We start from the raw sequence: 72,089 nt of genomic DNA on the forward strand, positions 1-72,089 counted from the left end.
ATTCACCCTGTGTCTTCATTTTTCCAGGGTGGTGGTGGTGCTGGTGGTTGTTGTTATTGTTCTTCTTCTTCATTTTCTTCTCCTCTGTCTCCCTCTCTCTCTTTTTTAAAGTAAGGAATAAATGAGGAAATAGCATTCAGAAGGTAAATTGGAGATTTCCATCACTGGGCTGGTGCTGTGGGTAGGAAATTATACAACTCATCAGCCCGAGATACCAAACTCACCTTTCTCTGGAGCCTTGTACTCCAAAGGGTTACTCTTCAAAGTCACAGTGGAGTCCCATCAACTTGAAATGGTGTGAGGGGAAGCTGTCACCAAAATGGGGTGCATATAAGTGTTGGTGTGGGTAGGGGGAAGAAGGGAAGTATGGTATGATGGGGTGGGGAGGAGGGCGCACTTGCATGAGGCTGTATTTTGGGTTAACTTAAGGGTTTGAGTGATTGTGATCATTCAACTTTGGTACCAGCTGAGCACTTGCTAAGATCTAAGTATAAAAGTGTCTTTTTGGAAAGAGCCAAAACAAAAACAAAAACAAACAAACAAACAAAAAAAAACCCCACAGGTTTCTGGTATTAAAACCGTTATAACCATTTGCTTTAGTACATTCTGAGGAAGTTTAATCAGAATAGTCAGAATTTATGTTATGCGCAACTATGAACAATATATTGCAAATTGTACAAAGGAATAGATTTTAATGCTATGAACGCTAAGCTTCACTTGATTTGGTGTCCTGTTTAATGTCTCTGAATGCCTGAAAAGTGATGCTTCTGGTGTGACCTTTTGTAATGCAAACCCATATGATATGGTGCCATTACTGATTTGTGTTATACACTTGGGAGCTCTTACCAGTCCTGGATCCTCATGCTTCTGATGTATTCTTTTCTTTTGTTGGTAGTAAGGAATGAGGCAGAGTCCAAAATTCAGGCTGAGCAGTTTTCTCCATCCGTGTTTGGTCCCAAAGGCATCTATTGTGTGGTGCATTATGACACACAGAAGGAAAACTCCTGGGCTACAAGTGAACATGGTCAGCAAGATCTTGCAATGAGGGAAAATCCCATAGCAAACATTTACCTTGGTAGTGAATATAAGAAAGAGAGCTGCCTGCAATGAGAACAGAGAGTAAGAAGCCAGCAGGTTCTGCCAGTTTGACTTTTTTCCTTTTGTGAGTACAGTGATGGCTGTATTTGGGGCCAGCAAAAGCTGAGTTGCAAGGATATCTGAACGTCTCAGCTGCATTGTGGGAGGGAGGGCACAATTCTGTTGTCTGCTTTGAAGACACATCATGTGCAAGGTGGTAACTTCACTTACGGATACAGTCAAGCATGGTAAGAGAACTGCATGAAATGAAATTTTGGTTTTGAAGAATCGAAGATATGTGCCCCCAAAGTCAAATATCCTCCAGAGAAAGAATAATAGGATGACCCTGAATATCATTTCTGGTCTCCAACTCCTGGAGTTGAATTAGATGCAGAGATCCTGTGATTTGGCAGCTGAAGCACAGGCCTTCCTTAATATTGGTACACTAAGTACTTCAAAGGTCCATGGGAGTTATTATAAGCTTTTTGTTGTTGTTGTTCGTATGATATCTGAGGGCTATGGAATGTTCCCCCTGCCCCATCCCAGCTGGAAGAAGAGATATTTTTTGTCTCCATGATAAACCTTAGTGTGTAAATACTAAAGATTAGAAGACAGAAGGCTTCTAGGAAAACTAAGTAGGGCTTGCAATTGTTATCTTATAAACCTTATTAGTTTAAAGACTCCATTTTGCAGGGATCTGACCTGTGACTGTTTTCACATGAGGATTGGCCAGACAGTTCAGCCTGTTGACTGCTAGTAGCTGGAACCTAGACTAGAAGCAAAAAGCTGGATTTTGAAGTGAGCAGAGGAAATCAAATGTGTCAGCATATGTCTGATTAGAAAAGTACTTTGTTCATAAGCTCTGCCTGCCAGGACAAAGGATACTTCGCATGTGCTGGCAGAGCAGCTAAGTTAACCTTTGCTACGTAGGCATTATCTATCCTTCTCTCTTAGATATGCAAGCTTTTATTCATTTATAGAAATTGTTGTTGTAAAATGATAAACTCTCTCTTAGTTTGTGTCAAATTACACTGTCTTATCCATGAGCATAGGAGAAGAAATACTCTGTCAAAGATGCTGCTGCTCTCTGCAGCTTCTCTCTTTTCTGAGCCGGACTCCTGACACATGGGATATCTGTCCTCAGCTGGTTCCCATTACAGGCTCCTTTTTGTCTTCCTAAACAAAATTAGGTATTTCTCTGGCTACTTAAAATGATAAAATATGCTTATGAATGTGAGTCATATCAGCCATGCCATATATTTTGACATTAAAGTGGGTGGTCAGAATTTAGCCATGCTTTGGATCTAATCTGAATGTGACATTTAAATGAAACTGAGGTCAGTGAGGCCATATTAGCTGTAACAACAGGAAGAAAAAATCATCAAGATCTCTGTGATGTGATGTTGACAAATTTTAATGGCCCTTCTGGGAGCTCAAGCATCTTTTAGAGGGACTTATCTCAAAATAAGTGCATCCTTATGAAATAGCAATTATAGTGGCTGGATTTGCAGCTACATGATGACAATTAATTTTCATCTCATGCTGTAGAAGAAAATGAACCTTTCCAAAGTTCATTCTGTCAGTCACAGTCAGACAGCTTAGACTAACATCCTATTTTATTGTCAACTGTATTTTCAGTTTTTCATAGTGGGCTGCTTTTACTATGGAGCAAAAAGGAAGGAAGGAAGGAAGAAAGGAAGAAAAAGGAAGGAAGGAAGGAAGGAAGGAAGGAAGAGAAAGAAAAGAAAGAAAAAAGAAATAAATAAATAAAGAAAGAAAGAAAGAAAGAAAGAGAGAAAGAAAGAGAGAAAGAAATAAGGAAGGAAGGAAGGAAGGAAGGAAGGAAGGAAAGAGAAAGAAAGAAAGAAAACTATAATACCAAGGAAAGAAAAAATTTTAAAATTAACTTTTTGCATGTGTGTCATATTACCATGTTAAAATAACTGGATCAGAACAAAAGAAAAGGACATATTTTCTATGTGCACTGCCTGTATCTGAAGGCAGGTTTTAGACAGCTGCTATAAATACGCTTCTGAAAACAGCCTGCAGAAGAAGATGGTTTTGTTATGTCCAGCTCCTCCCCAGTTCCTCAGCTGGGTGAAGAGGTTCCTGGGCTGGAGCTGACATTGCTAGGTACCTTCTGCCACCCCTGAGTTGACCGCAATGCTCTGATTCACTTCTGAGTTCTCCATTTTGGCTGCAGGGCTCACCTGGTCTCCTCATGCCTTTGGATGGAGCATGGAGCCTCCTCTGCCTGCATAATAAATGTCTGGTGAGTCTTTCAGCAGAAGGTGAATGTGCACAGTGGTGAGCTTGGTGTTTAGCAGGAAGATCAGGGTCACTCCAGTTACTCACTGGAGAACTTACTGAAAGAAATTATTTGCTTGAGGGATGTTGAAGGAAAACACTTTGCTGACAGAAATAGATGGGCAGATTACTATATATATTAAAGGCCTTCAAAAATCTTAGTTTTCATGGATATCTGTGCATACTACCAAAATGCTACAAGGAATTGGCAGGTAAGCATCTGATGTGTCTGCTACACAAATGAATAGAACTTGTTCAGTTTTGTATCATAGGTTATGGCCTTCTGTTTTTCCCCTTGCTAATGGGAAGATCCTGGAGAAATCAACTCCTACACCTAGTGTAGTCATGAGTGGCCAGTGTTAATTTTTCAGTCTGTTGTCGGTACTTAAATTGACTTTTCTTGGGCAAGAACTTAGTGTAGCCATGACTTGCCTGCTGGCTAGGTTGCAGGTGGGCTTCTACCATCTCAAGTTGGGAACAAAGACTGTTACCTTAAAAATAAGGAACTTATTAACAGCAATAAAAAATTACATTTAAATTCAGCCCGTAGTTCTGATTAATTGTGTAGAGGTTAAACTTTCCCAATAACAGAAAACATATCATTTAGCCTTGAAGGCAGTCTGGTGCTCTCAGTATGTGCTTGTTACTTTAACTGTACAAAGATATTTTTTAGACTAACAGAAATTCAGGCAGAAAAGAAGCAGACCTTGAAAAATCCCTTTCATTAAGACTCTGGCTTCTTGATATAACGGAATTCTGGGCACAATCCACTGAATTTGGCATGTTACCCACAGACGCACAGCAGTTTCCTGCAGCAGAGACTTAACTGCAACAAAAAATTAAGCTGGAATTGTTAGTTGGAATTGCTTTTGGCTAAGAACAAAATAGAAGGCAGATGTAAGGTAGTAATAAAGTCATGGTCTTAACACAATATGGTGATAAGGGTTTGGCTGACAAAATATAAATTAATTATTTGGCTTTTCTGTTAGAATTTAGTACTACAGTGTCATTAAATGTATTGTTCAACAAATACATTTTGGAAAATGCTTGGAATTCAAAATATGGACTATATAAAATAAGTTATAAAAAATATTTCAAAAGGGATTTCATTTGGAAATTTCCTTGGGGTGAAGTACATCATTATCACCACATCAGCATGCCTGTAGCTTAAAAAGGTTATGCAAGGCTGTAAGCCTGAATGTAAAGTGGAGCTTGTTTTGTTTTGTCCCCTTTGGTACTGGGATGGGATACAAGAGCTTTAGATTCTAGATTCAAGATTCTAGAAATACAAAAAATATTAACTTGTGTCTCATTTCCTATTTATTAGACCTAAGATCCTGTTATAATTTAGAGGAACTATTGGCTAAATAACAAAACTTAAAAAACACTTTCTTGTCCTTTAAAATCACATGCAGGAAAAAAAAAGAAGATACTTGAAATCAAAAAAGCACAGCTTTGTCCTTATTGCAGGTTCTCTGAAGCTATTCAATATTATTGTCTGGCAGGGACAATGGGTTATCTGGCTCTTGCTCAATCTCATTAGGAGAGAAGAGAAATTCATAACATTGAAAAAGTATAACAAGTGCCTTCATTTGATTACTCAGGCTTTATAAGCTAGGAGCTGCGTGCCTTTCAGCTCTTGCCTGCTAATCCTGTTGTAACAGTGAACCAGTGGCCAGTTGTGACACTCAAACTCTTAATGCTGTCAGTAGTGCCCAGTTCCTGGTCTGAAATATCTTCAAACTCTGTGTAAAAAGATAGATATAAGATCTCTTTCAGAACAAGTAAAGACTGAAGACTGCATTAAATGATATCGGAATTGTATCAGATAAAAGCAGGAAGCCAATTCTACTGTTTTTAGAGGAAGAAATGCTAGGAACCCATTGAAACCTTCAACTGATCACCTGTGGAGAATGTTTTATTATTTATTTATTTGTTTGTTTATTTATTTATTTTTTACTGAGGAGCTTTGGCTTTTTGGAAATGCAAACTATGGAAAATCAGGATATTGCTTTGTGTGAGGGAGTTGCATGGCAGATATGCCAACTTACAGTAATAATCTTACTGCTTAGAAGATTTACATAGACCTTATCTGTAGGTTAATAACCAATTAATAACATGATTATTTTTGTTAGAATTTTTTAAATTCTTTACTAGACTCAGTTTTTGTTAGTAATGAAATGAAAATTAAGGGTTCTCATGGTAAGCTTTAGAAATATAGTACTAAACGCTGATAAAAATATTAATGTAACTGGTAAAAAGTGAGGCCTAACCTTTAGATTAAGAAACACATAGAAAATAAAAATGCAATAAAAAACATGTAAAAGCCATGTTTAAAGGAAGTTTTCTCAAATAATTCTCCAAGTTCTAAAAGTTTTGTATACTACAGATTCTGTCAGATCCTTATCTTTACCTCTCAATCAATACCTGTCCTGTTTTTGTAATAGTTTTGTTGCTCAGTTGGGTAACCTGTGCTGCCAAAGGGGCACAGACCAGAGTGGGTGAGTTTACAGCTGGGGAATTTGGGATCAAAATTGTCTTCTAGGACAAGAGGAAATGGCCTCAAGTTGCACCAGGGGAGGTTCAGGTTGGAAATGAGGAGACATTTCTTCTCAGAAAGAGCAGTCAGGCATTGGGACGGGTTGCCCAGGGAGGTGGTGATGTCACTGTCTCTGAGGGTATTTAAGGAATGGTTGGGCCTGGTGCTTAGAGACATGGTTTAGTGAGTGACATTGGTGGTAGGGTGATGGTTGGACCAGATGATTTTGGAGGTCTTTTCCAACCTTAATAATTCTATGATTCTAAGAAAAATTGAGTGCCAGCAGCCCAGGAAACAAAGAGGGGAGTCTGTCATTTAAAGATAGAAATTCAGGGGAAATCCGCAACAATCTGAATAGACTGCATTAAAAACAGTGAATTCAACATCCCCCTTGTGTGCAGCTGTGGCCACATGTCACATAACATAGATTCTGGATCTTCAAGGACAAAGAAGTGTGCAGCTGCAGGGTCTGCAGCAAGGCAAGCAGCAGAGGAAGAAATAACTGCTGAGGGAAAGGGCATTTGCTCCAGGTACCCACTGAGAGCATGCACAAGCACAGCTCTGAAGTGTGTATCCATCTCCACTAGAGTAGAAGCTGCACACCACAAAGAGTGAGAGATTCACAGCTGTCTTCATTTCCAGGCAAAAGCAACAGCTGTGATGAATGGAAAATCCCATGTGAGGATGGTAGGCACAGCCTGTGCTCAGAGGCCTGGAAACTCCTTGAGATGTGCCAGAGAGTACCTGCGAGGTGAAATATTACTGCAGGCTGCTGGGGCCTGAACATCCAGAGTGCAGGCCAAGACATGGTTCTGCTCAGTCATGTGAGTCCTGCTAATGATCCTGGACAGATCCAAAGTGACTGTGAGATGCTGGAAGGAGAGGGGATTGACTGGGGTCTCCCATCTGTCCCTTCAGTGAAGGGACAAAGCACATCCAGGCAAAGATGCATCCAGTAGATGAATGTATAGCTGAGCAGCTGGTGCTATCAGGAGGACTTTTTCTGCTTCATCCAAGAATATGTCGCAAGTCATCATTAACTGATGTCAGAGTCCAAAATACATCAAGGGGGAAGAGAAACTCTGAAGATTGCTTTGCAAAACTGTTGAGGAAAAATTTATTTCAGGACCAAGACTAGTATAAGACAATGGACTACAAATGAGTACAAACAGTGCTGACTTGCTGACTTGGACAAAAGCCTAGAAACTAGAAGAGATAATTAGTTACTATAGGGCTGTAGGAACAACAAACAGGATCAAGGATAGGCTGCCAAATGTTGTGAGTTTCTGTATATAACACAAGAAACATGAGGATTATATTTGTGAACCTGAAATTATTAATGTACGTAATCAAAATGGGATTTAATTTATAGAATAGACTTGGTAAGAAAACTCACATAATTGGTATGTAAATATAAAATGGTATAGTGTGTGGACAAAAGGAAGCAGTTGTTTCTTGCATATCAAAGACATGCTAGATCTGAGTTCTTGAACATTGTAGGAGGGGAGTCATGCTGAAAATCTCTGGGCAGTGGTGAAGAGGAAAATACAGATGACACAAGACTGGACCAGCAAATGAACAATGTGGATGACACCTTGTGAGAAACAAGCATAATCATCCAAAGCACAAATTTTTTGAGATTTGAGGAATCTCTGCCAGCTGTGAAAGGAACATGGGAACATGGATGTGATATCTGTTCTGCTAAACAGGGGCAGACAAGGACTGAAGACAAGCATGCACACTGGTTTGCTTCTTTGCTATTGAGAACAAACCTTGTTTAGAGCAGATGGGCCCTGCATGCACTCCACAGCACTTGGCCCTGAGTCTGCTCTGCCCCCTCAAGGCCCAAGGCGTAACCGTGATTTTGTATGTCATCTTCCTTGGCAGCTGAATGTGTCTGAAATCATGCAAGGGGCTAGGTATATCTCGCCAGGCTGGTGCTTTCATAGTGTGCAACTGAGAGCACATGCTGCTTACCCTGTGGGTAACATAAGAATGTAGAGGCCATTGAAAACAGATTAATTGTCAGATGCATTCATTTGTCAGATGTGGTTTAGTTTACTTTTTTTTCTCCTTTGGAAGAAGAGTAAAATCCAGTGGGCTTTGTAAGCACAGTTTTCCTGGAATTCTATGATTTTCTGGCAAGAAATGATGAGGGTGAGGAGATATAAAACAAAGGAAAATTTACAAAATAAATCAAAATAAAACCATCAATCTTGGAAAGAAAAAAAATCTAAAAAGACATTTCAATATTGCCCAGTGGCACATTTAAAAAGGAAAAAAGGTGTTTTTCACAAAATATATATATTTTGGTAAACAGTTTTCTGAACTATGTTGATCAGAAAGCCTCAAGCAGTTGGAAGATATGAATGTGGCTAAAATGTGAAGGTCTCCTAGTTTCCCACTTCAAAGTTTCCCTTTTGTGCTTTTACTATAGCTGATATTCTACATGTTTATTCTGGGTTTTGCATACTTGTATTTTTTGTAGTGATTTTTTTCAGTCACTTCAACTCCTGATTTGAAATAGGACATATGAAAAACCTATATTATTTCCCCCTCTTTTTTTTTTTTTGAGGGAAAAGAATGATTACCAGGGTCTGGAAGCTCAGTCTGTTTTGTGAGGTTTCTGTATCTGTTTGCTGCATTCATTTATTCTATTTTTATTAATATTTTATTACATTATGTACAATACAAGTGTCTATAATACCAGCAAGGGAACTTTACTATTTTTCTATAAATCTGGACAAATAAATTAACGAACTATATAAAGGAACCAAGAAAACCAGAGATGATTTAGGATTTAGCTAGCGAGGAACGCCAATGTATGATCAAATTCCTAGAGGCCTGGCAATATTTCCTTGTGTAATTATACTGCACAGTACTGTTGCGATCCTATGGACTGTCCTCCTAATTTCAAAGTAAACTACCAATCACCTTCATTTCAAATAAATGGAAATTGGCCTGGCGCCTATTGATCACCCTAATTCTCCTTTCAGAGGAAGAAACTCCCATCTCTTTTAGCACAGGAAATACTGATTTCTGTAAGAGCATGACTCTTAATGACCCTCCTACTTGAAGGCTCCGTTGTTACTCCAGGGACATCCCTTGGCCTCTGTCATCTGTTGTGTTCTAGAAGAGGACTGGGACCACAGCACCAGTCGGCATGCCTTTGGGTTTTGCTCACCCCAAGACCCTGAAGTTGTCATCACTGCAGGGCCTGGAGTCTTCCTTCCCCAAAGTACCTAAAGTACCCAAAGTCAACAGTAAGTTCCTTACTTTAACTTTTTGCATTTGTAAAGTAATATATTGAATGGGAAATCAAAAGAATTACCAAACATCCAGCCAATTCTTTACACTGATAAATGTACTGAAAAGCAAATATCCAGCACAGGTTACAAAATTATTGCAGAATGTGACTTGCTAGGTTTTAGACAAGTGACCAAGACAGTCCTAAATTTATCCTTGCATATCTGAGGGTCCTTCAGTTATCGTACTGGATTTTCCTCTCTTTCTCAATCAGTATGTGGAACACTTTTTTCATGCCCTGATTGATCCCTCTTCTTTACTTCATTTATAAGCATTAGTGGCTTGTCTGTCCCAAATAATGAACCCAGGAAGCAAGGCCAGGCAAAATAATGCAATAATAGAGATTTGACCTAACTTTATAGTTCTCACAAACTGAAATTAAATTATATTGAAAAGAGAGGATACAGGAAAGAAAATGGCAATACACTAATTTGTTGAATTCTCAATTTTCTGATGTATAAAAATACCATGAAGGAATTACTTTTTATCACTTTTTGGTTAAATGAAGCACATATTCTCATTACATTATTAAGCAAAGTTATAATGATGAAAGGTCAAAGTAATCAAGTACTATTTTTACTCATAGTGTAAGTTACCCATCCTTATAAAAAGAGCTGGCTCTGCCAGCCCTCCTCCCACGCTCTCAGTGATAAGGAAATTAAGCAATTGTTTTTGAACAGAAGAGCAAGTGACATATTACAGCTAATTGAGATTTTGATTTAACACTTGCCCACAGGGAGAATTGAGGAGAATGCATAAAAAAAATAAAATAAAATCTTTCTTTGTAAAACTTTAAGATCTTATTCACAGTGAGTAGTCACTGGCCTTGCAAGTTGCCTCAGGCAGCCAGTTCTTCTCACTGAGCTGGGCTGGCAGAGTCCTATCCTCTGTCCCTCGGGGACTGTCCCTCAGAGGGTCCATGCTGGGACAACTACTATTTAATATAGAATCGTAGAATGGTTTGGGCTGAAAGGGACCTTAAAGACCATCCAGTTCCAGCCCCCTGCCATGGGCAGGGACACCTCCCACCAGACCAGGGTGCTCAAAGCCCCATCCAGCCTGGCCTTGAACACCTCCAGGGATGGGGCATCCACAGCTTCTCTGGGCAGCCTGTGCCAGGGCCTCACCACCCTCTGAGTAAAGAATTGCCTCCTAGTATCCAAATTAGATTTCCCCCTTAGCCATTCCCCCTTGTCCTATCACTGCACCCCCCTGAAAAAGAGTCCCTCCCCAGCTTTCCTGTAGCCCCCTTTAGGTACTAGCAGGCTGCTGTAAGGTCTTCCCGGAGCCTTCTCTTCTCCAGGCTGAACAACCCCAACCCTTTCTTCCTGCATTCATAGGAGAGGTGCTCCATCCCTTTGATCATCTTTGTGGCCCTACTCTGGACCTGCTCTAACAGGTCCATATCATCACGTTGGGGGCCCCAGAGATGAACACAGTACTCTAGGTGGAGTCTCATGAGAGCAGAGCAGAGGGGGAGACTCACCTCCCTCAACTGATTAGCTGTACTTCTTTTCATGCAGCCCAAGATACGATTGGCTTTCTGGGCTGCAAGGATACATTGCCAGTATGTTCAGCCACCACCATCCCCAGGTCCTTATCTGCAGGTCTGCTCTCCATCCACTCATCCCCCAGACTGTATTCATGTTTGGGATTGCCCAAGTCCAGGTGCAGGACCTTGCACTTGGGCTTGTTGAACCTCATGAGGTTTGCACAGGCCCACCTCTCAGGCCTGCCCAGGTCCCTCTGGATGGCATCCCTTTCCTCCAGTGTATCGACCGCACCACACAGCTTGGTGTCATCGTCAAACTTGCTGAGGATGCACTCAATTTCACTTTCTGTGTCACCATCAAAGATGTTACACAGTGCTGGTCCCAGTACTGACCCCTGAGGAACACCACTCATCACTGGTCTCCACCTGGACATGGAGCCTTTGACTGCATCTATTTGAATGTGACCATCCAGCCAATTTCTTACCCACCAAGTGGTCCAAGCATTAAATCCATGTCTCTCCACTGTGTTTAAATCATAAGTGTATGCAAGGGAGGCTGACTAATATTAAATAAAAGGTTAATGAAAATAGTACCTTTACAGGACATTTCCAACAGCTTTTCTAGAAAATGAAAGAGTAAAAATTACATGAGAAGGATCTTCTTTATGTACATGTGAGTGTGTGTTTAATTTTTAAAGTCCCTTATTCTGTCACCTCAAAACTAAATAAGCATCTTGTGGCTTTAATACATATAATAAAGAAGAAATAAGTTATCCTTGGAGATCAAAGTATATTCTAACTCAACATCAAACATATATTTTGTGTTATTTCTGCACTCAGAAATGGAAAGACCCTCTCTTTTTCCCAGGTGCTGTGTAGTGTTTCTGCAGCAGCTGAGTACGCAAATCTGTTGTGTCTTTCTTCTACCCAGAAGAGTGTGGGGAAGCTGTCCTGGCTTTGCAGCACAGTGAGAGCAGCCTGTGGGCAGGAGCTGCTGGCAGCAGCAAGAAGGGAGCCGAACTCTTCCTGGACAAGCTTTTCAGAAAGAGGCATCACAGTGGCTTGACGGTCTCAGCTGTATTCCTACGTATTCTTGAAAATGAAATATTACTTGACTCAGTCAATCTGTGAGGGCATCATCTAAGTGCTGGGGAGTCTTTGGGACTACAGAACACCTTACTGCTCTCCTGTGGGAAAAAGGAAAGTGCAACAACTAAAGAAACACAACCCCATTTGTATTCATGGATTTCACAAGTGACCACGTCATACCAGTGGCCAGTCCTGTTGTGCCCTGTTCCCAAAGTGTGAAACTTGATGCCCCCCACTGGATTATTTGTAGGGCATGGAAATAATCCTTTAAGCCAGAAACATCACTTTTAGCTAGTGCAATAGCTTCTAAGAATGGAAATAATAGCCAACAGAGCACAGAGATTTGTCTCAAATTATAATTCCTGTGCCATGAGTTTGTGTGGATCTGCCTTTCCTTCTGAACAGCATGCAGAGTTCAGTCTCACTCTTCTAGTTCTGTGTCTTCACTGTTCATAAAGCAGCTGTAAATATCTGCCTGCTGGATACTGCTAAGCAGTGACTGGAAAAATTATAGTAGAATAATCAGGCATCTCAAGTATTGCAGTATCCCCTTACTTTTGTTGAAAGATTATCACTCTTGATCTTGATGACAGAGATGTCGAGTAGACAGCGTGTAGATGTTGGAAAGCTGCTGTTAGGCCCCCCCCCCCCCCCCCCCCAAAGCTGTGTCTGCTCCAGGCTGAACAAACTAAAGTGCCTCAGCCTCTCCCTGCAAGGCAATTGTTCCAGCCCTGGTCATCTTGGTGGCCCTCTGCTGACCTTGCTCCTGTTTATTCATGTGTTTCCTGTACTGGTGTGGCCATCATAGGATGCAGGATCTAGAAGCGGTCTAATGAATCATCTCTTTGCAAATTGCTCTCTTGACGACTGAAGTGCTCTCTTGTATGTCTAATACTTAGTAACTGAGCACAGCTCATACATCAGATATAGGAAATCTGTGAAAAAGTTGTAAATTTCACAGATAATCCCATTCTGATTACAGGCAATGTCATGGTGCCAGCAATCAGCTCCCACTCTACTTTTCAGGGTCCTGGTGACTGATCTTTCAGATGCTCTTTTTAGATTGAAAAAAAAAAAAAAGGAACAGGAAGCTGCTGAGCTATGTGATATCACAGCTATGTGATATCTGGTATTTGAAAGTGGATGTAGTTTTTACTGTTATATCAAGTACAAAAACTACTTCTTATTACTTAGTAACAGAGGACCTAACTAAAAGACAGTGCCTTGCTTTTCAAATTTTATATTCACCTTGACAAGAGAGGGTGGATCCAGCTTTCAGGTAGTATCCTACAGCTTAGGAAATCCATGTTCAATTCCTAGTTTTTCACCAACTTTGCACAACTTTAGGCAAAACCCTTGTACCTTCCCAAACCCTGGTTCCCATTTATGAAAGGGGGTTTATAATCTTGTTTACCTTCCACCTGCTGTCAGCCTTTAGATGCTTGTTTTGCAGGTCACACAGTGCTGTGTGTGGATAGCATCTGAGCACAATGGGGTCCAAGCTCCCTTGCAGTCACTAACCTCCAGTAACACAAACTGTGAGTGAATTAAAAATGAAAAGCTCTATATCTCTGTAAATGCACAACACTCACAATATGGCTTTGGCTAATCCGAAAGCACTGGGAATGCTTTCCCCTGTACAGAAGAATCAAAAATCTTCTGTTTCAATCTTTTTTCCTGTCTGACTTTCATAAAGTACTTACCTCTCAATGCCTTGGTTTTCAGAAGTGGATGTAGTATTTTCTGGCAGAACTGTTCAAAAGGGTTAACCCCTCTCTCTCCTTCCTTCCCCCCCCCCCCCCCCCCAAAAAAAAAAAAAAAAACACAACATGTTATGATTTCATGAATTGAAGTACTGGTTGCTGAAAGATCTGAGTTGCATTTTATTCTGAACCCAAGATTCTAGCGTTTAATTAATATCCATAAGTTCTTTTCTTCTGCACTGGTTTAGGGGACAGGTCCATGGTTTATTCTTCACAGAACCCCACCCAGAAGGGTGCACACTTAGAATCATAGAGTGATTAAGGTTGGAAAAGACCTCCAAGATCATCTGGTCCAACCATCCCCTTACCACCAGTATCACCCACTAAACCATGTCCATAAGCACCGGGCCCAACCTTTCCTTGAACACCCCCAGGGACGGTGACTCCACCACCTCCCTGGGCAACACGTTCCAATGCCTGACCGCTCTTTCTGAGAAGAAATGTCTCCTCATTTCCAACCTAATCCTCCCCTGGCACAACTTGAGGCCATTTCCTCTAGTCCTATCACCTGTGAGAAGAGGCTGACCCCCAGCTCCCCACAGCTTCCTTTCAGGTAGTTGTAGAGAGCAATAAGGTCTCCCCTGAGCCTCCTCTTCTCCAGATTAAACAACCCCAGTTCCCTCAGCTGCTCCTCACAGGACTTGTGTTCCAGTACAGTTCCACTTACAACCTGTGATGTGGTTATGTGGCTGTCCCTGTCTCCTCAGGTCGGTCAAGACAACACTGACTGCTGATTTAAAAAGGCTATAGCTTCTTCTTTCTATCACAAACCTTGTTCCCTCCATCCAGGCTTATACAAGCAAATCCTTGGTGTTCATCTCATGATCTTAGCAGATCACTTTCCTCCTTTACATGGATCATGAGTTGCATGCCTGGAAAGTTATACACTCAATACTTTTATTGGCTAGTTCATGAGTTTCTCTCTGCTATGTTACCTCTACGACCTGTTGGGGAGGTATAAAAGGTGTAAGAGTGGGCTTTTAAACCAAGTTTTTTGGGAACTTACATTTTTTGAAAATGTAAGACAGCCCTTGAGAAGATGTGGGAACTGCTCAGTGACTAGTTAAGGAAGAAGACAGGGAGAGCAGAATAAGGGAAAGAGAATCAAAGATAAGGGAAGAATACAGAGGATGTGGAAACTTCCCTTGTATTTCCCATTTAAAAAATAAAAAATGGTAACGGATTTCACAAATCCAAGAGGGTGCTATGGAACTTGTATTCAAGTAAGAAGGCTGACGGTTTGCTTTTCATTCCTTCACACAGAATCAGAGTAGAAGTGGTCTCAACTGAGAAAGATATAAACATGTAATTAGAAGCACCCTGTGTATTGCTAAATACTGTTTATTTTCAGAATTGGCATAACCAGTATATTTAAATACAACATTCACACCTTCTTCCAAAGGTTTGGTCTTTTAGTAACATTAATTTCTGGGGGAGGATAAACTACTACTTCACATTTTCCCTTTGAATTTATATTTTGTCCCTCTAAATATTTTTCTACAACAACAAATTCTTATCTTCTTCTGAATGTCTCCTTCGTATAGTTAAGTCTCTCTCATTCCCTTGGAGAGCAATTCCAACTCCATTTGGTTTGCGGGAAGGGGAGCTGGTGTCAATGGCTTGCAGGAGCTGTTTCAAGAAATGTAGGTCCCAGACTGAGAAATATTTAGTGTATATAAAATGGAGGATCAGAGACCCAGGCATAAGGTCTTCCTCCAAATTGGCTCGTAGATCACTTACTCTGCATAAGTCAGAATTCCCCCCCTATGCTCAATTTGTACTGCTCAGTCTTCTGCCAATGTCAAGAAGACCCAAGAAAGCAGATGGTCCTTCTGTCATAACTAAAAAATCAACAGCCACAGATCTTTTCAAATTCAGGGAAAAAGAATGAAAGAGGAGTAGAGGGGAGAGAGAACGAGAGGGAGTATTAAATTCATATATAAAAAAGAAGTCTATTTAAAAGATACTGCTGTTTATTCTATTCCATATTTTTTTTCTGTTTTGTTTTGAAAGAAAAACAGAAAAAGAGAAGAAAAAAAGTCTGTATGGATTTTAACTTTTCAGCACAATGCTATTACTGAGGAATAAATGTGCAAGATAGAGCAGAACAATTCCTGCTCCATAACTAACAGGCAAAGAACAATTACAGTGTGAAATTGAGCTTAAACAACCAGGAAACATCCGTAACAGATGTACCTAAGGAAATGAAGGTTATTAAGTTTTCCTAATAGTTTGCTAGATGATTTTACCACTTCGGTGTAGTCAGACTGTCATAAACTTGCAGACAGATTTTTAAAGTTGGAGACTGGGATTTTCAAAGAGACTTCCTTAACCCACTGGCTTCAGCTGGAGTAAGAGGAGTTATCCATTGGCTTCATCCAAATCAGAAATAGACTAAGACATCTGAGAATTTTCAAAAACCATAATGGTCTGAAAACTCTTTTTTCCAAATCTGCTGCTGATGCTACCAAAAAAAAAAGGTTAGAGATACTGAGTGTCATAGGGTCAGTATGGAAGGGCTTACCACCACCAGTGAAGCCAAGTTCTACAAAAGCCTCCAAATATGAGTCTTAGGGACAAACTTCCAAATCATTTTAAGACCACATATGTCTCTTTGAAATGTGTATGAGGAAGCATTTGGGATAATGAGGGACCACAATGGTCCAGGCATGTCTTTTAGACATATATTCCCTAAGTCCTTTGAAAGATTACTGAATTTAGCCCCCAAGAATCTGATGTACATACTAGACAGTTTAATCTGGTTATTTAAATTTTACTTCCATATTTAGGCTCCTAAATAAATGTTTTGGTTATGAGACACAATAAACAACATTTACTCCCTTTGTGCTTAAATATCGAGATGCCTAAATTGCAGAGTTTGAAAAAAAATCCCTTTTTCTTGATACCTGAACAATCATTCAGACTGGGACAGGAAATATTGTTTTTAGCAGTACAGTGCATGCAAAATACTTTAAGAGAGGAAGATGCTCTTATGCTAATTCACCCTGATTTCTGCAGCTGGAAATTTCATGAAAAGAATTATTCTCCAAATTTCAATCATTTCTCTCATTTTTTTGAATAGTTAGAAGTGAAAAGAGCATTCTTTGGATGTTCATAAGTATTTTTGTAGACATAAATGCAAGATAAAGGAACTGCTTTGAAATCAGATCTGTAAACAAGTACTGGAGTTGCAATGTGAAAACAGTGAGCAATTTATAATGCTACCTACCCTCAGTACATCATTTCTGTTGCTTACCAAGTGATAACAGAAGAGAAACTTATGTTTCTAAAATTGAACTGGCATTTTATTGAACAGTGAGATGTTTATCAAGATAACGTGGCAGTTTCTTGTGTTCCCAGCTGTTCTTTGCATGTCTCTGGGTTCTACTCTAATTGTTACCTCCTTTTCCAGTATGGGTTCTGTTGCTTTGTGGAAGGGTTTTTTACCCAATCGTCGTAGACTTTTAGGTTAATTTCAAATTAATGCATTTCTCTGATAAATAGCTAATAAGAATAAAGCCACTGTCCCATTTTAATGACTTAAAAGCTCAAAGAGTAAAAAATGTAAGCATAATAAGTGGTTATTTGTTCACTTTCTCAAAACTTATGTTGACAGGGAGCTCTGTAGGACAAGACTCTCTTTTACTCTGTATTTGTACTACAGCACCTCACTCTCTTCTAGATGTGACTAGACCTCTTGACTGTTGCAACTGAAGAACAAATCCTTGTAAAGGCCAAGCAGTCACAAAAATAAGACAAGTTTCAAAGCTTGTCAGGGTGGTCATAACAGAAGGATGTAAATGCTGGACTAGAAATGCCATTTGTTTTTGTGCTTTTTTTTTTTTCCCTCTGTAAAAACTCACAGCTTCTTCAATGTTGCTTCTATTTGAGATTCACCTATGAAACAATGATTTAGCAAGACCTTGTCCAAGAATCCCTGTGTGCATTTAATCATCATTTAATATACAGCCACCACTAATATCTTAAAAGAGAGACAGGCAAATAGCAGGACTCTCCCTCTGTTCTGGCATTTGAGTGGACAGGCTGAACTCTAAGAGTGCACATTTCAGTCCTCAGACTTTGATGTAGTATCATCACCTTTTCAGATCTGAGATTGTGGCTGGGCTTTAGAAACTGTTACTATTAGATTTCTGAAGTTATACTACTTCAAATGTTCAAAGGTTTTGGTTTAATCTGACAGAAAATATATGGCACTTACTGTGTACCAACAGCAGAGCTAGTTATTGATTAGACCTCTCAGAAGTGAAGGAGAAGAACAGTACATGTTCTGGTCCCTCCTAATTTTTCTAAGTAAACAGCAGAGAAATTCTGAAGAAGAATAAGTTATATCAGAGCTGTGGGCTGCACCCTAAGCTGTGTTTTTCTAAACTTGCATTAACCATTTTATTCAGCAGCACTTAGTGATATATTTTGTTCAGTTGCCTCTGCACCTCCTACCCTCAGGCAGGGATGCCTGGTTGGAAGACAGGTTGCCACCAAGCCCAAGCACTGTAACCTGCCTGGAAGGCACCAGGAAGGACATCAGTTCTTCCTGCTGCAATTTCAAACTCCAGTTTTCTCTTTTCAGGTTCCTCCTCTTGAAATAGGAGACTAAAAGCAGACTGTCTTGTGTAATGTCACACCACATCAGTTACCTGAATATAAAAAAAAGATTCTCCCATGTTGTCTGCCGTCTGAGGTCAGATGTCTCCAGAGCTTAGAAGAGCTTTGCTTGCATCATTCTTCAGTGAGCTACTGATGCTGACTTTAAACTTCAGTAAACACTCCTTAATAATTTCTAGTCTCAGTTTTCAAACAAGGCATGCCCTGTATATGCTGGAAACAAAATTTAGCTCATCTAGCCTTCATCAATACTGACTTTTAATCCATTTCTGAAAATCTTCTGTGTGAGCTCATCAGAGGAAAATACTTTCTTCACCTCTTATGGTTGCTTAGATTCACTCATCCAGGTGTGGCCGCTGCTGAACTAAATAGAAGTGTTAACACCCTATAGCCTGCACTTACCTGCCCTTCACTATTCTCCATCTAAGATGATCATGTCTCAGATATACCACCATAAGTGTTTGTGAAATTGCTGTCTAATCAAATTCATTAGACATGATCTAGCTTCTCTTATACTGCTTAAAGTAGGTCTCTGGTAACCCTAATTGTAGTGACTAAATTCTCTTAGGAAGAAATTATACATCCCAATGGGTGGGAAGAGCAGTGACCGGCTGTTGGGCACAGGCCAGAGACAGAAAATCTTTCATCAAGGTCAGCCACAGCCAAGGACAGGATTTGTGACATCAATCTCAGGATATTTTGCACACAGGTAATATATGTGGGTCATCAGGGAACAGGTCCTGCTATTGAACACACATCAAGGTGTCAAATTAACTTTGAGATACAAATTACCAAGAAATTAGCATTGAGTGGTTGCTGGGATTTAACCTAGCCTAACAGGTAGTTTAAATGGAGAGCATGAACAATAGAAACCTCAGGCCCAACCTTAAGATAGTTCCCTTCCTGAAAAAGAGTGGAAGTATTTCACCCGATTATTTTAGGAGCCATTCTTTCTTCCTTCTGAGAGAGCTGATAGTTTGCAGAATGATGTGTCAAGTCCTCCACAGATCAGCTCTATCCCCCACTGACAGGTGAGTTTAAATTTATTAAGCTTTCAGCCTATGCTGTGTTTCTTAACCCTGGGAATTAGTTTTGTTTTAGATGTGAGTTTTCAGCCTGAGGTCTCTGCACCACTGGGGACTACAGATCTGTGGTCTGCAAAAGCAAGCCAGTTCTCAGGTAGCTTATTTGGTTTGGTAGGGGTTCATGGATAACTTCCTAGAGGTTTAGGGTTCTTTCATAAGAAAATGATTGAAAGCCCACTGACTTAGAGACTTAGAGGAATGCTTTGCTCTGCTTTTTTACATTAAACATAATTATTACTGTCAATTAGTTTTGATTGACTTTAATACGTTAATTTATTTAATCATTTTAAGTCAATCTCTTGTTAAAAGTAGTTTCTGTACTGCTAGACATTAGTATTAAAGTTGTTTGCATGAAATGAAGCTGACAAATTACTCATTATTTGAGCTGTATTCTCCAGGAAAATTGGTCATTTAGGAATGTGGAGAAATTTGAAAATATCGTGTGTTACCTGAGTCATACAGAGTTTTTGTGGATGTGGATGCCATGCTCAGAATTAGTATGTTATCCATCACTTTCCAAATTTCCCAAGCCCTACAAGACAGAAGTGTAAATTCAAGGTGCTCTTTGGTATCAGTTTTTCATCATTAACGTTGAAAGTTTTAAAATCTGAAAGATTTCCTTTTTTGTTTGTTTGTTTGTTTGGTTGGTTGGTTTATTTTGTTTGCTATGTCAACTGCCTGCCTGATACCTTGCAAGATTCCCTGGTGAAAACCTTCCTTGCTCTGGGGGTGAGAAGCCCCCCCCGCGCCGAGGCAGCCAGGGAGAGGCAGCAGGGAGAGCTGCTGCCCACCTCCCTGCCCAGACTCTGACTCAGACCTGTGTCAGAGAGTCTCTAAATGCTGTATGGAAGGCTCTTGCCTCCACCCTGCTGTCGTAATATGGGGTTTTAACTCACCTACTGTGGATGTGTTGTATTTGTTTCCAAATGAATAATGAACAAACTGCAGGTACTATAAATATTCTGTGTAGTTTAATAAAATACAAATGACTGTCAATAAAAAGGACCTTTCGGAATTAGTGAACTACTTGCCCCTCAATTACAACACACAGGATGTCAAAAAACATTTAATTACCTTCTCAAGGGCTCTGTAATTCTGCTTTTAATGACTACTCCTCCCTATTAGTCCTGTGCAAAAAATGCCCCTCTGATGAGTTTTTGTTTTGTTTGTGTTGCTGTTTTTGAATAAAGGAAACAAACAGCTCAAGAAGGGGTCTTGCTGCCTGCCCATCAGTCCCTCTTGCTCACCAGAAAATTTGCTGTCACTTGGGCACAACTTCTTGTTTTCAGGGCTGGGTATGGTGCTGACACTTTGGTGTGATCAGATCTGACAGCAACTGAAGTCACTAGCAATGAGACTCAATTCTAAACTACGACATCAAAATGAAAATTATTATGTGTGAGCCAAGTGTCTAAGCTCACATCTGAAGTCAGTGGAGATCCACTCATAAAATGTGTGGAGCACTGAAAGCAAATGGCTGACCAACTCTTAGGGGCTCAATTCACCTTCATATGCAGAGACATCTTAGGTGATTTGAAATGCCCTAGGGTTTCTCCAGAACAGTTCATGAGTCCCATAGGTCCTTCACCATAAATGCCTTAAGTGTAGCCTCAGATATCACAGCTTACTGGAAACAGCATTAAATACCTTTTTTTTTTTTTTTTTAATTTTTTTGGCAACCATAGAGTCACAGAATATCTTGAGTTGGAAGCAACCCTCAAGAATCAAGTTTAGTGGCTGCATGGGGGATTGCAATGGTCTTTTCCAAATGCTTTTCATGAGTGCTAAATGCAACCTGAGAGCTGCTGGCCTGTATTCTAAGTGTATCTTCTCAGTTAACAACTCAGCTGCAACCACAAGTATATTTTCTTCTGCTGAAGGGCATCTGAAAAATGTCTATGGTTTAGTTTACTCATCCTTTCAAAATAAGCTAGTTTAATACATGGGTGACCAGAGGATCCTCAATCATATCTGCAGCACTCATCTCTGAATGAAGAGAGAGATAGCCATTATCCTTCCTGCAGCTAATATCTCTGAAAAAACATAGGCAATGATTCAGCCCTTATTACTGTCACATCTCATACAGTAGAGAAGAAATATGAATGTTACGAAAAAAAATTGATCCTGTGTTCCTAAAGATAACTTGGGGGTCTGCTTCTTCTTCTTTCCTGGTGCTTTGCACTGCAGATGAAGAGGTCTATCAGCAGATCTAGTACAGGCAAAAGGAAACACATAGTAGGTGTGAGGTAATAAAAAACTTGCTTCCCAAGCATTTTCTTTTAAGACATTTGCAAAAATAATTTTCTTTCATTTTTAAATGCTCTGTTACAATTTATCCAATTACCAATCTGAAGAAACTGCCTAAATGCAACAGCCATGTCAGCTGTCAGCCACTCGGAAACAAAGACTGCGTTAACTATTTATGACCTAATGAGTAAGGATTGCTCTTACACTCCAGGAGCATTCATCTCTTGTATAAAACAGAACTAAAGAATTAACTGATTTCTTAATATGTAAAGGTTTGTAAAATTTAAGGTCTGCATTGTTAAAACCTATACTTTTTTTTTTTTTTTTTTAATTTTAGTAGTCAGTGATGTATGAGGGGAAGAATGAAAGAAATTTCTTTTTTATACTGTTATAACTACAAAAGTACTTTGGTGTCTTGGTGTTTCCAGTGGGAAAAAAATATTTCCACATGCTTCTGTTGAAAAGTATCATTTGCATTGCAGAACCGTTTATCTTTTTATCCCATTTTTACCAGTCTAAGAGGTCACTTTACCATAAAATGGAGAAAACAGGGTAACAAGATGGAGCGCGAAATTTTAAGTGAGATTTCCACACACTGTAGGAAGAGTGGAAGACCTAAGATTAGACCTTTCAACAGCTAGTATGTCTTTATTTCCTAATTTCATCCCCCCTTTACCCCCAAAGGCTTATGGTGGCTTTGTAGATAGATAAATAAGAGTATTTTATGGCATAACAACACTAAGGATCTTGTATATATTTTATGGTATTATATGTTGACGTATATCTGTAGTTAATTGTAAACTATGAAGTGTTTGCTGCCAAAATACCAAACTCTCAGAGCAGCTCTGCACACTGAATCTTCCTTCAAGCACAGGCAGCGCAGGGTTGGTGGGGAGGACAGCTCCCAAAAAGATTCAAGTGCCTTTGAGTCATGAGGAGTGACAAACTGCACATTGCAAAGCAAAGGTCCTCTCTTCAGCCTCATCAGTGCTGCCCAAAAGTGCCTGAGGTTGTGGAGTGCCCGTAGGCTTTGTGTGGGAACAGAGCCCAGGACCTCAGTGGAGCAAATCTGAGAAGCCAGAACTGAACGCTGGTGGAAGTGCTGGCTCTTTTCCTTACCATGGTCACAAGGAGGCCTTGTCTAAGCTGGGAAAGTAATACTTGTAAGTCGTTGAACCAATACCCCCTGCTTCAAGTTTTCCATGGAATCAAGAAAAATACAGAATGATTTAGCCTTGTGTCATTAACCTTTAAAGCATTCCACTCAAACTAATAAGAAATATTATCTGGGAAAAAAAAAAAAAAGACAAAACAAAAACAAACAAAACCCCCCAAATCTTTTTTTTTTTGTTTTTTTTTTTTTCTTTTTCTTTTTTTTTTTTTTCCTGTCTGTTTCTAACACTTCTGGTTGGTTTCATCTCTACAGTAATAACAGTTGTTTTCTTTACCATCTAGTCTCATGATACAAATGTTAGTGGCAGCACTGAGGCAGGAGGACAGTAAATTTTGCATCCATAGTCAATGAGGTCCCCTGGGACGCTGCGACCGTTTTCTGAGCAATCTGCCATGGTCTGTAAAATGTTTTTTGCAAGCATTAACCCATCTCCCATGGGAGGGTATGAGAAGTTCAGCAGAGTGTGAGGTGCTGTTATTTGTAAATGTGATGAGAACAGAGGCATTTTTCAGAATGAGAGTCTCATCACTCTGAGAACCAGAAACATGCTGTTTGCTTGATCATTTATCTCACGGCAGCTCACAATAAATTTGTCCTCATAAGCAGTAAAATTTGACCTCTTACTCAGCATTCTGCTCTCTACAGCAGTATGATTTGTAGTGCCAGCAGATTTATAGAGAGCAGTGAAAAGAGAAAAAAAAGGCAGAAAATCGTCTTACCTGGGTTTCATTTTCAGCCTGCCATGTAGGGATAGTTTCAGTAAGAGATTTCTACCGCTCTGTATTCAGTATGTGTAAGTAATAGCGTGTGCATGGTGCATAAGGTCTAGGAGGTTCCCATGCCATGGAGATGCCTTTATGATTTTTTAGGAAGCCATGAATAAAAATTTTGAGACATTTCTTTCCATTAAAGACTGCCTTCCCAGAAGGGATCTGAGTACCAGAGATGTAGTATTTAACAGGAACAAAAAAGATAAATTCCCCGTCTTTTGTATAGTGTCCTGTTTGCTGCGTACTGACTAAAGACAGACAGGATGGATTGAATCACAGAAGTGATTACTGCACAACTATGGGGATTCTGAGGTATTATTGAGATCGAGAGGGAAAATTTACAGCTACTCATATACTGATTACCACAGAGATGTTAATGTTTCAAGCCAGAGGTAGTCTTTATTTTAAAGTCTCTTATTTTTTTTCTTTTAATAGTAACTGTCCAAAATACAGAAAAATTGCTAACACTAAAAGCAAGAGGCTGAGAGAGAAGTTGTCCTTCCTAGAAAGCTGCTTGTATCAGGTGTAGAGACAGCTTTTAAGGCCCCTCAGCCATGTAAACAATGTGTCCTCCTCAAGGCTGAGGAAGCCAGGCTGGACCAAGTTATTCCTGACATGAAGAATGGAGCAGCATGAGAAAAAGGTATAAGTGCAGGGAAGAGCCCTGGAAAAGAGCCCTGCAGGATAAAGCCCTGGAAAATTGCTGCCAGTAGAGGATCCTCATCCTCATCTTTTGTGTTCACAGTAATCAGGCAAGCTCTGTTTTGAGGAGAAAATAAAAAGCAGTGAAATTCTCCATATCTCCATGGAGACTGTTGTGCGTCCTTGGGCAATCGTTCACATTTTGGTCTCATGTTCATTTCATGCATGTCTTCAGTGTTTTATGGGGACTTCTGAAGGTTAAAAATTCCAAAGTGCGGGTGTCTACGGTAGAGTACCTTCTGTCTTTCAGAAGGATTACATTATCTTATTGTCTGGACTTTTGCAAAACCTTTTGGATTTTTTTTCCGTGATGAAATGGTTATGTTTACACTAAACGCATACAAACAGGTGATTTGCCACAGGATTTCTTTGTAAAGCAATTTAAAATTATGGTCACATGGTTTGTTTTCACAGGCTTGGGTTTTGCTTTGTTTTGTTTTGTTCTGTATTTTATTTTTTGTAGGGGAAAAACACCAATGTTCACTAGTTTGTAATTAAAAAACACAGCTGGCATCAATGGATCTCACTTGTCACTACCTATAATTTCAGTTGTCATGCATTTAGTTAATTTTATCACATGACTGTAGGTAGAGGGGAACGTCAGCAAGTTTACAGAAGAGTAAAATTAGTTGGTATATATTTCAGACATAAAATACAATTTTTTAAATGTTGTTTCTGTGGCAAGATCTTCCTTATTCTCACAAAGAATAATTATTTATGCAGCAATTCCAGGATTTCCTTCTGCAGCCACTGAACAATTTGGAGTTTTGCCTACACAAGAACAAGAAATTAACTTTTTCTGTGAGTGGACACCAAAAATATTCCATGGGATGGTCCCAACTGTCATAAAGGACTAAAGTCCTCAGGACTGATCATGAGTCTCTGCAGTTAGAGTGTGACAGTCCCACTTCTGTGACCAGGTCCAGAGAGACACAGTTGGTTGTGTTCTTCGTGGTTTCAACCTCCAAATCTAGTTGTTACTTTCTGAGTATCCTTTTTTTTTTTGACAAAGCAGTTAATGTGGTTCTTATCCCAAAATACATTATTTAAAAAATTATTTAGAATAAGATAGATTTAAAAAATATATATTTAGCTATTTTTCTTACTATGACTGAAGGTGTTACTAATAAGAGAATGAGCAGGAATCAGTTATACCTGCTACAACTGATATCCACAGCAGTCTCTATGCATGCTCATTATAACTTGATGCAAAATTTTGATTTATTATTATAGACCATGTGCAAGATACACATAAAATAGCAACATATCAACAGATGACTGAAAATAAATTGTCTTCCATAATTTCCATTAAGTCTGCAAATGTCTTTAAATGACAGAAATTGTTCAGATGATGAAAATTTTGTTATATACATATAAAGAAATACATACAATCTTCCATAGATATTCATTCATTGTGAAATTCCCAGACCTGTGCAGTTCTTTAAAAATAAGAGCAGGAAATAAAAGTAAACATTTTAAATCCAAATATGTACTTAAAAGAAGTAATGGAGAGACTGGAGTGCGTTTCTACCCCTGAGAAAGAGACAGATAGATTTGTTCTATTTAGCCAATAGTTTGGTGTGAAAACCTGATTTCACTGAAGTCAACACCACTATGATTGCATCCTTAGCCTTAGTTTTGATTCTTCCTTGAGCATGACATTTTCACTTGCACAGAGAGACAGCATAAAGCTATTGCATCTCTTCAATCTGATTTAGACTTCACCACATCTCCATTTCCCTCTTTACTGAAATAGGATTTAGGAGTGGTCTTCACCCACGTACATAAGGACAAGTTTTCTTCTAATAGAGCTCTATTGTAAGAAAAAAATCTAGAATACAAGTATTTATTTTAATGAACACAAAACACAGTGCTTTTTAATAAAGATAAAATAGTGTTTGAAAACACACCACATTTTCTACAAACAGACTTTGTCCCTAAGGCCCTGGTTTTGCCTTCACTAGTTAGCTGTGCAGAACATAGGATCTATGACTTTCTTCCTTCTTTTGCTTAATGTATCTATGTCTGCTGGTAGAAATACTTCTGAGTCTTTATAACTGAAATAACAACTTCCTCAAAGATGCATAAATCTGTACAAAGTTGATACATTTTTCCTGAGTATACTTTCAAGCCATGTTATAAGCTTATCACCTATATTGATGGTTAGTTATATTTTAAGTTGCATTTATAATTTTTTCTTCAAATATAAATTGAAGGAAAATGGATTTTGAATAGTAATAACTGAAGGGAGGAAAATAATTTAAGGCATTTTATGTAGGTAAATGGATACGTTACAGTATGAAAAAATACTGTTACATAAAGAGGTTTCAGCATGGAAGAGCTGTATTTAGTCATCTAAATTAATTTAAATTTTATAAATTTTTTTGATTTCCAGGTCAAACCAAATACCATTTGGAGTAATGCCTAGTATAAAAACTTACTTTAAGAAGCATGAGTTATTGTCCACATGTCAGGACTCATTAGGTAGCAGTATCTGTCACATTGCATTTACATTTATTTTGTGGCCACCAGGCAGAGCAGGATCCCATTCAGGAAATGTCGTGGTGTAAAAACTACATGTAATAATTTAGAATTGTTTCAACAATATCCTATTGTTTGTGAAGAAGGATCAAATTTTCAAGCACTTCTTTCTCTGAACAATTATTTGTATAAGCTTCGTTTAGGATAGTTGAGGAAATACCAGCATAAGGGTCATAGAATCATAGAATCATAAAGCAGTTTGGGTCAGAAGGGACCTTAAAGCCCATCCAGTTCCAAACCCCTGCCATGGGCAGGGATACCACAGACTAGATTAGATTGCCCAGGGCCTCATCCAACTTGGCCTTGAACACCTCCAGGGATGGGGCATCCACAACTTTTCTGCGCAACCTGTTCCAGGGCTTCACCACCCTCTGAGTGAAGAATTTTCTCCTAATCACTAATCTAAATCACCCTTCTTTTAGTTTAAAACCATTCCCCCATGTCCTACCATTATCTGCCTAAGAAAAAAGTTGCTCTCCGTATTTTTATAAATTCCCTTTAAGTACTGAAAAGCTGCTATGAGATTGCCCTGGAGTCTTCTCTTCTTCAAGCTGAAGTTACCTGACAAATTGTCATAGGTCCTAATTAATAACTTCGTGTAGTGGATTCTAGATCTCTAGACCTTTAATCTAGAGAAAATAGTTACATTTCTTTATATATCTATTCACAGAGTTTGCATTACTCATCAGTCTACATTAGGTTACATTAGTTTAGACACCAAGGGTGGATTTTGTTCAAGATTACCTCTACATGTGAGGCAAGTATCTAAGTATAATCAAAAGGGTTTCCTCATTTGGCCGCACACTGGAGTCTAGTGTCATCTAGGGTATCCTGCTTGGCGTCCTGTTGCCGTTCCAGATTATAATTTCCAGCATGTTGCAAATGTGTCAGGTATGTCAAAGTGCATCAGATGATATTAGTTGTATATTTTTAGGAAAAATAAATGGGGCAAAATGAAAATTAATTCTTCTCTAAAGGAAGAATTTTGCCTAAAGTATATGTGTAAGAAATCAAACACTTGTATTATATTCTCTCCCATAAAATAAACTACAGAAGATAAACAGTAAATACATTGAGATGGGGAATACAGTGTATGTAATTAAAACAAAGAAACAAACAAAAAACTGTCAGGAAATGTTAATATTTGTGATCATACCAACATTCTTCTCTCCAAATCACAAGTTTGATTCAAAGATACAACTACTGCCACTAGTACATGCACAGAAATCTGATGTTTGGCTTACGCATGAAAATAGAGTATCTGTTTCACCCTTTCACAGAATCACAGAATGGCTGGGGTTGGAAGGGATCTCTGGGTTCATCTGGTCCAACCCTGGCTCAAGCAGGGACACCCAGAGCAGGCTGCCCAGCACCATGTCCAGGCAGCTTTTGAAGATCTTCAGCGAGGGAGATTCCACAACCTTTCTGGGGAACCTGTGCCTGTGCTCTGTCACCTACACAGTAGAGAAGTGCTTCCTGGTGGTCAGAGGGAATCTCCTGCGTATCAGTTTGTGCCCATTGCCTCTTGTCCTGGCAATTGGCACCACTGAAAAGAGCCCGGCTCTGTTCAGTTAAAATAGTAAGGAGAATACTACTCTGCATCTTTGACAAGCTGGTATACCCATAGACAAGTACCTTCACTGCACCTTATAAGACCTGAATCCTGACCTTGGATAAAGCACACAAAGCTCCTGCTGGAGAAAAAAATGTCTCATGTCTTGGAGCAGAATTCAGCTCTCAGAACTAAAACAGCTTGCACTCACTTGTTACTTTAATTTTGAAATGTATTTTCAATTGATATCTTGTATAAATTATGAGCTGAGAGCAATGTGCTTTATCAAGAAGACAATATTACAGTCACAAAGTGCTATCCAAATGGAAAGCCCCCAAGCAAGCAAGAATGATGAGAACATTACGACTATATTATTGGAGATCTCCATGACAGACTCTTGCATTGACTATCACACACTTACAAAGTATCAGTTTTCATTTGGTCATTGTTATTTAAAGCAGGAGAAGGCTTGCTCTTCTGACCATCAGTTCCTCCTTTGGATGTGTCCTGGAAGAAAAGCCTTGGCATCCACAGTGACATTAAAATTCGTTTGTATTCATTTCGAAAATTCTGGTTAAGAAGTCCATATATTATTGCATTAAGGCAGCTGTTGAAATAGGCCATGAAGTAGCTTATAATGAATAACCATTCAGGAACTTTTGGTGCCATTTCCAAAGGATCGATGGCTACAGCCAGTCCTATGAAGTTCAGAGGTGCCCAGCAAAAGGCAAAAATCACAAAAACCACAAACATGGTAAGAAAGTTTCTGAAGTCACTTGGCTTCAGTCTCAGCTTTGTTTCTGACTTGACTCGTCTTCTAACTTGAAGCACTAAAATCCAAATTCGAAGGTAGCAGAAACTCACAACGGTGATAGGGACGATGAAATGAATTACCACAACAGCTATTGTATAGTAGGAGCTTGCAGTCTGAACAAATGTGCATGAATAGATGCGCGGATCATACTTTAAAGAGCCAACAAAAAAATTTGGTACAGTTGCAATTACTGTTAATACCCAGACTAAGGAGACGTAGAGCATTGTGTTCCAACAGCTATACACTTTGTCATAGGCAAAGCTATGACATATATAGCAATATCGGTTTATTGCAATTGCAGTGATGTTGAAAATAGAGCCTATTACACTTAGTCCCATCACAAAACCACTCACTTTACAGTGCATTTCACCCAAAGTCCATCCATTGTGGAAAATAGCTAAGAGCACCAGTGGGTATGGATACAAGGCCACGACCAGATCAGCCAAAGCCAAGCTCACCACAAATGCGTTACCTAGAGGAAAAAGAAAAACATAGATATAAGTCTGTAAGCAAGCGTAGATGTGAACAAGAAAAACGTATTACTTTATTTTGGATATCTGCAATATTAAATTATTGATGATGTCAGCAAGCAGCAGCTATATAGTACCAATAGGTCTGTAGGGGAAATAATTTTGTCATTCAACTTAGACCACCACAGAAATAGCTACAGCAACAGGATGTCTCAGATCTTTTGGTGACTGGATTATACTCTCCTTTCTATTTCGATCTTCAATCACAGAATCACAGAATCGTCTAGGTTGGAAGAGACCTCCAAGATCACCGAGTCCAACCTCTGACCTAACACTAACAAGTCCTCCACTAAACCATATCACTAAGGACTACATCTAAACATCTCTTAAAGACCTCCAGGGATGGTGACTCAACCACTTCCCTGGGCAGCCCATTCCAATGCCTAACAACCCTTTCAGTAAAGAAGTTCTTCCTAATATCCAACCTAAACCTCCCCTGGAGCAACTTTAGCCCATTCCCCCTCGTCCTGTCACCAGGCACGTGGGAGAACAGACCAACCCCCACCTCTCTACAGCCTCCTTTAAGGTATCTATAGACAGCGATAAGGTCGCCCCTGAGCCTCCTCTTCTCCAGGCTAAACAATCCCAGCTCCCTCAGCCGCTCCTCGTAAGACTTGTTCTCCAGACCCCTCACCAGCTTGGTCGCCCTTCTCTGGACTCTCTCAAGCACCTCCATGTCCTTCTTGTAGCGAGGGGCCCAAAACTGAACACAGTACTCGAGGTGCAGCCTCACCAGAGCTGAGTACAGGGGGACAATCACTTCCCTAGACCTGCTGGCCACACTGCTTCTTAAACAATAAACATAACCATCAACGAGCCATTACATAAGCACATGCTGAGGTGCTTCAGTATCACTAACTTTGCAGCTGGATGGAAAAGGAGAAAAAGAAAAAAGTCTAAATTGCTCCAGGTGGGAAGGCTACTATGTTGTTCTAATTTATAACTGGAAAACTAACAGGCTTGACAGTTATCAAGGGCAAGGGTACATAAAGACGAGGCCTACAGGGATTAGAACGATGCATTGTTTTAAGTATATCCTGAATTGCTACACAATAGACTGTAATACAGAAATTTTCTGCATGAATGTCCTACCCTGCAGTTATTTTGCCGGTGGATTGACTAAGGAAAAGTGAATTGCCTTCATTACCTTCTGTAGAAAGGCATATTTAATTATATGCACGTGGTAAAAATGTGCAATTACAAGAGAAAGAAAGTATTCAAATGCATAGAAGGAACCTTCAGATCATTTTCTGCTGATTATGTTCAAAGAGATTTTAGTGATATGGTTAAAATTTACTGTCTCTCTTTAAATGGTGAGCTGTTAATCAGTTTGAAACTTCTGGATGCTGTACTTAAAGTAACTTTAATAAAACAGTGAGATATTAAACTATGTTCCTGAAAAATGAGGTTCTTACCATGCCAAGTAGTGTCCCCCTTGCTTTCTTGGAAAAATAGGAAATAACTCTCTAGGAACTTCCCAGGAGACAGAAAGGAGTGGTATGAACTTTAGATTCTTGGTAGCATTAAACATATTTCTGGTTCTCAAACTCACTTTTTTCTTCAAATCCTTCACAGTATGAACTGAAGTGCAAAAGACACAACACCTTTTAAAACTGTGTGGGCAACACTATTTTTTGAAAAGAGTAATTAGGTGATTAAACCTACAAATTCTGAGCTTTCTAGTCCTCATCAAACAAAATATTCTCCATACATTTAATTTTAAGCACAGAAATACTGTTGTGGATAAGGAGGCCATTAGATGGGAGACAGAAAACGCAGAACCCTATAGGATTGCTTTTTAAAAAATGGCAGAATTTCACTTGTATACTATTTTTTCCACTTGCTTGTGCATCTGTACATTGTTTAATCAAAATGAAAGAATAGGGAACCCTCTTTTCTCTCATACAGTTTAGGAAAGGGGTGAATTTCCACACCAGATAGGGAACTTAATAGAAAGCGGGATTATCAATGCATAGCCACAGAAACTCAGCTCATCTCAAGACAGGTGTACAGTTTTAGAAGTTTCCTTGTTATACATTTGGCAGCCTGTCTCTCACTCTCTTTATACTTCCAAGGCCACACGAGTGTTTTCACAGCTACAATTCACTGACATGGTAAATCCTAATTAGAGCTAATTTAGAGCAAAGCAAATATCTATTAGTTTTATGATCTGTGAGGAAAGATTGAACAAACTAGAGAGAAAAATGAGGGGTAGATGATAACAAACTTCAAGTAAGTGAAAAAGGAAGGATGTAATATATTCCCGTGTCTGCAGTGAGCGCGATCTTCATTTACAACAAAGGCGCCTCAGTCTAGACATGGACAAAAACATTTTAATGGCATGAAGAAGGCGGTGCTGGAACATCTTTCTTTATGCCTGCTGTTGGAAGTTGTAAGAAATACAGTTAAATAAACAGTTCTCAGTACTGGCCTACTGGCCCAGCTGACCCCTGTTTCGAGCACAGGAAGGATGAAACATGACTTTGAAGGTCTTTTCTAGCCATATGAAAACTATGGTAAAATACAACACTAACAAAGGAACAGGGGTATCTTTACCAGCATCTACTTACATCACAGCAACGAGGATTACTCTTACCCTTTTTTCTTACTGTATCTGACAGTAGAAAATAGAGAAGTCAGGAGAAACAAACTTTTATTTTCTTTTCTGTTTTTTACAAGAATGAGTGATTAAATGAATATATCAAATCTCTCAGGCCTCCTAGCATCAGCTAATAGTTAAAATATAAGTATTCAGTTAAAATCAACTGAGCAGGCAGCTCCTTCAACCATATTTGGAAGGCAAGTGACTTTCCAAATTATGTATGTAGTTTAGAACTTCTTGAAAATTCCATCTAGCGTGAATAGGGGAAGTTAGCAACGAACTTGTCAAAAATATAATATACCACTTTGCAACATAGAAGAAAGATATTGCAATATGTATAAAGACCTCAAGCAATTTGTCACTTTTACAGCTGTTTACAAGTTTGGTTGTTCTCACTGTGCACCACAAAGTAAGGTCCAAAGTTTTTTTTATTTTTTTTCCATGTGTCTGACTGCAGAATGAAGTTTAATATTATATTACTGAAATGAATAATCTACAAAAAAAAAGAAAAATCTAATTCATAAAAAATGTGTCATCAACATTTTGGGAAATTAAAGGTCTTAGAGGCTTTTAAAGTGCTTAGAGAAAGTAAATGTTCCTTGATATACCTAAGAAGCAGCATTTGGAATGACTTCAATGACATTGATAAGATAATCAGAGGAAATTTTTGGCTATCTCATAAAATAGAAACCACAGAATGCTCATCTCGGAATGATTATCATTGTTTGTTAACTTACCCAATAGATTAAGCTCCTGGATTTCAGTTTCGTCAGATAGAAGATTATATTCATTTATAAGAAACACATTTGCTCACTGGAATGGAAAGACCACTTAATTACAAGAACTAGCTACCAGAAGCCAAATATCTAGCCAGGGACTCAAAAAGATACAAAGTTCTGCAAGAGATATTCCACTTGCATACAAAATCCCTCCTCAGTTGTGACATCACCTCTTTCTAACGAAGATCCTGACAGGAGGCACGGTATGAAAGTTGCTGGTTGCTTACAATTTTTGTTTCTGACTACCAGAAATGGAAACAAAATGTTATTTTGATAATGTTGAACTCAATGTTATTTCCTTTACTTAAAATATGTTGGTATAAATTATCTGCCTTTTAAGTGTCCTTAATGACTGCTGAAGTTAATGGGAAAATTGCCATAGACTTAAAGGAGTCATTAATCAGACCATTAAAGATATAATAAATAAAGACCTCTTATTAACAAGAACGTGAATCATTGAAACATTTGGTCCATATAACAAGAGGAATAGCAATAAAAATGCAATTCCTAGAATTATGTTTGGAGATAAAAGAAAAAAAAAATCAAAGTCTAACCCCCTTTCATAGCTCCTACAAGTTTTAAAGGAGCAGATTTTACCATCAGACAAAGAGAAATAGGAGTGTGTTAATCCCAAGGCATGTTAGCCAGGATCCATTACAGCAAGTGGCTGATTTGATCTATTGTTTGAGTCTAAACCGACATGGATGGAGATCAACGAGGCTTATGCAAAAACCTGAAGAAAGCAAGCAGTCCTTCAGCCAAGATGACTGTCCCTCCTTTATCTCCCCTTGTCTGTAATTAATAATAGAAACTATGTAGCTCTATTGCATGGAATTTCTCTTGTGCATGGTCATCTTTTTAGGCCCAAGCCTTTTCCATGCCCCAATGTGGAAAGAAAAACATGACTCTGGAGGGACTGAAGAACTGGCACCAGGTAAGTAGTCAGAACTAAGGATTGGATAGATTTTTGTTTCTGTTTCCAGAGTGTCCCCAGTAAATTTGGATCAAACAGCATGCCAGAAGATGTTAGCTGCTCCTGGAAACAGGCTGATGCTTCTTACATCCCAGATGAAGGAAAAGGGAACAGGGACTGAGTGTTAACCCTGCACCATGATTTCATTCTCTGTTGTTCATGGGATACTGCAGATACTAACAGCCCTGGATTGGCATGTGCTAATCTGGGACATAACAAACCACAGAAGTCAGAGCATTACATAGTTAGTATCAAGCAAATTAAACTGAAACTTATAAACAGAATGTGGATGTCTCATCTTCCTCACTGATTTTTTTTCCCTCTACTTTTGGCTTATTTGATTAGTATTTTTAAATGTATTTGAGTTCTCGCAGTATATTTTTAAAAGCATTTAAGCACCAGCCTCTTAAACTGTTTAAAATCACCTGTGTCAACTTTTTTTATTTTTTTCTCACCATCTATTAGGAAGAATAAATCATAGAATCATAGAAACATTTAGGTTGGAAAAGATCTCCAAGATCACAGTCCAACCATCAACCCAACCTCACAAGTCCCACCGCTAAACCATGTCCCTTAGTGCGACATCTGCATATCTCTTAAACACCTCCAGGGATGGGGACTCCACCACTTCCCTAGGCAGCCTGTTCCAATGCCTAAACACCTTTTCCATGAATAAATTCTTCCTAATATCCAGCCTAAACCTCCCCTGGTGCAACTTGAAGTCATTGCCTTGCGTCCTATCACTTGTCACCCGAGAAAAGAAACCAACACCCTATTCACTGCAGCTTCCTTTCAGGTAGTTGTAGAGAGTGATTAGGTCTCCCTTCAGTCTTCTTTTCTACAGGTTAAACAACCCCAATTCCCTCAGTCACTCCTCATAACTCTTGTTTTCTAGTCCTTTTACCAGCTTTGTTGCTTTTCTCTGCACATACTTAAGCAACTCAATATCTTTCTTGTAGTGAGGGGCCCAAAACCAAACACAGTACTCAAGATGCATACAAGTACCCATGCCATGTACAAGGGGACAGTCACCTCCCCAGTTCTGCTGGCCACACTAGTTCTGATGCAGGCCAGGATGCCGTTGGCCTTTTGCCCACCTGAGCACACCACTGGCTCATGTTTAGTCGGCTGTCGACCAGCACCCCCAGGCCCTTTTCTGCCAGGCAGCTTTCCAGCCTCTCTTCCCCAAGCCCATACCACTGCATGGGGTTATTGTGCCTCAGGAGCAGGACCCAGCGCTTACCCTTGTTGGATATCACACAACTGGGCTTGGACCATTGATTTAGCATATCCAGATCCTTCTGCAGAGCCTCCCTACACTCAAGCAAATCAACAGTGTTGGCTAACTTGGTATCATCCACAAACTTACGGAGGGTGCACTCAATTCCCTCATCCAGATCACTAATAAAAACATTAAACAAAACTGTCTCCAGTACTGAGCCCCTGGTAGCAACGCTGGTGACTAGCTGCCAAGTGTACTTAACTCCATTCACAATGACACTTTGAGCCTGGCCATTCAGCCAGATCATAACCCAGTGAACTGTATAATCCTGACTGCCCAATGCAGATGAAACCCCACACATATCAGTGGGAATGAAGCCAGCAGAAGTGGACACCAGCAGCACGCAAAGGAGTAGATTAAGTCTTTCACAGACTGACATTTGAATTCCCTGTGACACTACAAGTCACTATGGTGATCTTTGATATACTGAGAAGTGATAATGTAGTGCAGTGTTCAACAATGTGTTACTAACAGAAGGTTTACCATAATGCTCCAATAAAGTGTCAGACAGGTTTTTATTTTCTTTGAATATGACTTTTTGAAAGCAGTGACACACTCCTTTGTAGTTTTGTTTCATGATTTCAGACATTTGTGGGATATACTTCAGATCTAAATGTAATGGGAAGGGACAGGTGATAAGTTTTCACTAGAACTGCAGTATTTTGGAGATTCTGGCAAAACAAACAAACAAACAAATAAAAAAACATAAACAGTGATTTGAGGCTGGACCTTTGACCTATGGAATGTTCAGCTTATTTCTTTTTAGGAAACGCATGTTCTCTGAAACTGTTTAAAACATTTGATGAGTTTGGAGCATTTGAGTTATTTTATGCTATGTGTAAGGAAATTTCTCTAACATTGCTAGGAGTACTATATGCAGAACAGAAGGAAAAAAATTACTGTAGGAGTTATCCTTTTCATGTGAAGCTACCTATGGGCTTTGAGAGAGCTTTCTTTTCAGAAGAAATTCAGGCTTAGATACCTTGAAAGTCAGAAGTCTGTGTTTCCCAGTAGTTTTCACAGAAAAGTCTGGAATCCAGACCAAATAGGGTTTAAACCCTAGTCATCCACTTTCTGGATGATGCTTTTTTCCAATCTGATTCCATTCTGTTATGCAGAAGGTGAGAAAGGCACTCCTCATTTTTAGATAAATAAATATGAACACCTGACTTTATTTTATTTTAGTGAAGAATGCTCTGCACACTCCTTTTCAAGCTGTGGGCCAATGTAAAGAATACAGGATTCAGAGGATTAGAAGCTCAGAATGTAAGAAGTAGCTTAAGATTGTAGGTTAGTGACCAGCAGACTGCTGGACTGGGACAGGCTGCTCTTGGATCCACATTTGCAACTATGAGTTGAAGCTAGAAGCTACATTAGAAGGAGCTGAATTTTAGGCCAGTAAGCTGTAGGTCTCAGTTGTCAACATGGTCATGATGAAAAGAGGCACATAAGTTGCACTGCTGATTAGTATGTCTTTGAGATCATGACTTTGGCATGCTTGGCAGCTACATATTAATATAATTTAAGTGAGCAAAGCTTCAGTTTTTTCTGTTTGCCCAGACTTCTCCCTGTGGTTAAACATGGGATCACTAGTACCTGTTCTGAGTTTGCCATCTGCAGGTTCAAAAAAATGTTTATAATGCTGTGCTGTTAAAAACTTAGTAAGCGCTTGAGTTTTGTAACCCATAGGTTTGTAATTTTGCTAATCTGTGCTTTCTCTGGTGCAATTATTCAGAACAAGTAGGGACGGTGGTGACTCTCTACTGCCACCTACTGCACCAGAGCTAGCCAAACCAGAGACAAGAAATTGTACCCTTTAACACTGAAAAAAAAAATAAAAAAAATGTGTTTGTTCTTCCAGAGCAAAAATACGATAGCTACTCAGACAGTACATTTATGGGGTGATAAATATTTTTCTGAATTTCTGATACTTTCTGAGACTGAATGAACTTTCCTGGTACTGTCTGTTTTTTTCTGAGAGAAAATGGGAAGCCAAAGATGCAAGACAGTCTCTTCTAGAGAATCCGCTATTACCTTAGTGGTTAGGACACTTCTATGGTAGAAGACCCCTTCTTTGTAAAAGGGCTTGAGACTATGTCTCCCATAGTCCCGAGAGAGTGCTCTACTCACCAGCCCAGCTGCTCTTCTGGGGTTAGCCTGCATGTCTCTCTCTAGGTTATAATCAAGAATTCCACCCTGGAACCATAACACACAGGTTATTGCTTATACTGTAGAGTGCTCTTTATCACTCTGTGTGAAAGCAAAAAAAAAAATTCTTATGATTTAACAGGTGGGAGACTGAGATGGACAGATGCAGGGACTCTCACAAAACAGAACTTTGGAGGAACACTCAAGGTTCATGAGCCTTTTTCTTCTCTACTGGATAATACCACATCTATTAGGCACACCTTGCAAAAAAATGTGTGCCTGTCCAGCACACTGCTCCAAAATGACACCACAGTGGGTTACCGGTACTGAGGAATGGGGTGACAGAAGAGTCAGAGCTATTAAGAAAAGTTAGTAGGATTCAAAGCAGACAGAAGGAGTGGTTGCTGCAATAGGTAGTAAACCTGTGGAACTCCTTAACAGAGGAACTTGCAGATGCAGAAAGTTTACTTAAATTCAAGGGAAGGCTGGAAAAGTACGTGAAAGAGATATAAATTGAAGGTCACTGAACAGATAGAACATACTAGGTTCAGTAAATCCTCTGAGCTGCAAGGAATCACAAACTGAGAGCATATGGGGGGAAGTATTATTATGGTTGTTTTGTTCTTATTTTTTCCCTGAGTATTTGATTACATCTACAATTAAAGAAAACGTACAAGGCTAGCTACAACCCTGGTCTGTAGCAATAGCCCTGCTTTTATGATGAGAACACCAGGTTTCAGTGACACTTCAGAAGCACAGCTCCTTTTAAGCCTCCATGTTTTGCTGATCTCAGTTGTATGGTGCAACATTCTCATTCAGATCCTTACCAGCCACTCCTCTACACAACCAGCCCATTTTTGTTGACAAAATATTAGAAGGGGCAATACCCTTTTTTTGTATCTCATCCACCTGCAATTGAGATGCATTTTGCAGTGATCATAGGGGTGAAGTTCCCTTACACAACTGCCCTCACACTGCAGTCAGGATCTTGCCTTCATTGTAGTCTGAGAAGATGAAAGGCCTTTCCTGTTACCAAGAGAATTTCTCTACCTAGGGGTACAGTTGCTTTTCAGGTAGGGGATGAAGGGAAGACATTTGCACTGAGTGCATACCACTGTGGGCACCCGTGATAGGCCCAACTTAAAAACCTCCAGTTGCTGAGTGCAGTAACTGAACAACAAAAAAAGAGTGTTTTTTTTTTTTCACTAATACGTGAAAGAAGTTGTGTTTCCTGCATCTGTAAGTACATATCAGCTTAATTTTCTTCACTTGAAGTAATCACAGCTGTTGATTGCTTCAACTGAGGAAGAATAGGAAACCTACAGGAAGAACAGCAAGTATGAAAACTCACTTGCTGCTGACAAAGAGTCCAATATGGAAAGCTGTAAAACACTATGGGTGCAATCTAGTCAGACCCTATAAATTTCTAGATAACCTATTTTTTTTGTTAATAATGTACATTTTTTTTAGTCTTCCAACTCTATGTTGTATTTCATATACAAAAAGTGAAATGCGTAGCATTTTGTAGTGTGTTATTTTGTTAAAAAAATAAAACAAACAAAAACCCTGAAGCCTAAAACTTGATTCAGATCAAGACTTTTTGTGGTAATTTCCACAAAGATTTAGTCAACTGCTCTGCGGGACTCCTAATAAAGATCAGGTTGTATGGGACTTCGAGAAACCTGGTCTAGTGGAAAGTGTCCATGCCCATGGCAAGGCGGTGGAACTAGATGATTTTTAAGGTCCCTTCCAAACCAAACCATTCTAGGATTCTATAACTTGCAGTATGTGGCAGACACACAACCAGTAACAAACACATGCAAGCCAGTTACAGCTGCAAAAAGAAATCAAATCTAAACTAGTTATTGCTGCTACATATTTTAGGGGTTTCCAGACATGGTGGGGGATTCTAAGGCAGTCTTGGAATTATTAAAAATGGTATCTGATACACTGCAGTCAATATGGTGTCTAGAAACATCTAATATTAGGATCATGCAGATTGAAAAGTTCCCAACGCTTCTAACATTCTCTGGAGTCCCTTCATTATGATCTTGTTTTCCTTTTTTTTTTTTTAAATCCCCCTTTTTTTTTTTTCTCTCCTGTTTCCTATTTTGCCAAGGAAGAAAATCACAGAATCATAGAATCATTCAGGTTGGCAAAGACCTCTGAGATCATCTAGTCCAACCTTGAATAGATGACTCTTGATTAAAAGAGCCATTATAAACCTTTCAGTAAGGAAAACTCTTACCCTTTTCGTTCTTAGCTTTTAGAAGGCCTCATCATTGCACATGCATATGGAGTTGAATATCTTCAGAAGCTGTTGTCAGTCTGTGCCATCTGCTTCTTTTGGAAACAAGGTCTTAAAGTAAAGTACACTGACATGATTCATCTTATAATGATACTCATAGGTTTGTAAACAACATTTAAACTGATGAGTAAATAAAATGCTTTTATAAAAAGTGATCATATATTCTCTTCTAAAGCATTGGGTGGTTCGTGTTTCAACTCATTTTAAACAAAGTGTGTAATGATCACTTCCTCAATTAAGGTCTTTCCTCTGAGACGCTAAAAGTGTTGCAAAAAGACTGGAAATACACTCAGTTTGTTCTGAGCCCATGAGTCATGATATTGGTGAGCTAGTTAAATGAAGGGTGGTAGACATCAGCGTATAACCAGAGAATCACTAAAGTTGGAAGAGATCTCTGGAGATCATCTAGTCCAAGCCACCTTCTCAAAGAAGGGTTCCTACAGCAGGTTGTTCAGGGCTCTGTCCTGTCAGGTTTTCACTGTCCCCAGTCATGGATACTCAGCAGGCTCTCTGGGTAACCTGCTCCAATGAGGTACCTGCTCCAGGTAGGAGTAGGTATACAGCGCATTTACTGTTCTCACTAGGGAATAGGGGGAAGACAAAAAGACTTGACCCACTAAATAGCAGAAGACACCTAAGAATCTACCAGTTACTATATAGGTAGAAAAAAGACATACTAAAAAAGAGATAAGAGTTCCTTGGTCAGAACAACAGGTCCTAGTGCAGATTAGAACAGGTAGGACTTTGTTTTGACTGTGCTTCTTTCCTCACATTCCTTATGACAGCAAAATCCGAACAGTCTCTGGATATAATGGTCTGAGCCAAACAGAGAATCTGTACCAAGAAAAATTTACAGACCTGGGAGGCTGGGCGTGGGGTGTGGTGAGGGTTGCACAGAAAGAGGGAAGAAGCACCAGATCCAAGCTAAAAGACTTTTGAAAACCAATTCCCACTGGCTTGGGCAGGGCCAGAATTTCCCACCTCATCTAGATATACAAATGCTAGGTTCAGCTTACCCAGTTTGCAGAACCCTTTCCCATATGCTACTTTGGTCATCTTTGTGCACTGTGAACTTGCTGAGGGTACACTCTGCCTCATTTTCTAGGTCATTAATAAAGATATTAAAGAGTGAACCCCTGGGCACACCACTAGTGACTTGTCTCCAACTGGATTTTTTGTCAATGATCATGACCCTCGGGGTTCAGTCATTCAGCCAGTTTTCAATCCACCTCACTGTCCACTTACCTAGCCCCAGCTAGTCTTAAGAATATGTTATCGAAGAATGTCAAAATCCTTACTAAAGTCAAGATAGACAACATCTAGTGCTCTCTCTTCATCCACCAAGCTAATCATGTATTTGTAGAAGGCTACGAGGATTGGATAAGCATAATTAGGCACTTGTAAATCCAAGCTGGTTATTACCAATCATCTTCTTGTCCATCATATGTTTGGAAATGTTTTCCAGGATTAGTTAATTTACTATTCATTACCTTAATGCTGAATCAAAAGTGTTACCTTCTTACAGCATCCTGTAATTTTATTGACTGCTTGTCTTCCAAGAATTAATTAAGTCAAACTTTGCTTAGGTTATGATATAATTAACCTAAAAAATGACATGCAAGAACAGGAAAATAATTAGAAATGTCACGTGTTCTCATAGGCTGATGCTACCCACAGATCTGTCTTGTAAATTATTATTACAAATAAAATTTCTGGAAGTGATATGGAAGCCATTTCAACTCTTCAAATAAGTTCTGTTGGCCTCAGTGGTACTGGCAGTGTTTGGGGGTAAAAGAGAATACACAGTTGCATTTCTTAGAGTTTCTGAAGTATTTCACTCTCAATTCTTTGCAGATGATTTTTATTTACATTTCATGAAAGAAGCACAAAGAATCCAAGAGTACAGCATTTTACTGAAAACAGAACGTATGGTAAACTTTGATGGAGCTACTACATATTGGTTAGTATAATTATCTGGTTTCTGTAGGAAGGCTTTGGAAAAAGTAATCTGCTTCAGAATATATACAAGTATTCCTTTGTAAGGAGATTGACATCTGGGTTTTGTGAATTCTAAGTCTGTACATAATGGAGTTAAGCAATCTTGCACATAGCTGTAAAGTAGGGGCTACAGTTTCTGAACAGCTTGACATCCAACATTGGGAAATCTATTACATCATTTCATACTTATCCAGAAGTTGTTGTGTACTGCTGATTCCTTGTGCAAACCTCTATATTTGACATGGTGGGTAACACATGCCATTCTTAGCTCTTGGCTGTGTGAGATGAAGTCCTCAAGCCAGAACCCAGAATTGATAAGTCTCAATGAATGAGGCTAAAAACACCTGCAGTGATGAGTGGCTTTATTTCAGAGCAGTGTAGTAGTACATTTTACTACATCAGAACGGATTTGCTGAGATGCTTTTAAGAAAATATAGGAATTAACTATACCTGAGAATCTAAAAAGGATGGCCGTTTATTTTTAAAGGACAACATGGAAGAATGTACAAAGGTGTGTTAAAGTTGCATGCTGTTTTGCATTTGCAGACTCAGTCACAGATGGTTTGTCTAAGTGGAGACAGAAATTCCAGTTTAGGTGCTGTGTGAAACTTTTCTTCTCTAACAATCCAAAGTTTGCACTCTGTGCATTCCAGTGGGTAACACCCGACTTCAAATGAATTTGCCGGAACACTCAATCTTCAACTTAGATTCCCAAGAGTGTTTCAAAACCACAAGTTGTAGTTCATGTAAATAACTCCCAGACGGCACATAGTGACTACACCACCTATATATCTTGTCTGATCTTGAAGTGAAGCATCATGTCCTAATAGAACATTCTCTTATTTGTCAGTAGGAAAGCTGAATAGAGTTGGCTACTTTTAAGAACATCCTAAAAAAGAGCCCTAAATACTACATTGCTGATGAACCTCACCACAGGCAGGATCACAGTGTGAGTAGATTAAATAGCCACATTCTTTTTAAACTATGCAGATAACATTCAGTAAAGTAGATTATTTTTACTTTAATGAAAAGGACTGTCCAAGCTATGAGTCAGAAGGAAATAAAAATGCCTAGATTGATCAGATAACAATATTCATAGGTGATAACCATAAGGTCCTTTTCACTATTTGAACTCAAATTAAATATTGTGTATACTGATATAATTGGAAAAAAAATAATTGTTTTTAGTATGAGAGGACACTGAGAATTTCAGGCAGGCTTTAAGCAACCTTGGAGATATGAGGATGTCCATTATAGGTCCCTGTCTTTTACACAGGGATATATTTTACTCTTTAATGTTAGCTCTGAATTTATACTTTGTTAACATAATGATATTTACAAGGCCGATGTATTAAGCAGATATTTTTTCTTATTAGCTAGACTGCTAACTCCAGTGGCTGCAAGTGATTTCCTGACAGCAGGTGTTGCCCTCACTGTGCAAATACAGCAGTCTGACAGAACAGATGAACAGATGTTGTTCTATAGCAGAAAGAATACGATGCCTGTGGAAGTGATGCAATATTGGTATAGACTTCATATGGGTATTTAAACACTGAAAATTAGCCCAGTTAAAGTCCATAAATAGTGGCTGAATAAAATTAGTATCTTTGTGAGAATTGGTATGTTTTTCTCTAGACATAGTGTAAGCAGAATTTATTAGACAGTATAATCAAACATCTCTATAATTAATAAATAATTAAGAAAGAATCCCAGCAGTCCAGATACCAGCAATCAATAACGCCATTCAATGAATGTGTTTAGGCTAACATCATCGCTTGTCATACCAAGACATGACTGTCCCATACTCAGCTGCAATGTCAGGAAAACATTGACTGATACAGCTCACTTGCTACCAGTATCGAGACCAGCAGGACTCCAGAGCTACCAAAGCAGCTACTCTTGTTAAAGAGCCCAATGGAGCTACACCCACAGTGATTTAGACATATTTTTGTTAGCTTTTGCTGGAAATTTGTTTCATGTCCCTATGAAGGTGGAAGTTTAAAGGCCAGAGCAACCGCTCAGACTGATTTTTAGGAAGATGTATGCTACCATAGCCTTTCTTCCTCTCCACAAAGGAGAAAAATGGTTTTGTTTTATCAGCCCAGGATAATATGGCTGTTCTCATAGGTATTCTTGGGAACAAGGTAATGTATTTGACACTCTAAATCTAGGTACCAGTATTTGCTTCTAAATGATAATTTAGAAGAAGCTAAAATCTGGAGCATATCTAAAGATAATGTTACTCAGAATAAGTCTGAGTTGGAGTAGGAGTAGGATTTACTCCTAGAGGCAGAGCACGGTTTGTCACTGATTTAATGAATTGACTATAGTCTCCCATAGCAACCTCAATATAATGGTTCAAGCCACCTGGTAAATATATGTCTCCTAAGAATACTTGAAAAATTACGGCCTTTTAAAATGAGCTGTGCTGGCTCTCTGTGAGTAGATTTGGTCTCTTAGCTCATTGGCTGGTTGTGTCAAAGAGCACCATAAATCCTTGAAGATCTTCTGCTGGTCCATCCAAGAATAGAGCTTTATTGCAGAGAGGTCACGCCTCATGCAGTCAGTGAGTCTTGAGAAGGAAAAGCCTGTCCAGAGTCCGGGAGAGAGCTGGCTGCACAGGGAGTGCTGCTAAGAGACATAGGAATTTGCATTCTCAGCTGCCAAGAGGTCTTTCTAATTTCTTAACCCTGAGGGTATGTTTGCACTGTATGTTTCAGGGGGATTAAAGGAAGCTTACTCATGCTGAGCTGATATTCAAAAAAAAAAAAAAAAAAAAAAAAAGGCTGTGTGACTGTGTTAGAGCTGGATCTATGGAGAGCCTGGTTATGGCACTGCATGCAAAGCATCACGCTTACATCATCATTTGGCTTTCCTTTAGCTCAGAGTATGAGCAGCATAAACTTGTGCCAACTGAAATACACAGTGTAAATATATCCTTAGAATCTTCTCTTACAGGTCCAAGTAAACCCTTATACCTCTCCAGTCCAAGCAAATGCTTATCATTCTGTTTCCTCTAAGGATAAGAACACCAATAGCTCCATTTACCCAGTAGAATAGAATGTGACATTTTGTTCTAAAATAGAAGTATCTTGGAGTTGATCTTGGTGATATGTTTCCTATTCATTTATCAATAAATAGATCACTTCCTGTAAAGGATTAAAAAAAAAAAAAAAAAAAGATTTGGAACTGTCATCTAATATGGTATTGCCAGGTGCTTTGAAGAAAGATTCAAAGCACACTACAGTTGTACAATAATCTGCTTCAGATTAGAATTTTATCCCAATCCTTAGGTGCTAGAATTTGGTTTACACATTTTGTACTTTCTCTGTTGTTTTTGGTAGTGTTAGCTGCTTTAACTTTGAACACTCAAAGTATCCAACAAATCTCCTTCTTAGTTATCTCTGTTAAAAAACAAACAAACAAACAAACAAACACACATTTGGATAAATAAGCTATTTAAGAAAGAGAAGTCAAGTATTTTGAGGACCTTAGGGACTTGAATGTGAAGGAAGCTTCTTGGCATTTCTTCATATTGAAGATACAAATACATAAATATCTGAAACTTGCATCCAAAAGAAGGAAAAAAAATATAAGGAAAAGTTCCATGTCTAGATGCAGGAAAAGTTTTCTCAGCAGAGATATCATGGGCAAGAAAAGAGGATAGATGGAACAGAAAAAGATTTCCACCAAAGAAAACTGCTAGAGAGAGTAATATGGATAAAGTGGGAACTGGCAAAAACCTAAACTGAATTGGCTTTGCAAAGACTTGTAGAACAAATAAAGTGCCCTCTCACCACATTCATAAAAGGAAGGAGGATGGAGGAGTTACTGGGGGAGGGGGAACCTGAACAGAGACTTAAAATCAACTCAGACCAGCTGCTGGTCTGAAGAGAAATTTTGCTACAGTTTATAAAAGGACAGTAATGGTGGGCTTAGGGACAAGGCACTCCGTCAGGTGAGGAATTATCATATCTGCAATAAAGCAAAAGTGTCTGCAGGTCAGAAAGATTGATTATACTTGATAGCAAGAATTTTTTCACGTCTGTTATCTCAGAGATGGTGTCATGGCCTCTGACAGGACAGAGCTACTTGTGGGATGTTTGAAACAGGGCTGAATGTGCTCTCTTGTTCTCCCTCCTGGTCAGGAAGTGCTGATTTCTGCCAGCCTGTGGCAGAGAGCTTTGCTCTGCATGCACCCTGACAGCAGCTTTGCCATGGCTCCCCTGCAGCTGTGGTGCTTTAGTGTCCATCTGTGTCCAGTGGACACTTAACTGGACACTTTAGTGTCCATCTCCCCCTTCCTTCCTTGGTGCTGGTACAGTTGCTGTTTCGTTTTGCATGAATGGTGCTTGCAATGAGTTGGGAAAACAATTATCAGGGAGTAATGAGAAAACTAAAATACTATTAATCCCCCTAGAAGATCCATTTGTCGATCATATCCTATGTGGTAATACGGCACCTGAATTAGGTGGGGAATTAGCTGGAGAGAAAGAACGGATTGAGAAATCTTTGGGCTTTTTAATCTCACTTTAACTGCAGACAAGGCTATAGAAATATTTGGAAGGAAGAAACAAAGATGCAGGTAAAGGCAAATGGTATAAAATTCAATGTAAGTTTATACAAGGAGGCTCTACTTACTAACCTGATCATCTTTACTTAATAAAAGCTGGACTTTCTGTACCTGGAAAATTGCTCTAAACTGATCTAGCTTTGGAAGCATATTTGCTATGTTACCACACATTCTGCTGCTACCACTGCCTGGACAGCGATGAAAGAAAATTGTTGGACCAGAGGGAGATAACCTACATTGCAATAACTGATTCAGAAGGGTTAGGTCACAGAACGCAGAGAGAACCAATGATTTTTTGTTTTAACACAAAGTTTGGACCCCACATTGCTATAGGGAATTGTCAAGATCTGTTTTTTTTTTTTTTCTTGAGGATTAAAAGAGTAGAAAGTGGATAGAGTATAATAGTATGGGGTATGAGGTCAGATAAGAAATAATGATTGTGGGGACTGAAAATGCATAAGAAAAAGAAGACCTGTATTAGCAAGTTACTGCACCAGGAAGAGCCATCTATATGATATCATCACATAAAAGTGGTCTCAAGACATATCAGGTCTATTCTGTCCATTCAGGGAAGGACAGAACAGAATGGGATGTCAATATTATTTTGGTGAAAGTATTGGTGGTACTTCATCTTTGTTATTTTTATCGGTTCTGTCTTCTCTTGTTCAATAAAGATAAATTCAGCTTGTATAGGCAAATTGAAATGTGTAATACAATCAGGGAAATGAAGAGTCTGTTTAATTAAAGGAAAATAAAAGCATTTGGCTAGTTTACTGTGGAAAAACAAAGGTTGAGAGGGAAATAGTTGCTTGTTTTCTATTAACACGGCGTAAGTGTTCTCAATAGGGAGAGAAATGATATATCCAAGTTAAATGACAATTTTAGTTCTACAAATAAAGCCCACTATAAATTAGCAACTAATAAGCGAATACTTCAAATTATATTAAAAAAAAAAAGCTTGAACCACAGAATTATTACAATGCGATAAGATAAGAGAGCTTTATTTTAAGTGTTGGGTTCAATGAACTTTTGTGAATATTGAAGTCATGTTCCCATGAATTCCTCAGCATAGAGTAGCTTCAAGGCTAGAGATCCTGAATCTGAGAAAGAATGTGAAGGCTGGCTGACCACACACACAGTCCCAGGGAAAAGAAGTCTACAAATCCAGGGTCCAAGAAGTCAGGAGTACAAAAGTTCTGCTTAGCATGGTCCTACCTGAAACCATTGTAAGTTGATTTTATTTCACCTAAAGGTAGATGTCCACACTGAGATAGTCTCTCTTGATTCTCTTTGTATTTAATGGAGAGAAATGAACAATACTGTGAGCTGAATCATGTTGTTCAAATGTAGATGTCAAAAAATAAGATGCCTGAACTGTGCACTAAAAATTCTGTTTCCTCTCCCCTAATTATAAGGGGATGCTAAAGGAAGAAGCTCAGAAACAGGTATCTCCACTGTAGTCTTCTAAAGTCAGATAAGATAAATTCCTCCCCAGCAGACAGCTGTCCTCTACCCCATTGCACAGGAATAATAATAGGGAAGGCATACAGGAGGAAAAGAGAACTGGTGTAGTCAAAGATATGAAGAATAACTGGAAACAGGATATAACAGTGGATAAAACTAACAGAAATGTGGAGTGAAGACTACAGAGAGGGAAACAGGAAAAAGAGTACAAGACTCGGTTATATTACTAAACATTTTTATTTAGTATAAAGACAAGTACAAAATTACAATTCTGTATGCAAAAATGTTTCATTTCATGCAGATGTCTATGCATATGAGTAGTGTGTCCATCTCTACCAGCCACACACACGCACAGTCATTATTTAATTAAACATGCAAATGCAGCTGTGTTCATATGGGTGGGAACAAAACCCCATTAATTTTAATTCATTTTCTATGGTAAGAGCATCTTGCCATTGAAAAGATATCAGTCTTATTTCGCTGTGTTAGTTATTATATATAGAAAGGAAAACAGTGGAGAAAGAGAGTAAGAAGGGTTGACACAATGCACTAGAAATATCACTTTCCACTAATGCATTCTTTGGCAGCCCACCAAGGTTAATAAATATTGGTTCCCAGGTCTGCACAATTCTGTGAAATTATATTGGTGAATGTGCCTAATTCTCACCTCACTGTTTTCTGCTGGCATTAAGGCCAATGAAATACAAACAGTTTGCTCTATCGCCCTCCCACAGGAGATGCCTGGTCAGTTCCTACTTTCTGAATTACATCCTATTAGGCTGTTCCCCCAGCCCATAATGTTCTATAGCTATGCTATACAACATACGCTACATGCATGTCCTGAAAGTCTTAAAATCATCTAGTGATTTTGAACTTGATACACCTTCAGGACACTTGACCATCCAGCGGTGATTGTTTAGCACAGGTGAACTTTAGCACTTGAAAAGTTTAGCACTTTAAAAGCTGCCTCCAATTAGGCATACTTAAATGAAGACACACAAAATCAATAGTCTCTTTTGAAAATTCAGTACACGACATCAAATAGAAAGACAGGTTAATTTATTTCATCATTCTGATATACAAAGTTTTATTTAATTTTCTACTGTATTGGACCAAGTTACTTTCCCTCTAAAATTAGAAATGATAAAAGCGTTACTTTATGTAAATTTGGTCACTTTTAGAGATCAGAAATTGCTCAGCCTCTCACAAGCAGGCTGGGTGCAGTTATGTAAGACAAGCATGTTGATTCATACCAATTATGCTGTGTGTTACTTAGAAAAGCCTGCACAAGTTCTCCCCTCCCCCTCCAAAAACATTGAAATGTGGGAAAGAGGCTTCCGTATGCTATGAAATGATTTTCCTGTTGTAAGGCTGGCAAAATTCCCACTGCTTAAGGAGTGAATGAGCAATCTCTACCAACATCAGGCCTACCCATTCTCCATTTCTCACCTACTGTGCGTAATACTTACCAACAGAAAGGGTAGCGGGTCATTTTATTTCACTCCATTCTTGTGTCCCATATTATATAACAGCATTAAAATAGATTAGCTTTTGACCATGCTTTGATTTTAAGGAGAGTGATGTATAATTAAATTGTTTGCAATTATCAGGTTTCTTTGGAAATCCTAGGAGAGAATAGCGTTGATAAGTCCTGGAAGTATGATAAAGCCCTAATTTGCTTTCTGAAGGGAAGGTTACTATTTGTACTACAGAAGTTGGCAGAGCTGCTTAGAAGGGAAGGTTACTATTTGTACTACAGAAGTTGGCAGAGCTGCTTAATTTATTTCTTATAGAACATAGGCTTAATTGAAGTTCCATACTCTCATACCTATCCAAAAATCTCTGTCATTAACTTCTTCAAAGAGAATCAGGTGTTCATGGTGCCCCTCCTTGTTTCTGCAGTCATCCAGACCCTCTCTCTCACAATCACTCCACTTGGCTTCACCTAGTCTCTGTCTGACACTGCTTCCACCAAGTCTAACCCCTTGTGTGTCATTTTCCCCTCACCATTTCATTTTCTCCCACATACCCTTCTCTTGCTAGTACTAACACATTGTTTCTGGTCTGCTCAGAAAGAAGCACCTCTAAGACCACCTGTGGGCCCATCTTCTTTCCTTGTCTGAGGAAAAGGGCTCCCAAGCACTGCCGTAGATTTCCACCACCTCCCCCTTCCCCCAGCACTCCACCCACAGCCCTTAAAACAATTCTCTACCACTCTGCTCCCTCCTTACGAATTTCTCTCTGGAAAGATCTCTGAACATTTACCAAACTATCCTCTTTCAGCTTTATCCCCAAGACCCATCTCTCCCTGATGGCAAGCTAAAAACCAGCAATTTATTTAAGCTATTTAACTTTATGAAGATTACACAAAAGGGGTTCCCTGATGTTTTTCATGATACTTATCAAAGACAAAGAGATGGTCGTGATAGGGTCAGTGACATCACGTGAGGGATGACCCCAGAAGCAGTTCAATTAGTGTATATTTGAATTACATAAGAAGACCATGTCTTATGTCAAGAGTCTTACGATGCCATGGAGCACGTTGATCAGTCTTGAACCTTATTGTCCCAGGCAAACACTCCCAGCCCAACCCTCCCTCTGCTGTCAGTTCAAATGAAGGAAACTGCTCCAAAAGTCCCTCTTCTGCTACCCCTCAGCCAGGATTTGATGCTGGGGACCAGTCTCCCTCTCCAGCAAGAGCATGAGCACACAGTCCTATTTAGCAGGAGCTCTAGTCACGCTGCACATGGAATGCTGGAGGAATTGGAACCCACTAAAAAAAAGAACTGGGAAATTCAAGCCCCCCATGCCTCCTCCCCCTCTGTAAGGGAGCACCTGGCTGTTTAATTAGGCATGAAGTTGAACAGATGTAATACAGAGCCCCCGTGCACCTGACTTTCCTCAGGCAAGGTTTTGTCACCCAGACCTGCATGCCCATCACAAAGCAAGGTCTCCAGGATCTGAAGCAGTAAGCAGACAGCAGCTGCTTGGTGCAGGGAGACCTTGGGCAGGGACAGGGCTTTATTAGGGCACTGCACTTCGGGGGAAACACCCTCACCCCACCAGCACCTGGCAAGTCAGCAAACCTGACAAGATAAGGCGGTGGAGGGCAAGGAAAATCCAAGAATTTGCTACTATCTACAGAGTTTGGTCATCTGAGGCACGTGTAGCTAGCCCAACAAGGATGGGAAGCAAAAAGTTCAGCAAATGAAACACACAGAGCCACATTTCAGAGCACGCACACACAAATTATAGACACGAGTGAGAAAAAAACCACTTTATTTCTGATTGTAGGGCATTGGGTGAGCAGCCGATAGCGGATGGTGTCCTGAGGAGCGCTGTGAGCTCCCACGGACTCGGGCTGACACCTCACAGGCACGCTTTGTGCAACTTCTTTCTTCCTCCGATACTTTCAGGCACTCTTTGCTTCTGGTATTTTGATTTAATGCTTCAGCTCCACAAAGACTACATAAACACCTCATTAAGAGGCGCTTAATGACCTGCAATCCCTCCTTAAGTGCCAGGGCACGGCACAGCTAGGCAGGGCTGAGCGCCTGCGGGTCCCTGCACATATTAGCCCCGATATAGGGGGGCTTTGGGGGCCCCTGGGCTCCCGCTACCCCCTGCCGGGGGCTCGACCCCTTACCTGAGTTCCTGAGCTTGCGGTTCTTGAAGACGGAGACGATGACCAGCAGGTTGCCCAAGATGTCCACCACCGTGGTGAAGATCAGCACGCTGGAGAGAGCCGACACCACCCAGGCGGGCCGCGGGGAGCCCGCCGCATCCTCCTCCCGCTCGGCCGAGCCGAAGCGACCCCTTCCGCCCGGGTCGCAGCAGTTCCTCAAGGAGCCATTCTCCAGCATCGCCGCCCGGGGCGCAACAAACCACACCGTCCCGCGCCGCCCTCCCTCCGCTGACTGGGCGGGCAGCGGGGCGGCAAAGCTTTTAACGGCCGCGCCGCGCTCGCGGCCCCGCCCCGCCCCTCCCCTCACGGGGCTCGGGGCAGGCGGGGGGCGGGCACTTCGCTAGGCCACGCCCCCGGCTGCTGAGGGAGGAGGTGGAGAGGAGACAGATGCTGGGATGGGTCGCCCAGGGAGATGGTGGAGTTGCCATTTCTGGGGGTGTTTGAGGAAAGGTTGGACCAGATGATCTTAGAATCACAGAATCATTAGGGTTGGAAACGATCTGCAAGATCATCTGGTCCAACCATCCCCCTACCACCAATGTCACCCACTAAACCACGTCCCTAAGCACCACATCCAACCTTTCCTTGAACACCCCCAGGGACGGTGACCCCACCACCTGCCTGGGCAACCCGTCCCAATGCCTGACTGCTCTTTCTGATAAGAAATGTCTCCTCATTTCCAACCTAATCCTCCCCTGGCACAACTTGAGGCCATTCCCTCTAGTCCTATCACCTGTGAGAAGAGGCCGACCCCCAGCTCCCCACGCCTTCCTTTCAGGTAGCTGTAGAGAGCAATAAGGTCTCCCCCTGAGCCTTCTCTTCTCCAGACTAAACAACCCCAGTTCCCTCAGCTGCTCCTCACAGGACTTGTGTTACGGAGGTCTTCTCCAACCTTCATGATTCTCTGAGACAACTACAAAAGTCACAGACAGGACATGCTATGTAACAGCTCCAAATGTATCAGCTTTGAAAAATACATGCATTTCAGTTTTTCCTTTCAAGCTGCAGGGATAGACAGTGAAGTGTGAACGAACTTTTTTCAGAAATTAAGTTTGAGATGTACAGCTTGGTTTGAGATCCTGCACTGGCAGGTGCCATGTGCTTATTTTCATCAAATAAGACCTCTGGAGGTCCTTTCCAACCTCAACCATTCTGTGACTCTGTGCGGTTCTGTAATACAAGGAAGATGCGTGGGACAGAGAAGGACAGGCCCTGCATGTCCCTGTGCCTGGCTTCCAGCACGGCAAGCACAGTTACCAGGTGCCACTGATGGTGTATCAGTGGGTTCACATGGCACATGCTGACAATTAGGGCTGCTCACAGCAGACATAACTCCGATGGGTCTTGTGCCCCACTTTGTATTGCTTTCAGGGCCAGGCTAACCAGACTACATTGGGTCCTTCTCCTGCTTCAAGGTTTTGCCCCACTTTTGAAAAGGATGTTGAAGCTACATCTTCAGAAGAGGTTACCGTGAAGCTACATTCTTCCTTTCCATGTTTCCTCAACTCAGAGGGAGGAGTATGCCCCATAGTTTTTCAGAAATTAGGTCTTGAGTTAACCTGCCTATGTTAAGTTAGCCTGCAAAAATTGTGGAGCAAGTTTCTGTCTATTCTAGCAGTACATATATGGCATGTTGCTGCTTTGAGACTTACCTCTACGCAGATGCGCACTGGTTTATTTAAAATACTATAAATTATTCTGGGGACTTCTTTTTCCAGTTTAAAATAGTTTATAGATGTCCAATTTAAATGTATTCCTAATCAATTTTAGCTACACTAAAGTAATTTTGGTTGGAACCTTCATAAAAGTGCACATGTAGATTTTTGCACCAGTCTTATCTGCACCAGTTAAAAAAAAAAATCATACCTCAGATACTTTTTTTAATGTAGAAAAGTATGTAAGGTATGTGAGGTATCCTGTTTCTTTTCAAACTACAGATGATTCATGTCTTGAACCAAAGAAGGACTGTCTTCTGAGAAGTATCACTTCTGAATAGTTATTTTGCAGTTCTGTCATTGCCATAGGAAAGTATTTCACATTTGCAGAGCAGGCTCTTTCTTGATGTAGGCAGAAGTTTACTTGGTTTTTCTTTTCCTTCGTCCAGAAATTTAAAGGAAGTTTATCCAAGGAAATGCCCATTTTCTGTATACATCAGTGCAAAAACAAGTTTGTTTGTTTGTTTGTTTGTTTTTTCCCAGTGAATAATAATCCACCTGTAAGAAGAGTTTTTGCATTATAGTGTCTTCCTTTATCTGCCTGTGTTCCAATTTCCCTTTTCAGAAAGTTGTTATCCTCAGTGCCAATTATCTATGTACTGCTCTAGTCTTATTAATGAGACAGTACAGGCACTGTCTTATTTTGAAGAACATATAAATATTACCATTGGTTTACATGCCTCGGGCTCTTTCTGGGCATCTTTGCAGGGTCTACATAAGTGCTTTTAGGAAAAATGTACCATTTTTGTTGTCTTTGTGTTATTACTACAGGATTTATCTTTAACTGTTTGTTAAAGGCTTAAACTGTCCCTGAGCATAAATGTGACTTTTGAAGATAGGCTGTACTCCTGGCAATCTCCAGGTTTTTAGTTTATCCACCCAAGAGGAGTGCTGTACATTTTTGCCTGCCACACACAATTGTTACATATCATCACTCTTTTTGTTTTATAGCTCCCCAAGGTGTGCCAAGTGATTTAGAGAAAAATTAGAAAGCTAAAACCTGAACTTGGCCTGAAGTACAAGCCTGTTGCAAAATATGAGATGAGGTAAGTGTTGCTGGCTTTGTAACAGCAGCCTGTCTTCCGTGGTTGCCCTGTCATTTGACAGTGATAAAGCGAGTAGATTGGAACCAAAATGGTAGCCCTTCTGCCTCAGCAACCTGTAAAGAGCAGGTTCTTCATCTCATATGAATTCTCACTCTGTTCATTTGTATCAGTAGCATAAGTCGGAATTCTTATTTAGGGTTATCTATACATGGATATGTTATAAAAGTTAATTGGATTTGCTTTTTTAAATGATTGATTAAACTGCATTAAACACTGTGAATGTTCTTAGCATTTTAGTAACCTTATTTCAAATTAGTTAAGTTCTCTTCAAAAGTGAAATGTGTGTTTAAACATATTGATTATTACAGCTAATATCATCATAGAATCATAGAATGGCCTGGGTTGAAAAGGACCTTAAAGATCATCTAGTTTCACCCCCCCCGCCCTGAGCAGGGTTGCCAACCACTAGAGCAGGCTGCCCAGAGCCGCATCCAGCTTGGCCTTGAATGCCTTCAGGAATGGGGCATCCACAGCCTCACTGGACATCCTGTGCCAGTGCCTCACAACCCAATATGATTTATTTCATTGCAGAAAGCACTCCATGTCAAAGAAAGGGGTAGAATTTTAAGACCCTTCTAAGTTTTGGGAGATTTTCATATAATTCTTTTTCTAGGAAAAGTAACTGTGTTTTGTGTTTATTTCTGAAAGCAATCCCAAAAGTTTTCTAAAGCAAACTGTACTTGTGCTGTAGGCTAAGACCAGGAATTGCCTAGATGGTGGAACAATCAACTATTCCATACTTCAGTCTGTGGCCAGAGGCTGTGCTCTCATTTGCCTTTTTTTTTTTCCCATTCTGAACACAAGTGGGTGCTTCCTAGAGATACATTCATGCTCTTTGTTTTCTGGGTTTTGTTGATTTGATTTTTTGAAGAGACTTATCTTTAATTAGTTGCAGAAGACAAAACTCTTCATGAACATGAATGAAGTTTCAGAAGACAGAAGTGCCTATCGGCAACATATCTTGAATTTTGAGCAGCAGAAGAAATTACGTCTCTGCTATGCTTATGTTATCGCACATTTCAAGAAAACCAAAGGGCACTCAGAGCTAAAAAGCACATTCTAAACAGTGTTCCTACTTTTAATTTTATCAGCTTGAATTAACTAATTTTGTAGTGTACACCATGGCTGAGGCTGGAGTCTGGGCTCCTGTACTACTTTCATTTCTATCCATTTTTTTTAATAGTTCTATGTAGATGTTTGAGTGAATTCAAGCCAAAGTACCATTGTTTAAACAAAAGCCTGTTTCCTGTCCATTGCTGGTTTACTGATCATGAGCCTGAACAGAAAATTTGTATCTCCTTTAAGAAAGGAGTGGCTGTCTTTGTAGAAACAGAAGATTCACTTGACAACATTTTCCACTCCGAGCTTAATTTTTTTCACTGTGCAATGTTAATATTTTTAGGTAGAAATCTAAATCTTAGTGGGGGAAGGCTTATTTTGTTGTCCATAAATTTCCATCCCTTTTTTTCCTGCTAGAAATTTCCTGCCATAAAATGAGATCTGTTATCTAATTCTCAATAATTTGTTGGTATTTTAGTCAGATTGATTTTCCATTGCCCATATCAGGATCCTTTTGCAGTGAAATGTCAATAGAGTCTCCTAGTTTTGAAACTTTCATCTAAATAGTTTGGGCAAAAGAAAGATGGGGAGAGTGAAGGGGTTCAGGATGGGTATATCTCATCACTTCTCTTTAGCCATTTAGTAGTAAATTTGTCATCTGTCTTGTCTGTAAGTCAGCTTGAGAGAGTTGTGGGGGTGAGGAGAGAGTAGGAGAGAGAGAGTTGGGGGAATGAGAGAGAGAAGTGAGGGGGCTAGTCAGAGGGACGGGGAGAGAGGGGGGGAGAGAGAAAAAGAGACTTCCAAAGGGAAGTGCATGTCTGTCACTGCTGGATAAGTGTTGAAGGCAGTTGGAATGGAGTGTTGGAGGCACAACCTTGTGCCTGCCTTTCTGCAGAAACTGAAGAGGAGCTCTGATGACCATCTTTGACTAGATACCTTGCTGTTGGGTGTTTAGAGATGAGTCTTTCTTTCTGAAGATTAAGGAGTCTTATCAGGGCTAAAACAAAAACGTGGTCTCCTGATTCTGATCCAGTGTCAACATTTCAAATATGCTCATCTATTCTGCCTTGCCTATTCTTTAGTGTAACCATATATATATATATATATATATACACACACATCCTCTGTATACTTGTATACAAGCTACTGTTGCTATTCCACTCCCAGGACTCTTCTGCCAGATTGTGTGGTGCTTTTCCAACGTGCAAGCATTAGGCTTGGAATGAAAGAAACTGATTTTAATTTCTGACCCAACCTCATATTCAAGTTTATATTTTGTGGGGGTGAAAGGCTGATTCCATAATCCCGCATAACCCTTTGGCTAATCCCATTTAAGATGGAAAATAGAGGCAGAAGAAATTAATTGGTTTATATTATTAAAGTGAGCTACCACAATCCCTTGTTTGTATAGCATTCAGGAGTTGTTATCTCTATCCTTCAGCTTATTTTGCAAGCAGCTGCTAGTTTTTCACAGCCAGCAGGCCAAGATGGGCTGGAGAGAGCTTTGCACCAGCAGCCAGGAGGTTCTGAAGTCCTAGCGGTGAGTGTCCCACGGATTTGCCACAGCAGTGGGGCTTACTGTTTTCATTTCTTTGTCTCTTTTGTTGCATTAAAATGAGGCTAAGGAAACACTGTAATGTATGTCTCAGAAGGGAATTGAGAGTTAATTAGTTAATTACTTAAAATGTACTTAATTTTGCTATGCAGTGTATTGTATTTTGCTTAAGTTAATGCAGAGCAGTCATGAATGACCTACACTGCATTAAAAATAGGCTGTCTTTCTCTGCCAGTACGAGGAGGAACAGATGATTTGCTTCACAAGTTTGACCGTGGGTTCAACAACAGCTGAAATTTCCAACCAGGGAAGAACTGGGTTTGGTGAATCAAACTAGGTCACAAATAATAAAACTTTTTTTATAAGGAGATGGGTCAACTTTCATCCTTCACAACCTGTTTCCGTCAGTGTTGTCCCAAAGACAGTATGAACTGTGCTGTCTTGAGCTCTGCAATGGTGGCAAGGTATCAGCTGAGAGAATGGAATGAAGCGCTCATCCATCTGTGTGTGTGTGAGACTCCTTTTTATTGGGCAGTGAGTTTACCCCTTCAATTCATGCTGTTGAATATGGGAGAAATAACCATCAGCTAAGGATTAAATGTAGATATGACCTCAGGAGTTATAATAGTAATCAAGCTGGACAATGCTTCAGTCAGGTATTTGATCCCAGATCTCCCTAACAGGAACAAAGAAGAGTAAGATAAATTTCATGCAAAGTCTTTATCAAGTACAGGCTTGGGGAAAACAATAGCAAGTAACTGTATTCAAGATTTTATTCAACACTAAAGATGTATTGTTTAGAACATAGAGTGAGCATTTGAATTGTATACTGATGACAGCAAGAAGGACTGAGGTGCAGGAAATTTCCTGGGGCTTAAGGGTCCCTAGGGCTGAATGGATTCAGTTGCAGCCTGGGGCCATTGATTCCAAGGACTTTTTAATCCCCCAAAAATACTCTGCCCATCATTCCTTATTGCTTTTGTTAACATGCAGGCTGAAAGTTTCATCTTCATTCTTAAGAATAAAATGTTTTTTTTTTAAAAAGAAAAACAAAACACAAAAACGTGACATGTTGAGTTTTATCATTGTGTCAGAAAGCAGGGGTGCAGATTTCTTTCATTTGAAGAATATGGGAAGTATCTATGGAACTACTATTCTGTATATTTCCTTGTCAGGACCCTTAATGTCATCTTCCAGTATTTTAAAACGGAACTGTTATGCATTGTGAAGCATCAGTTAAGAAATTCAGCAAAAGATTAGCTGCAGTATCCATAGAAAAAGTCATCCACATCACACTTTCTATTGTTAAAATTCAGGATAAAATGAAATGGGGAGAGGCAAGAATAGGATTACAGGTCCCTCTCCTTCTAACCAAGTTTTAATGCAAAACTCCAAGGCTGTTCCACAATCTACTTTTTTACTGTGTCTATCCTATGTGTTTCTTTATCCCATGGTTTTCTGTTCCATATCCCCTAATCTAAGGATAGCTCCTTCTTATATCCACAAATCCTTTTCCTGTTCCCTCTCCACTTGTCATGGCAAACAGGACTTTCTATAGGCTTTGTATGTTCAGGTTGGTCTGGCAGTGTGCAATGTAGACTGACCAGGTGGCTGATGCAACAAAAACAAGGCATAGAGTTATAACTCCCTTTTTCTCAAAGGAGTGGAATTCTGTCTCTTTCACTTCTAGCCAGCTCCTGATCTTCACAAAACTGCTTGGAATATAATAACCTTGAGTCCTTAAACCATGACTCAAATCTGGTGTACTTTAGCTAATGTTTAAAAGTGACTGGGAAAGACTAACAAAAGAACAGATGTGTTAATAGAAGGCTTGATTATCATAAATCCCATTTCCTTAGGAAGTTCAGGTTACATGTGATCTGTTACTTAGAGTACTTCTATGCAGATTACCGGGTGCTCTATCAACTTGGTTCTTGTATGCCAGGGAAATAAGGACTGGAATTGGAGTGGGAACACAGTGGACTGTTGGGAATAAAAAGTAAGCCAGACTTGTCGATTGCTTGATTAGAACAGATCATTATCTGACAACCAGCTTCACACTGACCAAATAACATGCTTAGCTGGGTTTGTATTTTTTTCACTGTTACCGTATGAGTCAGAGGCAACAGTCTGCGCTTTCACTTTGATAAATAACTAGAGTACCAGTGAGTCAGCAATGGATGATGGGACGGTGCTATTCAGTTGAAGTAAAACATGACAACTCTCAGGGTTGGGAGACAGAACAACAGATTATGTAAATTGAAAATTATTGTCTGGATTAATTACTTTCCTTGAATAACAAAAGCTGACCCACTAAATTATCTGCCACTGTTTGTGGGAAATGCATTGAGTCATGTGACACTTTCCAATGGAAGTTAACATAAAGTCTAAACACCACTTCAGTTACTATAATAGCGTTTCAGACAGAAAGAGAGACTACTAAGGTTTCTCTCTCAAGCACTATTATAGTGACTGAAGTGGTGTAGTGCTTTTGTGATGGCCTTCATTCCAGGTCAGTGTCATCTACTAAAGTGGTTGAGGTGGGGTGTGGTTTTATGGGTATGGAGTCATTCACTGCACTAGACTCTTTCTACTTACTGTTGAAATTATACATCTAATTTAGGATTTTAGTATGTCAGTTTCAGAAAGGATTGAACAGAATCTCAAACTATTTTTTCATCTAGGGTGCAGAAATAATTATGCATTTCTTCTGGCACTCTCATAGCACAGAGGACAAAATCAAATTAGAGGACAAAGTTATATTTATGGTAGATGTTAACTATTTATGCATTGACTGGAATTCATTAACTGGACAAAAGGCCTGGAGGCATGTTTGTGGAAGTGGTTCAGAATTGTTTTTTTAACTTAGAATGATTATTAATTCAATAAGAAATGAAGTACTTCCAGACTTGGTATTCCTGACATGGAGGATATGATTGAAAGTAAAATATCAAATGAAGATAGAATCATAGAATGCAGAATCCATTTGGAACATGGTATAATGGCACTATGTTTAAAACTAACAAAAAGGAAAAAGTCAGAATAGTGAGCTTTATAATGTGAAGCTTGGCTGGCAGAACATGAGGGTTGAATGGGTTACAGAGAAATGGTACAGGATGTGGATGAAAGACAAGAAAGGAACAGATGATAAAACTACTTTTCCAGTTTTAAAATTTAATTAGTACATTATTGAAAGCAGGATACTTGAAAAATCATAGGATCATAAAGTGGTTTGGGTTGGAAGAGACCTTTAAAGATCACCCTGTTCCATCTGGGAGTGGGACTGTATCAAAGGCTTTGCACAAATCAAGGTGTCTGACTTAACTTGCTCTTCCCTTATCCACGAATGCTGTCGCTCTGTCATAGCAGTCCACCAGGTCAGTCAGGCACAATTTGCTCTTAGTGAAGTTATGTTGGCTCTCCCCAGCCACCTTTCAGTCTTCCATATGCCTTAACACAATTTCCAGGAGAGTCTTCTCCGTGATCTTACCAGGCACAGAGGTAAAGCTGGCAGGTCTGTAGTTCCCCAGGTTCTCTTCTTAACCTTTAAAAAAAAGTGTGTGTTAAGTCTCCTGTTTTGCAGGCACTGGGGACTAAGATAAACTCTTATTCATCAAAATAGGATCTTCTTGTCTTCAGTGAGACTGGAAAGACCTCAAAAGGAAAAGTAGCCCTGCGCTGCTGTGTCATGGGACTTTCCAATTTTTGTAACTCCTGCAGAAATACTGAAAGATTACTGCACCCTTACTGTTGTGATGAGTTTTCAGTGCTTAGAGTGCAATAGTGCCCGTGACCCATAACTTGCGCTTTGCTGTGTGCTGCCTGCTTGAACTTCTGGTATTTAAAACTGGATTGTTACAAGCTTTATCTATCTGGAAAAAAAAATCAAATATAGTACTGAAATAAAGTATATCTGTCTAAAATTTGTGTTTAAGCCAGCAAAGCCTTTCTGAAATTCATGTTTATATAAAACAAAGTTTTTTTGAGAAGATTCTGCTAATAGTTTAAAAGTAGTAGTTCTGTAGCTTGAACTATTTTTTTCCATGTTAATTTTACTTCACTTGTCCAGCTTGTTCTTCAGTTTTAAATGCTTTACATCTTCTTAGTTTAGGTATTATCCTTTTCTTCCCAAACCTTCTGGAATGCATATTAGAGGGGCCTCAAAACTGATGCTGCCCTTTTCTCCCTTTTTTCTCATACTTAAACCCTGCTTTACTCTTATCCCTCTTTCTCAGGTCTGATTGCTGCAACTAATTATCACTGTTAGTAACAGTTAAAACCTGCGCTCATTCCCGTGTCTATTATCCTTTTGAGTCGTGTTCATCTCTCAGAATTATCCTTGCTTGCTGGAACCTCTGTGCTAAGTCAACCAAAGAAATGGTTACCAATCTGATTCAGTGGTTGCTGCTCAAGCTAGGTTCCTATACTGTTGCCTCAAGTTTTTTTTTTCTAGTTTAACCTGTCACTCCATAGAGGTATCCCTGTTTAAGAGCACTGTCATTTTTGTTACTGCTTTAATTTGTCTGGGACTTCAGTCCTTTGTGACGATGATTTGCTTTTACATCTCTAGCCCTTCCATTTTTACTACAGTCTTGATAAGTCAAGGAGCTATTGGTTTTCTCTGCATGGCTGTCTGTATTGCAGAACTGTTTTTTCAATACTGCATATTGTGGTTCAATGCTCTTCTGTTCCAGATTCCCCAGCACAATCATCATTATCAGTACCCAGTGTGGATGGGTCTGGATCATTCTAAGATGTTGATAAGTTTCAGGCAGCTCTATTCAGTCCTGCCTGCACTTAGTCTCACAGTCAGAACAAGCAAATGCTACTTTCTTGCACTTGCAGCCTCTCAAATATTTAGATTTCAGTTTTGCCTCTTAAAAGTACATTCCAACAGAAATGGCTATGTGGAGTAACACAAGGTGTGCAAAAACGAGCTAGCACTTGGTCTAAGAGAAATGATGTAAATGTGAGCAAAGTGCTGTTTCTGTCTCCATCAGGTTTCTGACTTGCTTCTTTCCAGTCAGTGAGGTCAGCAGTGGACTGTCAGGATGTGAGTGGGGGGAGAGATTGCCAAGTTTTGGCAACTGATTATAAATGGAATGCTTTCACACATTAATGTTAATGCACCACAAATAGCAAAGGGAGGTTAATTTTAGATGACTAAGTCCTATTCTGTGGAATACAAATCTGAAGAGGTGTTGTATGACTTAAGCAGCACAACAGATATGAAAAAATGAGTTTTGTGTCTGACCAATAAGCCAGGATGTTTTATCATATTAAACCTGTAGGTTTTCATGAATAGCTAAAGGTACATGAATTCCCTCATCAGTTTCACAGCAGTTTCAAATCTGTTGCAGACAGATTTTAGTGAAGCTGGTTACTTTGCTATTAATTATTAAATGAGACTATATTATCCCTAATGGGCTACTGAGCCACAGTTTCATCACCAAAAAATGTTTTGGCTTCCATTTTGACCATGCTAATAATAGGCTCACCTATCTTGTTGCGTGCTACAATTACTGTAGTGTTTTACTTGCTGATTACTCTAGAGGCAACAAAACTTATTTCGGTAACATTGTGGTAGAATATATACAGTAGCAGTACAATTTTGTTCTTTATTGCCTTTTCAATGCCATCACATGAAACCTATTAAGTACTTAGAGTGGAAAAAAATAAGTAGTGGCATATTCATATGTCTCAGTGACTCAGTGGCAGGTGTATTGATTTCACTGAAAAAATCTAATTTTTAATCCTGCAAACTCAGTTTTGATTGTGATCATTAACTGTGTTCTTGACTTCCCTATTATCTCCATAATTAATAAAGAAAACATTTTGAAGTGAACACACTATGCTTTGTTCTTTTTGTCATCTACGAAATTGTTCTGACAGCCTCCTATCTTCCCCACGAAGGTATTTCTGAATTGATTGTGAGACTATAATTACAAGAGACAAACCTTACATTGATTTCCAGAACCCCTGCTGAATAAACAGGATTTACAATTAAACAACCAACAACAACAACAACAAAACAACTATGCTTTTTAAAATTTGAAACTAAACAAATTTGATACTGAAATCAGTGAAAGAGTAAACAGAGAACTCCAAATCACCTTGTAGAGTTTTAGAATACTTTAGTTGTTTTAGCACCAATTCTGTTCCAGAAAAGAAGTATTTAAGTTTGAATGCGCTTTAGTTTGACTGTGTGACTGACTACCTTGACAAAAGGCAAGTGGTAATCTTGGTAGTGATCTGAATTAGTCAAAGCAGAAACAAGAACTCCAAGAGCTCTCCCTTCATGAAGTTGTTTCATGCTAAGCTTCAAATCATGTATTCTGAATTGGTCTCATAAATTTCAATAAATTAAAAGGATTTTTTTCTTTAATAAGCTAATTACCTTTAAGCAAGGGATCAATCAATATTGTTAATAGTAGAATCCTTGCAATACATCTACTTAATCATACCCATTTTCACGTAACGATGCATCTACATGCAGTTGGTTTAATAAGACTTTTTCCCTGTCTGCTAGCTATCTGCTAGATTAAACAGTAGCTGAGTAACAGCTGTGTCAGAGGAAAAGCGCTTTTCAATTGCTATTTCTTCAGAAGCTTCCCTTCCTCTAAAGATTAGGAGGCTGAACTCCGAATGGCAATAAATTAGATAAAAACTTGGAAAGGGCACTGCATGGTGGTAGAGTTTGCTACTGCATGTGGATTCCTTTCTAGTTTTAATTTTCTTAACAAAGAACATAAAGATCACAAGGACTGTGTTGAATTCTCTGTGAATGGGTGAATAACTCTATTTGCTATTCTGTTATTAGAATTTGCTAATCTGTATGTAGTCATGATGTAGAAGAAATTGCTCCCACAGGGCATTCACAAAATACAGATTAATTTTTATTTTACGCAGCCAACTCACCTTGATAAAACATTCTTCTTCTGGTGATTTCATCAGAGAGAGTAAAGTCATTAAGGGTAACAAGCAGCACTTTTTCAGGATTTTAAAAATTCTTCCTCAACTAATCAAAAAGAGAAAAAAGGAAGCTTTTAATTGACCATAAGTTTAGGCGCATCATAATTAAGATTAGAGGACCTGTTATGCTTTTTGAAGATTGTGCACAGCTTCCATTAGAGTGACTATGAGAATATCCTACAGTTGTGGTTGCCAAAGTCTTAGCTCAGAAGATGTCAGACTTTCTCGTGACCTTCCTGCATTGCAACATGCATCAGATCCATAAACCCTACTCTTTTATACAGTTTGCAGGGTTACTTAGACGACACGCTACAGCTTCAAGGTTTTTAAAAAAACTGGGAATCCAAGTTGATAGCAATTTCCCCTCCATAGGATTATGGATTGTAAAACTAGTCCCATGGTCATATGAATATTGATAGGTTATAGCTGTGCTCTCATTGTGAAGGGTTCAAAAAACTGTTAGTTCTGCTCTATAACCATGTGATATAGCACACAGTTACAGCCATATATTTTTATTGTCAGCACCATGTGCAGTGTTCCTGTGACATTATCTCAGACAGATTCAAAGATGTTTCTCCAGGTAGTGAGCTTTTTTTATTATTTTATTTTTATGCCAGCAAGCTGGAATATAATAAATTGGTGTAATTTACACAACAGAGCAAGTGTGATGAGAGATGGTTAAAGCAGGAAAACTAGCCAACAGGAAAGTACATACAAAATAATTCAAGACAGCAACAAGACACAAAAAATGACTTTACAAATGTTCCTTTCATCACCCACCATTTCTAATTTTTGGCCAGTTTCTTTCTTCACTGGTAGCAAATAAGCAACTTTTCCTCCAGTTAAGCTGTATTGGCTCTTTGGTACTTTGGATGAATGAGCTGGGTCATCTTGCTATGTCAATGGGAAAACAATGAGATTTTAATTGTTGAATCTTCATTGTTGATAATAAGGAAAGAAGAATAAAGAGCACGTGTGTTTTTCAGATTCCAGATCTGTAGTTGTTGACCGTTACACAAGTCATATTCTAACTTCTAAAGTATAACTGCATAGTTATCTGTGAAATCCTGATTTATCTTTCTTCCTTTTTATTACATTAAGGCCGTTCCTATTTATACCTTGAAGATCCTGCATCATAATGTCACTTCTTTTTATTTCCTCTCTCCAGCTGTTAAATTTTGCTTTTTCTGTTCACAAAGCAGACCTGGTTGTGAAATATTACTTCTCTCGACCCAGGAATGCTTTTCTGAGGTTATCTACCAACCTACAGTCTCTTCTCATTCAAATACATCTCTAAAAGCTACTTCCATTCTTACAGAAAGTCAACCAACAGTGAGTGGGAGACACTGAACAGTCACTCCATATAACAAAAAGATCTGAATAAGCAAAAAAATTGTTTTGGTCATTCCACACACACACACACACACACACACCCCATTCCTTTTCCTTATTGTCATGCTTTTAGAGTAGTGATCACTATGAATTCTTTACGGAGATTACAGTGAGCAGCTGGACATCCCACCCCTTCACAAGGAAGCCTCAATAAGAATGGCTTCTTACAATGGGAGTGGCATCTTACAAAGGGAGAAGTCACTGGAGGAGAAACATGAGGGCAAGGTGCAAACTATAGTCATCTTGAAGAAAGACTTTCAACACTCTCTTCCATCCTCATGGAGACGCTGATGAAGTATGGGCTGAATTGAAAACTGGCTGGTGGATTGAAAACTGGCTGAATGTCTGAACTCTGAGGGAAGCAATGATGGCGGGAAGTCTAGTTGGAGACCAGTAACTACTGGTGATACCCAGGGCTCAGTACTGGATCCAGTCCTGCTCAACATCTTCATTACTGATCTGGACCTGGGCAGAGTGTAACCCCAATTGAGTTTGCTCATGACACAAAACCGGGAGAAGTGGTTGATATGCCATGCTGCCATCCAGAGGGACCTCAGAAGTCTGGGGAAATGGACTGACTGGAAGCTCATGAAGTTCAACTAGGAGAAGTAAAAAGTCCAGCACCTGAGGAGGAACAACCCTAGGGACTAGGACATGCTGTGAGCCACCTGGATGGAAAGCAGCTCAGCAGAAAAGGACCTGGTTGTCCTGATGGACACCAAGTTGAACATGAGTCTGTAAAGTGCCCTTGATTCTAAGAAGATTAACAGTATTCTTGACTGCTGTAGGCAAAGTATTGACAGCAGGTCAAGGGAAGTGATCCTCCCCTCTGTTCAGCACTGGTGGAGGCCACACCTGGAGTGGTGTGTCCAGGTCTGGGCTCCTCAGTACAAGAGAGACCTGGGCATACTGAAGAGAGTCCAGCTTAGGGCCACCAAGATGATGAAGGGACTGGAGCACCTCTTTTATGATGGAAGGCTTAGACAGCTGGGACTGTTAAACAGGACAAGAGGATGTTTGTGGGAAGCACATCAATGTGTATAAATATCTGAATGAAGGGTGCAAAGAGGATGGATCAGGTCCTTTACGGAAATGCCTGGTGCCAGGATAAGAGGCAATGGGCACAGACTGCAACACAGGAGGCTCTTTCTGAACATAAGGAAATACTGCACTGGAACAGGCCACCCTGAGAAATTGTGGAAACCAAGGATGGGGTTTGTTGGAAGTTTTCAGGATTCAGTGGGATAAAGGTCTAAATAACCTAGTCTAATCTTGTAGGTGATGCTGCTTTGAGCAGGAGGGTGGACTAGAAACCTACTGAGGTCTCTTCCAGTCTGGATTCTGTGATTCTCTAAGGCTCTCTGGTCTTTGAACTTCTCAGAGAGAATTCTTGGATTTGTTGTTCTAGCCTAGGGTTACTTTCCATGTTATGAATATTTTTCAAGTACAAAAATTCACCCATAATTCATTGAAGAACCAGGACAGCAATTAGCATAAAACCCCAAACATATGAAACAATATTTTCAGGCTGTTCCATATTTCTTCTACATTTTCAAGATTTCAAAAGATTTATCTGCCAGCTACAAACCCAAAATCTATGAAAGGAAAAATAAGGCTGTGCTCTTTTTAACCATTTAATTATCTTCATTAAAAGAAAGAGAGAGAGAGAGAGAGAGAGAGAAAGAGAAAGAAAGAAAAAAAGAAAGAAAAAAAACAACAACAAACCCAAACCAACCAACCAACCAAAAAAAAAAAAAAACAACCAACCAACCAACCAAAATAAAACCAAACCACCAAAACAAACAAACAAACAAACAAACAAATCCACCAAGATTTTTTCATTAGAATATTGGAATATTGCTTACAATCCAGGAGAGCTGAGTGTGGCTCCCTGCTCCTTAGCACACCAGAGCCAATGTAACTTGATTAGAAGAGGAACTTGTTTTGCTTAGTTAAGTACTCCGCCATCTCAGAAACACGGGGGGAACAACTCTGAAAAAAAGAAAGCGACATAATAACATATCTGCTTGTCTGATGTTGGTTGCATTTTAAGCATGCTAGAGATGAGATATATGTTTTAGCTGGTTACTGTTTCATTGTGATAACAGAGCTAAATTTCATTTTAAAAGCCTGGGAGTGATGCTCAGAGTGTGTCCTTGTTATCTGTATTGGTATTTTCCACAGAGTAACAGTGAATTAAAGGACCAATGAAGAGGCATATATAATTGATACTGCAAAATGACTGAGGTACATAGTGCTTTGAGTCAATTAAAAAATAAAAATAAATAAAAAAAAGGAATGTTAACTGTGACCAGATTCTTAGATGAATTTTAATGAAGAGATAGAGGTGCAGAACAAGATAGAGCAGGGAGGCCTTTAAGACCATTTAGATAAATTAGATGGATTCAATTTCTTGAGATCTGCTGAATTTCATTCTGAAGTCAAAAAGAATTCAACTATTAAAAACAACCTCCAAGGATTTCCATAAGGGAAGAAATCTGGACAGGCTGCAGAAAGCAAAATTTAAAATCAACAAGACAAAATTCAATAGAGACTCTTAGGAAGAGGAAATTAAAAAAGGTGAATAACTCAGTTGAAGAGCTGCAGAAAGTGGTACAATAATTCAGAGAAAAAACCAACAAGTTAACATGTCAGAGAAACTGAGGTACAGTGCAACGTTGTTTCCAGAAATATAAGTTCTGTGATGCATTAGGAAGGCCAGATTGTATTGGTCTTTGAGCAACCTAAGAGGAGATGCCCCTGCCTACGGCAGGGGTGTTGGAACTAGTTGATCTTTAACAGTTCCTTCCAATACAAACCATTCTACGATTCTATGAACAGAAGAAGACTGCATAAAATAAATATAATTTTTACAGTCTACTAAGGACTTAACTAAGCCTTCCTGAAATACTGTGTCCAGTCTGAACATCATATTTAAAGTAAAATATAGACAAATTCTTATTGCTCTCAGAGCTCCCTCCAAGAATAACAAAAGGATTGGACAACATGATGTAAGAGAAAGGTCTAAAGGAACTGAGTATATTTAGTCAAGTAAAGAAAGCAGGAAAACAAGTATAAAAATAGCATTTTGGAATGTAACAAGTTGTTATAAACAATGAGCAATTGTTCCCCACATTCACCATGATTCTGGGAGACAAGAAGAAGAATTCTGATTAATTGCAATAAAGAAAATTGAGTTTCTAATTTAAGAAAAATTTTTAACTGGAGGTTGGAAGTAGCTTTTTGTGGGGAGATAATGAAACATCTAGTTTAAGAGAGGAAAACCAAGCTCAGAGAAGAGGCTTAAGGTTTGTTGCCAGAGAACTAGGTCCTAGGAACAAGGTGAATGTGGACTCTAATGCAGAATTTGTGGAATTTCTTGAATATAAATTAAAGAAAGTTGTAACTTATTCATGTCCTCCCATAGACAGACCTGTGAAATAGGTAATTAATTATTGAAGTGCCATGCAATGCTGTTATTATAGAGTGTCTGTACAAGACATGACATACTGTGTGAAATGTGCAGTCTTGATATGGAGCAGAGTACGTCTTAACCAATGAATGAAAATAGCGAATGCAAGACACTACATCACTTCTGAAAGACAATAAAGATATTTTAACATCACTGCTTCTCATTTCTGCATTGTAACTGTGTTCCCATTTTTTCTATTACCAGTTTACACCAGGAGTAGGAAGGAGAAAAAGGTGGAGAAGCAGGAAGAGAAACTATTGGAGAATTTGACATTGTATTTAAGGCTACTTTCAATGGCAGTGTGTATGCCTGTGAAGGGAGGAAGGACTACAAAGCCATTAAAGTGTTTTTTAATTGGAAGCGATAATAATACAGTTGCTATCAATCTGAACACCCAACCCACCCCTTGTGCCTGTGTATGAATGCCAGTAGGGATGAAATATTACTAATGATGAGGTTTGTGTGACAAAAGATGCTTGCTTTTATCAAGGAATGCAGGGATGTAGGAGCAAAGAAGAAAGGAATAGGCTCTATGTCTTAACAGCTGGCCACATTTCTGTTCTTTAAGGATGGATTATGCTCTACGTAGGTGAAAAATGTTAAGAGAGGGGGTGGGTGGGGTGGGATTATTATCATCTGAAGACGAGGCCTTGTGATCTCTGTGGAGGTTTACAATAGGCCACTGTGTCCGTATGTCCCAAAGTCTGTATTCCAATGTCAAGCTGCTTGAATGCCCATACATCTAGAATGGATGACCAGTACATCTGAGGTCAGTGTAAGTAATCTTTTTCCCTTAATGAACTTTAAGGTTATGAACTCAGAGTTAAGCTGAGGAGCAGAATAATTCTTCAATTACATTACAGGTGGATGAACTTTCTCATTCTTTTCTTCTTTTCTTTCTTTCCTTTTTTTTTTTTTTTTTCTTTTTTTCTCATCTGCTTTTACCTTTTACCAATACAGGCAGCAGGTTTTACATGGCATGGTGTACATAAACACAGAGAATAAGCCAGGAGGCATTTTTGTTAATTCATCACTCCTGCTCAAGATAATTCTTTGATGCCTTTAGTGGCTGTTATTCCAGAATATCTGCAATGTGATGTAGTATTTATGAATATTTGCAGAAGGTATCTTGCTCACTGTAATTATTCTTATACTAAACAGCTGAGAGAAGCAGATTAGTCTTCAGTATCATCACTGTGCTGATGAGTCACTCAACTATTATTCCAAAGGAGACTGGGCAGTTTTTTTGTTGTCCCATTGTCTTCCAAAGGCTATCAATATTACATGGTGTCTGTTGAGCATTGATAGTATTTAGTGTTTTTTAAGATATAAAACACAGTTCCTCCTGTTAGAAGTTAAAATCCTACAGGAATCTGGTATTTGGTATGCAATCTCACTGTGAACCTGCAAAATAAAATTGATCACAATTTTTAATCATTAATTGTTATAGATTTAATTGACCCTTTTCTTGAGGGCAATTTGGAGAAATATAATGAAGCTAGGATAAAGCTTAAGTGAACTGTATAATTCCATATATATATATATATATACATTTTTAAAAGGTCATTCTTAAGCATGGCAGGTAAGTGTCTTCCACAATGAAAACAATGTGTCAGGGAAATAGGGCTGATTCTTCTGAATGAGTGTGGGATATTTTCAACTACTTGTTCATAATCCCATTAACCTTAAATTAATGAAGTGAGAATTTATTTGGTAAAATTTCTTTTTTGCTGAAAGAGATATTTAAAATAGCTCATAAGAGTCACATTTCAAGAGTTCTTCCACCATAAATATCTGCAGTTGAGTTGAATTAGGTCCTTGATCAGTTTCTCTTGATGACTGCTTGCTTGCTCAGCCTGGGCCAAGAAGAGGTTTTCTGGCCAGACCTTCAAAGAAGCAGATAAATGTGAAAACTGGGAAACAGACTGGCTTTTTAACAATAGTTACATATGGGATATTGCTAAAATCAATGATATACATTTAATTACTTTCAAACTCTGTTATGGAGGTACTGTATAAGAAGCCAAGAATCTGATAGCCAAGTCTCTGATAGGGCAGCAATATAGTTTGAAGAACATTTTGCCTAGATTAGCATCTGCCATTGAAAATTCACTTTGTCTCTTAAAAGGAAACCTAACCTCACTAGCTCAGAGGTGGATATCTAAAGTTAGCCAAGACGAGTGGCTCAGGGTGCACTAAGAGATTACTGCAAATTTGTAAGTTTGTAAATTACAAATTTGTAAATATTGCATGACTGCAATGATTAAATTCAAGTTAGATAAGGCAGGACTGAAGTGGAAGCGGTGAGAAAGGCAGCATCTGGACAAGTCAAGGGGGAAGCAAACCTCCACTGAGTGGAAAAAAATGCACCTATCTTTGCTAGGTCAGTCCAGTGTTCTAGTTGCAGCCCGTCTTGTGTGATCTAAGGACACAGGATCAACCACTAAGGAGTTTTTTTCTTTCTTTTTTCTTAATGCTTCTTCCTTCTGGAAGCAAAGATTGTCTATTGCCCCAGACATTTCTTGCTCCAGCATAAGAAGCACTTTTTTTTTTTTCCCCTCACATAACGCAGCATGCAACAAATTATCAGTCTCCACTTTTTTGTTTGTTTGTTTTTTTGTTTTCTGGAGTGTAAAATAAAACAGTGGCACAACTCTGTGCAGTTCCCCTCTTCCTGTAAAGACTACAGCCATGGTCTGGAGGTGGATAATTCTCAGCCTTAGAGCATCTTAGCCAGATTGATGGCATGCACTCTTGCCTTCAGGCATGCTCACACAGCGGCTGTTTTTACTTCTCAACTCTCTCCAGTGGGGTTGAGAATTTTTGGTGCTCTACCTCATAGACATAGAGCAGAAATTAAAAATATATATTATGGTCAGAGCCCAAACATTGATCAGTAGATATGCTCAGGCTCTACCATTGTGTAGGAATACAGAACTGGGGTAATGAAATCCCATCCACTTGTAACTGAGGGCAACCATGTACAGAAGTTAACCTCAGAAGTTGCCACAACATTGGTTTGTCCCACAGCGTTCCCCTCTCACACTGCAAAGATCTGATAGTAGATTGAATTCCCAGAATAAACACAGTGTGTCCAGAATGATTCACTAGAACAGGAACAGTTTGCCAATATACACCTGACACAAATCAGTAAGTGTTTTCACCATGGTCCATGTGATTTGGCAGTTAGAGCTCCAGTAACACTTCTTGAAACAATGATGAGAAAAGCCTCTCACACAACATAACTTGCTTTATCATAAATATGCATGAATTGAAGTCCATTCTGTCAAATTATAATTATAATTCAAGCTATGTGGAAGACGAAAAATTATTTTCTTTCATGAATTTACTAATTAACTAAGCTGACAGATATGTACTACAGTGAAGAGGGTATC

The 72,089-nt window shown here is 39.4% G+C and overlaps 1 protein-coding gene across 1 annotated transcript; it reads right to left on the reverse strand.

Annotated features, from left to right (window-relative positions):
- Nucleotides 1–28,684: 28,684 nt before the first annotated feature.
- Nucleotides 28,685–51,601, reverse strand: MTNR1B (melatonin receptor 1B). Its single transcript, XM_035542564.1, has 2 exons — nt 51,385–51,601; nt 28,685–29,553 (listed from the first exon to the last, which is right to left on the reverse strand). Exons 1-2 carry the CDS (start codon nt 51,599–51,601, stop codon nt 28,685–28,687), a joined length of 1,086 nt encoding a protein of 361 aa, XP_035398457.1.
- Between the last annotated feature and the right edge of the window lie 20,488 nt (nt 51,602–72,089).

This window comes from Cygnus atratus, chromosome 1 (genome assembly GCF_013377495.2).
Source record: "Cygnus atratus isolate AKBS03 ecotype Queensland, Australia chromosome 1, CAtr_DNAZoo_HiC_assembly, whole genome shotgun sequence".
Classification (NCBI taxonomy): domain Eukaryota; kingdom Metazoa; phylum Chordata; class Aves; order Anseriformes; family Anatidae; genus Cygnus; species Cygnus atratus.

Excerpts from the sequence above, each read along its gene's own strand:
- MTNR1B (XM_035542564.1), bottom strand. The coding sequence starts at position 51,601 with ATGCTGGAGAATGGCTCCTTGAGGAACTGCTGCGACCCGGGCGGAAGG. Across the intron at positions 29,554-51,384 it reads CCGCAAGCTCAGGAACTCAG|GTAACGCATTTGTGGTGAGC; the intron begins GTAAGGGGTCGA and ends TTTTTCCTCTAG.